Genomic DNA, 72,089 nt, shown 5'->3' with positions numbered 1-72,089 from the left:
AATGTTCGTGTGTGAAACTCCACCTTTGAGAAGGAAGAACAAATACCCACAGAGTGTTTTGGCTATAATTACTTCATTTAAGGGGAAAAAGAAAAAAGTGCTGAATTCAGTTTGCTAAAGTCAAGACGTTAATATTTTTGGCATGTAAAGATGTAAACCAAATGTTTAAATTAAATGTCATCCCCTGGGTTCACATTTGCCCACTGAACTATGGTGCAAACCCTCTACAGACCTTCATACAATACACATTTTTCAGTTCATTGAAGAAGGCCCCTGCTGCTTCTCAAGGAAAACTAACTTGCAGAAGCAAAATAAATACTGGCGTGGCAGTGCAGCAGCGGAGCCTCGGAGCACAGATGTGCAGCACTGCCGGCTTTTCCATCAGATAAGGAGCATCCAGACATAATCACTCCAGTGTCTGGGGCATGGCGAAGGCTGCGGCGCTGCCCAAGTATGGCCTGACAGACACATGCAGGGTGTGCTCGGGCTGGGAGGCAACGAGCTGACAGCGCTGCAGAACAGGCCTGTTATGTCTATAGCCAAATGTTTGTGTAATTTAGCCTGGGCTTTGAAATAGCCTCAGAAATCCGGGCACAAATGGAGCTTTGTGAGGAGCTGTCGGGGATGTACCTGCTGCATGGGGACGGTGGCTGGAGGAGGGGGCAGCCCTGGCTGTCACGCTGGGAAGCTTCCGTCGGTCCCAGCGGCTGCCCATCCAACCACTGAGGCTGCTACAGGGCACCTCCTGGAGGAAAAAAAAAAAATTATATATATATATATATATACACACACACACACACACACACACACACACACACACACACAGAGAGACATGTGAGAGCCAGCAAGATGATAAGAGAGCTGGAGCACCTCTCCTTTGAGGAAAGGCTGAGAGAATTGGGATTGTCCAGCATGGAAAAGAGAAGGCTTTGGTGTCACCTGATTGCAGCCTTCCAGTGTCTGAAGGGAGCTGCAATGGAACACGGAGAGAGACTATTCCCAAGGTCCTGGAGTGACAGGACTGAGGAGAATGGCTTCAAATGGAGAGGAGGTTTAAACTGGCTATTAGGGAAAAAAAAATCTCTGTGAGGGTGGTGGGACCCTGGCACAGGTTGCCCAGAAAAGCTGTGGTTGCCCCATCCCTGGAAGTCGAAGGCCAGGTTGGATGGGTCTTGGAGCAATCTGGGACAGTGGAAGATGTCCCTGCCCGTGGCAGGCGGTGGAGGCTTGAGATGAGCTTTAAGGTCCCTTCCAACCCAAACCACTCTGTGATTCTGTGATATAAATGTGTATTTATATCTCTATGGACACACACAGATACACATACAGATATACATACACACGCATATATAGATATAGACACAAATATATATAGATAGAGAGATGTAGAGATATAGAGATATATGGCCTCATGTGTGACTGTGGGACCTGGCCCTAATGGCACTGTGGCCTGCAAAGGGTTACTGCTGGCTGCTCTTAGGGAAGACACCTCTAAAAAAGCAGAAAAAAAGTAAATGCAACCCTACAGAAATACAGCTCCCTGGGCCTGTGGTAGTTCCTATTAAGATATACAAAGTATCTCAGCCAGGGAAAATTTAACTTACATACAACACATGATTTTAAGTAAAGAAATATTGATGGAGTGGGGAGGGGGGACAAGTATTTTTTTAGCTCTAATTTATGGCTGAGCAGCTTCATTTTAGGTACTTCATGGGAATATTTTAAACCAAGCCTGCATAATATTAAAATAAGTTAAAATGTATGTAAAATTTATGAGAGCATGTCAGGTGCAATGCTTGATAAAGTAAGTTTAATGCTTCAGAATTTTTTTCTTCAGGCAGAGAAAGCTGAATCCTGCAATTCTAGGTTACAGTATAATTTTAGAAACTCTTTTCCATTATACCATTCTTTTATTAATGAGATCCAACCCAATTTAACAAAAAGAGGTAAATTCCTAAAGAGTTTGTGGAAAGTCCTTAGCAGGTTGGAAGCTGGGTGTGTGTGATAAAAGGGGGTATTCTCCTGTTCATAGGATCTGTTCCATTTCACAAAACCACAGCAGAAATCAATGCACAGCAAACTTTCCAAGGGTGCCTCTCCAGTGCGCTTTTCCTCCTGGAAATGCCGCCTGGCTCCGTGAGCAAACAAAAGCTTTGGCAGTTGACAGGGGCTGTTCATCACTTTGAAAACTCTTCATTTACCAGGGGTGTGTCATGTTGCTTCATTGTGTGACACTCCCAATTATCGTGACAGAGCTAAATGACAAAGTACTGTCACCCCACTGCAAATCCAGAGCAGCTTCTTTCCGTTTTTCTGCCTGGTCATGGGAACGTCGCTGAGCTGGTACAAAGAGCGGCAGGAGCCGCAAACAGGGGCTGCAATGGCTGCAAACTGCTCTGCTCTATTAAAAATTCAGCTCCTTGGCAATATTAAATCTGGATTTACTTCCATCAAACAGAAACTTAGCATATCTCATTCTTCCATTATAAAATATTGACATCAGGAAGAGTGAATCCTGAAATGAAGATTACAGATGAAAACTATGTGCTTGGTAATTATCATTTTTTTCTTTGTTATTATTCCTTTCCTCTGAGGATTGCACAGGCTGTTGCAAACAGTAATGAAGTTAGCATGCAGTGCCAATGCAAAGTGTGCTGCAAAGTTATTCCTTCCCTCATTATGGATGAGGGAGGCAAGGCAGCGGAAGGAGGGAGATTTCCCCAGCCAACCCGCACACGAGTGGGATAGCCCCCGCCTCACGTCTTAATCAGGAGACCCTCCGTGCCATCTTGTTTCTGTCTCCTTTTGTTCTGCCATTTCCTTGGGGTTTTTTAGGTCTGTACTGGAGCTCAGAGCTATTAATATCAATAACACTTTTTTTGTCACAAACCAAGCAGCCAGTTCACAAATCCTGTCACTGCCCTGTCTTGTAACGTTCTCGAATAACCAGAGCACCGGAAAACACATTCCCAGGTGTGGAAATACGCAACCCCTCATCCCAGCAGCCCTTCTTGAGGCCTGACACCACAGTGTGAAGAGATCAACATGCTGGCCAGCCTGCATTAGGATAACCCTTTGGTTCCTGCCTGTGGAGACAGCCCTTGGCTCGGGCTGGTTCCCACCACAAGAGCCATGGCACCACCCCCTGAAATTCCCACCTAGCCAATGAAGCTGGTCCCGGCTGGTGCCTCTCTCTGAGGTGACCACGCAGAGGTCCCACTTGGAGGGATGGGGTTGTTTGAGGGCCTCTCCCACATCCTCTTGAACCCTCCTCATGGCCTGCACATGTTCTTGAGGAGTGTGATGTATCCCACATGTGACGTCAGATACCAAGTCTCATGTGCTTCCTACAAAAAATCAATCCAAGTCAATGAAGTGCCCACCCTCCCACAGTGCTTGTAGAGGTTCAAAGCAGGACCAATTAGCCTTAAGGTGGAATTGTCAGGTGCCAGGGAGAACAGAGAAGTTGAAGCATTATGTATAGGAACACATTTATTTAGAGGACTTGAAGATTTTGTTTTGCTATCAACAGGTCTATAAGAAGTGCTTCTACAGTACAGTCTAGTAGAAACTTATACCCTGCAAAATGATAGAGGATGCTGTTTGGGGTTTTTTTCTCCCTTTTCTCTTCTTTTTGCACCAATCAAACACAGAGCTGCCCCTAAAGCAGGTAAACTCACACCCAAGCTCAAGGCAGCCATGGCAGTAAAGCTCCTGACCTTGAAGGGCTTTTGGTCCTAACCCTTCTTGCCAAACATATCCTCTTTCTGGTTCCCATTTCCCCATGTTTCATTTATATATAACATATAAATATCTTTGTCGTGCACTCAGTTTTTTGTGTTTGATTCCAAAACTGAGAACCCTGCGAGTCTCCAAGTCTAAAGCTTCATGTGAACCCCTCTGTCCCTGTCAAGCCCATAGCACACAAATACCACAGCATATTATCATCACACAACATGTTCCCAAGTTTAACAGTTCTCATCCCAGAATACCTAACCCCTCTCCTAGCACTCCCAACAAATCAATATGCATCATTATTACATGCTCAGATACTACATCAGATTTCTGCTCATGCCAAAATTTCAGCTAGCTGTTCCCTGGAGTATTTATGCTTGTGTACTGTATTTAACAACAGCCCATTCAAAATGCTCACAGCTCCTCGGAATGAAATGCACATAATTTAGGAATAGCGGTCTGGCTATTCAGGCATCATGCTGTGTCAAGGGAAAATTAAATCTCTGACTCTTCCCCTCCTCTAAAACAAACCCATACTTGCATCATATTTTGGGGAGCTGCATGGAAGTTTCATAAAGACCAAGTGGCCTTGGCTCTCTTTTTCCAGTTTAATGGCAGCGCCTCCCCATTAATGCTCCAAAATGATACAGTAGTTTAAAAAAAAAAAAGCTCTCAGCATGCAGGCATTGTATCACATTAAGAAATCAGGATTTTCTAGGCACTGCACAGCATTAATTACACTGAGCATGCTGCAAATTTAAATTAAATGATATGCCATGTTCTGTTGTAAATATCAAAATGGATTGTAAGATTGAACCCCATATTGGCATTTGTGCACTGAACAGGATCAGAAAATCTCTATGATATATAATTTCTTTTTATTTTGAGCATACGTGATGCAAATGTGCTTTTCATTTTCAGGAGTACCTAAGAGCACATGTACAGGTTAGAACTTGTCTGTACTGAAAAAGAACCCCAAACAAACCCTTTCTCAATAATAACAACACCGATAAAACAACAAAAAAATCCCTCTTCCCTTCATGTCCTTTCCAACATAAAAGAATAAAATATGCTTCTCTTCCCTCCCCCCAACAAGTATTTACAATGTAGGGAATGGCGGGCACTGAGGAAAAAATGGAGAATATGAGGGGCTGGAGCAGGTCAGAAGGATGATCTGATTTTGTCATGTGAGTTGGAGTACCAGGATCCCATGGAAGCAAATGCTGTGGGGGTCCAACTTACCCACACAGAAAAGGGCTGCTCTTCCAGCTGGAATTTCAGACAGGAGCAGAGTGAGAGGTGAGCTGGGGCTGTCTCGACTCTGTGGTGATGAGGGAAGCCTGATTTGGTGATGCCATGGGAAGAATTGCCTGAAGAGAATATAACCAAAAGGTCTGTCAGGATTTGTATTTTTCTTGGCATTGGTATTTTGCAGTTTTATGCTTTCAGGTTGTGGTCACAATGTCAGCAGCCTCTGCCCTTAACAACTGCATGAGGAGTATTTCTAGTGTAATTTCACATATTTCTATGTGACTAAATATTAGACAAATATTTTACAACTTTGCACATCAGGGAAAGGATGGCATTTAGTTAACTCTATAGAAAATGCCTTAAAAAAAAAAAAATCTGTATTTTTCAGGGTTTATTTAAGGCCTCAATGAAATGATGAGCACTGAGCCGAGACCCAGAGGTCAGTGCCAGTCTGAACTGGCACAAAGACACAAGGCATGAAGGAGACACGGCAAAAAGTGTAGGCAGGGCCATGCAGAGCCACTGACATCACTATATTCTTTCTAAATTATCTTATCTTTTCTGTCTTTTGCTCCTAGGCCTTGTTTTCCTGTCCCATTTTGCAGCAGTCCTGTGTGCAGGAGAAGTACAACTGTGGAACACCTGATGAAAAGAGGTGTTTGAACAACTGGCCTTCAGCTTTGTCACCTTCCTTCAGTGCTTGCAAAAAAAAAAAACACAACCAAAAAAAAACAAAAAACAACAACAACAAAAAAAATTCCAAGCCAAAGATAGTTTATGTGCAGCTCAGGAAGCTCTCAGCAAGGAGTGTGTCTGTGATTTAATAACACATCTACCCGAAATGACACTTCTTCTAATACTCACTGAGAAAAAGAAGGCAGAGCAGCACACAAGGCACTGCTATTGCAGCAACAAACAGCCAAACTACCAGGTATTTCTTTTTCAATATACACAATTATTGGGGGAGAATAAAAATTATTCTTTGGCACTGACAGAGCCGCAGAAAGCCCTGTGCTTCCCCTACTCCCATGGTCCTGACAAGAAACACCTCACAAATCCTAATAAATAGAGAATATAAATAAATACTTTAACTACACAGCATCAGATTTCAAATGGCTTCCTGAATCAGAAAGTGCTGCTCGTCCATCTTCCTTATTTCCACACTCTGTAGTGGTGGTTCTCCAAAAGTCAAAGTGAGATGGATACTACAAGGATCACAGACACTACACTGGGAAACCAAGCATCAGTGGGTACATCCAGATTTATGGTAGGTGATGGCAGTAAAGTGAAAGTAAAACTGTTTGCACTGTCTGTATTGTTGGCCATTACTGTGTATTTGCCCTTTTTTCTTGCTTAGCTGCGGCTGGAATAATGGAAAATTGTACCTTCTGTACAGTATTAGGAGACACTTTCTGATCGTAAGGTCAATCAGACTGGTTTAGCTGTTTGAGGTATTTATGGCACAATCACTCAGTGTCTTTAAGGAAAGGTTAGATACATTTATGGGAAAGGTATTTTGCAGAAGCTTTCCTGCTTCGCAGAGGTCTTGGACAAAATGACCCAGGAGGCCCCTTCCAAGTCTATCAAATGTGGTTCCCTGATTGATGCTGCTTCCCCCCAAAGTCTTTTCAAAACACAAAGCACTGTTATAAAATTTAATATGGTACACTATATAACTTTAACACAATGCCATTTTCTTATAGGAAATGGTTAGCTGGTAGCACAGGAGCCTTGTGCAAGAGGAAGAAAACTAGAAAAAAGAAATTGCAGCATAGTTTCTCTGCTGAGGGATGTCGACTATAACATTTACTCTGTGTCTGAACACGGACCCTCAGCTATGAAGGGGGACAAGAAGCCAGGGAAGGATATAAGGAACCCAGGCTGTGGAATTTATTTCTCCATAAAAGCCTGACAAGGCCTGAGGTAATTTTCTATGCTGTGCAGTAATCATTCCCTCAATGCTGGGAAGCAAATGGACACCTAGCTCTCCTTGTAAATCACTGCCTGGTGCTGTATCAGCTGGGCCCAAGGCAGAGCTGCCTGGGGACATCCCAACCCTCCTGCACAGCCACGGGGCCGGAGCTCAGGTGCACCAAGTGCACCAGTGAGGACAGCCCAGTATGAGAAGAGCCCGTTCTGTCACGAATCACTCTCTGCCATGGCTCTGTCCTGGCCTGCTGCCATCCCAGCAGCACCATGGAGCAGGCGGAGCAAATCCCTGAAAACTGCGAGTGCCAAAAGCCACACTTCTAAAAAAGGGCAGTAGCAGCCCCGTAACGTGCTTGTCTGCTGACTAAAGACTCAGCAAGAGAGCTTGGGCCACATTTCCCCTGTCTGAATACAAGATTGTTGGTCAGGCAGAATGCTCTCCAGGTCCTCTATGTTTCCACCAAACCGTTCAGTAAAATGATGATATTTTTCTCCCTACTATACTTCCTTTTTTTTGTTTTGTTTTAATTTGCTGAATGTTTCCTAAACTGACTTTTTTTTTTTTTCCTTTGAAATCATTAACATATTTAAAAATTAAAGTAATGTAATGATTTAAAAAGAACAAAAACAAACCACAACACCCAACCAGATTCTCTGGGCCATCTGGTTGAAATGCTCTGGTCAGCCTCCACTGCTTCGTAGTAAGTTCTAATTTTAGATTCTCACATAAAAAAAAAAAAAAAAAAAAAAAAAAAAAAAAAAAAAAAAAAAAAAAAAAAATTGAATTGGAGTTTTGGAGTTTACTCCCCAAATCATTTTATACTAACCTTTTTATTTTTACTCCAGCTGATTTAGTTTCTTCCAGAAATCAGCTCCCAGCCCCCATCTTCTTGGGACAGCCCTGACAGGAAATAACAACATCCATACACAGACACTCCAAAGCCTTTTGAAGTCTCATGAATGTGAGCTGCTCCCTTTTGCAGAGCAGGCTGGGATTAACTCTTTTATTAACCTTATAACCTCATGCACAAGAAAGACAAATAGCCAATCCCTTTTATTTTATTTCTTTTTTTAGATTTGGAAGCCTGCAGCCTTCTCTACCCAAACATTTGTGAGCTCACCCTACAGAGAGGAGCAAAAAAGCCCACGGAAAGCCCCCTCTCCTGAAGGAGCTCCCCAAAGCCCCTCTAGAGCTCTCCCATTATATTGCACTCAGTGTCAAACCTTGTGTTTTCACTGGAAAATATTTTCCCTTTACCAGGAGGACTGTGTCTCTCTGTATTGGTGGGAGCAAATAACAACCTCTTGGTCCTTTTCAACACATTGCATCAATGTATTTTCCTGATTCCCGTGTCAAAAAAGCAACTTTTAGCAGAATGAAAAATCTGACCTGGGTGTAATCCTGACAGAGCTCCAATTGCTCATCCTTCTCTTCATCCCTGCACTGCAGTGCAGAGTAAGAGGCTCACACTGGAATAGCTCTTCTCACCAGAGTCAAAATGGTAAAAATTAGCTCAGGGAGTGACATGAGCAGGAATTTCAAAGGCAGGAAAATTTATCTCCTGCTCTTTGTCTTACACTATGGTGCACTGTAGTGGTTGGAAGATTTAACGTCTGAGCATCCCATCTATATAAATCCTAATGGACAACAACTCCCCAGCTGTGTCTTTTTAGGGTGTTGAGCTCAGCAGCTGGAATCTGCCAGGGAATGATGGTCAAGATAAGGATGGAGAAAACCTTTCCTGTAGCCTTCACGTGTTGGTCAAGGGTCAGGATTAGGGAACAGCCAAACCCAGCAGGGCTCAGTGTGTTACATGAGGCCATGGCTCTTTGGTGTAAGAACGACAGGTTTGTGCCAGCCCTGCCTCTGCTCAGCCCAGCCCATTAACTGCCCTGCTGATACAGCCCCTCTTGGGCTTTCTGCCTCTGAAAGATTTACACTCAGTTTAAATCTCAATTGAAAGCTCCACTTCAACTTTTAGGAGGCCAAGACACTTGAAAATCTCTAGTGGGAAGGACAAGTGAGGAAGGCAGAATATCTCTCCCTTGCAAAGGCATTCAGATACCACTTGGGTGAGGAGCTTCCAGCTGCTTTGCTGGATAAACAGACACATCACAGTTCTAACGTGCAGGGGTGCCCTTCACACCAACAGGCTCGGAGAAGAGAGGCAGTGGGAAGAATAAGAGGCACCTGAATAAAAAAGGCAGGATCCAACTGAAATTTTACCTTCTTTGATCTTTGAAAATGGGGAAACCCATTCAGGATCAGGAATTTCCAGACTGGGCTGTATGCACCATTAATTGTTCCATGAAGCAGAGCTGGTCTGCTGTTGTTGCATACTCCAAAAACAGCTGTTACTATGAGCTCTTTGGGGCTCAGGAACTCCATTTCCCAGTTTTCACTCAGTACTTCAGCGATCATATATAAATAATAGTAATGATAATCATAACAATACCTGGCTTGCCATTATGCTGTACTCAGTCTTTGTGATGCCTCTCCCATTATAAAATCTGTGTATTAAACACTTTAATTGAAACTCTTAATAAAACAGAGATATTTTTACTTGTGCTGTTACATTCACATAATGATCACAAAGCACTTTACAGAATCAAATGAAAGTAGCCAGTCTGATCCTTCTATAGAGGACTTTATGCATTTCAGCAGTGCATAACAAAGCTGCTGTATAGACAATTAATTGTCAAACACACCATGTTTAGGGGTTTGTCCTGGCTGAGCAGCATCCAAAAGCTTGGGGTTTGTCCTTCAGATTGGTGCCAAAGTCTGTAAAGCCACCACAAATAACACGACAAGGGGGACTGGATGGTCTCACCGACTAGACAAGGAACAGGCTGAGATGTCTCATTATCCAAGGTCCCTGGGTCAGAAAGAGAAAAGAAAAAAGGTTATAATTTTCCTGGTTTAGGAAAAAAAACATGCAATTCTTGAAGCTGAGTACTGAGCAGCCTCCATGGGGTCACTGCAAAAGGAAAAGGCAAATCCTAGCCCTTCAAATGCTCACGGTAAATGGTGCCTCCTTAGGTCTGGGAGGGTCTCCAGCTTTGGGCCTCGTATCAGGTACTTCTGGAGCAGTGAGACAGTGTGAAGGGCTTTGTTCCCTCCTGTATAATTGATAAATTACCATTGTTAGTACTAAACAATACAACTGAGCACAGAATGGAAACACGCTAATGCTTTATCCAGCTCCAGCAATTCTGCTCGTGTGCTCACACTGTTCTTAAATGTGCTAGGTATTTGTTTGATGAAACAATAAGTTTTAGAAAAGAGAAAAATAAGAACTTCAAAGATAATAAAAACCTTGACTACATATTTTACCACAGGCAGCTGTGAATAAGCTTCGGTACTCTTTATTTTTAACATTCCAGATATGTAATTTAATGCAGGTCTAATGACAGTCTCGAACATACTGCTTTAATCGAAATTGTTCAAGCTCTGTTCTGTGACAAGGGCTCACAAGATACCAGCAGGGTTGTCCATTTTCCCCACTTCTGCAGGGAAAGAAAAGGGAGGGGAGTGGGACACTCTTGAACTTATGTTGCTATTGATGTGTAATATACAATAAAAAAACAGTTAAATTTCAATTACCCACAGGTAATTATAATTTTATTGTTTGACTGTACTATGGGGATTTTTGTAATTCCCAAGACTAATAATTTTCTATAATTTTACAGGTTGTCAAATAAACTATTAAAGATTATCTTTGAAAAGGATTCTGCAATTGTAAGGACATATCATACTGTTCCTGTACATTATTAGTAATTAGAGATCCCTGGATAGTGAAATATCCACACTATATGCTAGCTGCTGGATACCATATTTTCTCACAGCCTCCTGTAATCTTGAACCAAAGCTTTCAAACTTCTCAGCCATTGTAGCCTGAGTCACGTACAAACTTTTATTAATATTCACTGAGCACTCATTAAGCAATTCTGGTGCATTCGATACGTTAAACCTGTGCTTCCTGATGGGGAAAAGCAAAGGCTCCCAGGTCCATCCCGGAGTAGTGGAAACAAACACAAAAGGGCTCATTCTGAACTCTGTCCCCAGAAGAGGATATAGGGAAGAAGCAACATTTATACCAGCAAAGAAGATGTGAATCTGCCCTGACTGTGCCTTTGACAATGATGTGGCTTGCACAACAAAATGGAATTGTGCTTCCTAATTTTATCCTAAAAATATGCATAGATGCAGATATGCTGGGGATCGGCATCACGTGTCCACAAGGAGGGGAATGGCATGGGCAGGGTCTCCAGCCCACAAGAAGCAAATGAACTGGAAGTATTCCCTCATCTCATCAGCAAGTTCCCCAGATTTACTGAGGTGTTGGTGATGAGTTCCCCAGGCCAGTAGAGACCAACATCTGCACAGCTGAGCAGGCAGCAGCAACTTCTCCCAGGTAATCTGGGAGAAGCCAGAGGCCACTAAAGCATCATGTGCCCAGTGACAGCATCCTTTACCTGTATAGGGCCTGGTGAGAGCCTCACAGCCTTCATGGGGTGCAGTCCTGAGGAGGAGCAGAGGAGGGATGAGCTGAGAGGAAGAGACGCCCCCGAAGCACGGTGGAAGCAGCTGGCACAGCCTGTGAGGGCAGTGAGCTGGGGTTCAGCAGCTGAGAGATGGCTGAGCTCTCGCCTGTAGAGCCACCAAAAGCACCATTCTTAGCTGGCAGCATTGTTTATTGCAGCAGCCCCAGGAGATCATCATGATTTGTTTTGTCAGCCTCTTAGATGGCTGTGTGGTGAGGGTTCTGTGCTGAGGCAAACTTCTCTGCATTAGGAGCAGTCTCAGGACATGGGGACTTTCGGGCCTCCACCCCTGCGGCTGGGGTTTGCACAGCCCCAGCCTGTGGGCACACCAAGCAGGAGCAGCATCTCAGGACACATCTGTAGGAAGGGGTTTGCCCTGTTCCTGGTGCCAGGAAGCCTCTGTGGCAGCTGCCGCGCTCAGCAAGGGGCCTGGTGAGGGATTTCCCTCACACCAGGGAGCGGAGGGTGGATTGTGTTGGTTTTACGGCGTGTGGAGCTGGTGGAGCAGTATAAAGATACGGGAGCACAGGGAAGGATTAAGGCCAATGGGCTGCAGCTCCCTGCCTTCCTCCAGAGACAACTTGGAGCCCATCAGAGGTATTAAATCTGAGGAGTCACTGTATATACACACACACACACTGAGGTCTCTTTTCCAAGGCCTGCTTGCCTTGCTGTCCTGAGCTCATCCTGCACCTATGGGAAAGTGTGGGAAGAACAGTTGATAATTTGGAGAGTTCTTCAATCAGTGGCATTCCCCGCTCCTGACCGGCCTCTCTGCCTACTAACCCAGCTCAATGAGACTGAACCCATTACTCCAGATGACTGGCACTTACAATAAATACAGGGAAAATCCAAAGCCCACAGAGAAGGCTCAATATGCTTCTGGATAACAGACAGCACCACAGACAAATGCAGAGCCCTCTTTCCCCTTAATTCTGGTCTGTGCTCTTCCTGCTTAACACATTCCTTGTTGCAAGGAGAACACGTTCTGACAATTGAATAGTGAAAGCAATTAGAAACAGAATTAATTGATAAAATTAAGCCCTGCTTTCCTTATGTTTGTCATATGACTACAAATATTGTCACTCCCATTAATATTAATTAATATAATTATCAATGTTTCTAATCCCTACACATTTTGTTGAAAAGTTACTCTTAGCTCAAGAATATAATTGTTAAGTCGTGGAAATGTTAAGTAGCAGCTAAGCAAGTCCAAAGAATTAATAGCAAACTGTAGTTTATCCAGGGATTAGACTTTTAGCAATACATAATCACCTCTTCATGTGTTCATCCACATAAAATACCTTCCATCCCTCACTACACTTCTGCCTACTTGTCCTTGCAGTGCACAGTTTTCAAGAATTAAAAAAAAAAAAAAGGAAAAAAAAAACCAAACAAACAAACAAAAAAACACCACTAAAAAGAAGACTAAGTAAATATTCTGTGCAGTTGCATTGCTGTTCTTCAAGGTAAGTCACTGCACCAAGAGTTCTGTGCCCGTGGCTGAGAGCAATGTCAAGGTCAATTATCTCAGGCTGAACGCCCTAATGCAGGATACTTTTGTGATCAGAATAATCTGTAACACTGCAAAGCCTTTGTTTTGGAGTCAAGCAAAGCAATTCCTCTCTCTCCCAGCTCCCCCACGCACTATCTCTCAGTTGGAATGTCACAGATTATTGGAATAATCCAAAGGACTGTCCTGCCATGCTGCTGCCAACTGAGCAGCTTCCCCTGACAGGTACCACCAGCGCTCTGAGGGCACGGGGATTGGAGCGGAGCCTTCCCTGCTGCCTGCCCAGTTCCTCGACTGACACTCAGCAATTCCTGCCTGGCAGAGCAGGCAGCAGTGCTAGGTGCAGTATTAATCAGCTCTTTTGGAAAACAGCCAAAGTGCTTTAAAGGCCTTTGTTGTAGGGTAGAGGGGTTTTTCTGCTAGAAGAGAATAATGTAATCATTTTGCTATTAATTTTTAATTGTATGTTGGTCTGCATTATTACCAATCTATACTGATTTTCCTGAGAGAAATGGGGATGCTGTGCGAGTGGTTTCTGTTAGGAATGCTGTTGGGCCACACTGGAGAAGAAGTGACAGAAAAAAGCTGTTCTTCAAAGTTACTGCAGTCACCTGCTGCTGTCTATTCCTGCAAGGTATCACATTAAAAACTTATAAAATGTATGAGCTTAAGAAGATTCATGGAGAACTGCCACAGTTTTCCCTGTTGTCAGGTGTTTTTCTTTGCTTGTTTTTGTGGGGGTTTGTTTCTTTTCTTTTGTTTTTTTTAATGGCCACCCTTTGTAAGGAAAAGTTACTCCTGAGAAATCTTTTGCTAGCAAATTAAACTCACTGACGTGGATTAAATCAGCAGCAGCAAGAGGAAGAAATACATTAATTCTTCTCAGAAGACAATCTTTATCAAAAATGCTAAAATGCAGCCCACTGATACAGTTAAACTTTCTGGTAGAAACATGATTGTATCACTCATTTGTGCCCACTCACGAATCCTTCATTTCATCTAAGAGAAAACTGGCCATGAGGGGACAGGAAATCTTTAATCTGCTTTTCTCCATTTCTTCAAATATCTGGTTCTTATCAACCCGCATCAAACATGAGCGACACAAAAACCTCATGTCCTCCACTTCATAAAACAAATGTAAACAAAGCACAGACATGTCTCTAGTGTGAGATGGATTGAGCACAGCAAAGTATTGCATGGCAGCAAAGCTGCAGAGCGCTTCTGAAAAGGCGGCACTGGCAGCAAATTCAGAAAGAAGAAATCAATTAGACCAAGAAACAAGTTATGTAGAAAAATCTACACTTTGCCACTGACCTAAATGTCAGAAGGAGGGTAAAAGGGGCCCTTCTTCTGTTCCCCGCAGTATTTGAATACTATCCTTTGCAAAGAAAAATCATGGCTTTTTTTTCCTTGAATCCCTAATACTAATTATGTATTTCAATATACTATTTGTATTATGCAATATCCTATAATATCCTATAATCCCTATAATAAATCACACTATGAGAAATATTTTATATAAATATATATTAATGTATTAATAAAATAAACATGTATAAATCTCTAGTTAGTTAGCTTAAATAGCCATGTACTACTACTTATTAAAAATTATTATATTTTGGGGCAGATATTCAAGGTTAACCATAATTTTTTGGACAGCTGGAAAATTCTGGTGAGAATTTGCAAAGTTTGCACCTAATTCAGTTGAATTAGCTCCAAAATAGAGAAATAGATGATTTGATAAAGAAGAATCAGACACGTTGAATTTTCAGTTAAAAAAAAAATACAAATAAAATACCCAGAAGTTTTCAACCTGGCCAGTTCCAAACTGCAGTTTTAGTAGATGGGCATAAGCCCATGATCATCATTGAAAAATGTGCCTTTGTCTTTCCCAGATCCAGTGCTGCAGGATCTCCAAGGGTGATTCAGGGTGATTCAGGAAAGCTCTGAAACATTCACAGTAAGTCCAATAAGCACCTTGCCAAATTCTTTCCTGAGCTGGGGCCAAAATAGGTTACATATAGGAAAAACCAAAAATGCAGACTATGAAGCAACCTGCCCATAATTCCCCAGCAAATCAGAGATTAAACCTCTTGTACAGCAGCCTCTTCTGGGGGGACTGTATTTATCATTCTATGAATTAGTTTAATCAAGGCTTATTACTGCAAAACTTAATAGATATTATACTATTGATTTGGATTATGCTGCTGCTTCACAGCTTTGAAAAAATAAAACAAAAACTACTGAATTTGCAGTCACCTTTAGTAGTGAGGTTCTGTTCCTCTGCCTATTTGAGATATTTCTTTCCATCTCCTGCACCATCATGTTTCACTTCCTGAGAGCTGTAGATATTTATTCAGTGCCCTTCTATCTTGGTCATCACAAATAGCTCTCTGATAACAAATCACACTCTCTGAGCATCATTTGCTACCAGAAAGGATCCTCGAGAAGCACATGCTCTATGACACAGGATATCCCCTGCTTTGCTGTGAATGCCATACAGAGTTTCACAAAATCAGCTTCCTTGCATTGAGAGGGTAAGAATGCATCATCTTAGTAGTTTTACCACTTCTTCTTGCCTGTTTAGGCTTCATATGTAGTCCCAGCTCCCTGGCTCTTCAAATGAATGCTGCTACTTAAACACAGAGAACGGTATGTGCTTAGTGAGATTCAAGGATTTCAGCTATCAATAGAGGTTTAATTATGTGCTGGTGGATGCTCAGGTACTATAATGATGGCTGTTGTATAAATTGCACAAAGCCAGCATAGAAGAGACCACTCATCGTACACTCAGCTCCTGCAATTTAGACAAAATAAAATGTAATGTATGGTATTAACTAGCATCTTCTTGCCTGTGTCATAACCCATCATGTAATGTGATGTTATTCCATGTCGTGTCATGGGTAGCATGATGCAACACAATGTCACACTTCAGGAAATATCACTAAGCAAGGACTGATTCTTGTTAGCAGTTCAGAGTACGAGCCTCTGATCCAAACGTATTGTGGCTGTGGCTGATGGGAAGGCATCAAACTGAGAGCTATGTCGGGCAAATGTATTTCTACTCTGGCTTGGCCAGCAGATGTCCGTTTGTCAGGTCTGGGTTCAATTGAGATTTCTTTGTCACGAGCACTTGCTCTTGTAAAAGAAATAGCAATTTTATGGCAAGCCAAATACTGAAAAGAAAAGCCCTTAGAAATACATAATAAATGTATATTAGCGAGACAGAAAATTGGAAAATGGCCACCTGCCAGCAGCCACATAAATTTTGGAGGCAATGCATTTTTCTGCCATTATGCATTATCACAGGAATTGCAAATATTTATTAAAAGTATTAAAATGGTGAGAATGTTAAATGTTTCCTTCAGTAGTGGAAATTCACAGTGCCACATAGAAGATAGGATATTCTGATACAATGTTTATTAAAATGACTTCATTTTATTAGGCTGTCGTACACAATAAATGTGCAGGTACAGTTAACAAAAGATCTATTGTGGATACGGGAGATTTGTGAGTAACACTTCAAAAAAATAATCTCTTCTGAACTCTATTCATATAAAAAGCATGCGACAAACTTTCATTAACTTCCTTAGAACCAATTATTTTCTGAGCTTATTTTCTTTTTCTGCCATCCCCTCGTATTTTGTTAGTCAATTTGTTTGCTCACGTTTTAATGCTTAACAGGATTAAATGCAGTTTATCTTTAATTTATATACAAGTAAGCTGAGTGTGTATGTGGAGCAGGCAACAAAATATGACAATTATTTTGGGGTTCATTTACAGGTCTAACCATGAATGACTGTAATATACTGGGACCTCAGTATCTTTCCATCCATAAACAAAACATTATTAAAAGATCGGTGGGAGCTCCATAATATTGATTGAGAAGAAAATCACATTCCAGTTTTGCCCACATTTTCTGCTGGGATTAATCACGGTGGTTTCTAAGGTTTTATTGCAGCACGATACAGACTCGGGCACACCCGGACAGGGTGGGCTTTGAGCCCCTTCCAGCAGCCCCTGAGCACTGATGGGGACAGTGACATAATCCCCACACAAACAGGAATAGGCAGTGAAAGGAAGGAGGGTGGCTCTTGCTTTCACAACTGAAAACGTCCTTAAAGTGGTTTCTAAAAGTCTGGGTTTTTTTTTAAGAAATGAGCAGAGAAATAAGGAACCAGTACTGGGTTTTTTTTCTTACACAAGTGTTCCTCAATTCCTTACAGTCCATTAAGGAAGAGGTGGGATTGGAGTCTATGCTGTAGGCAGGGGGTGAACAGATCAAAGTTACAAGACCTCAGATTTATGGAGAGTCTTATGCAAGGAAAAACCTGCCTCTGCAAGATAAAATTTCAGAAATAAAGGGTTTTTCTCTCTGCTTTTATATGGCGCAGTTTTATTCCTTTCTGACAAACATGGAGTGGTGGTGGGAGGAGTAACTTCCATGAAAAAACCGCTTTGCCTTGATCCAGTCAGTTTGTATGGATTTGTGGAATATCAGAAGTGGTGCATGGGATTTAACACAAAGGGTGTATGTTGGAGAGAGACCTTGGCCACCTCACAGGCAGAGGCAGAGCCTGTGCTGCTTTTAGAGGGGCAGGTGTGACATCCTCTCACTCACTGCAGAGTCAGAAACCAGGGCTGGGACTGGCTCTGTCCAAAGCATTTGTGGGATTCAGTCGGTGTGAAAAGAAGAGTCAGCACTTCAAGCAATGCAAACCCATTTACTTGGCCAACCTTATTTAATATGAAGCATGTTTCATCTTGATTTAGGTGGTTGTTGTTCTTTAATTAAAGAAATTATGGGAGGTCATTCTCATTAGTTTAGAAGAGTCCTCACAGAAGGGGTTTGCACTGATTTAACCTCAGGGTAAACTGGCACAACTTTTGCATGTAAATAGGATTTAACACTGGACACTTTGTGTGTAATCCAGCTCTTCACTCATGACATCCAAGGAATACTTGGAATACTGACTGAAATAAAAAGATAATGATGATAAGCTGGGGTCTTACCGTGAAATTTGTCAAATGATCTGCGGTGGCAGCCCAGAGCCTCTGCAGCAGCGGGGAGAGGACACCTCAGGGCTTTCTGCTGGGGGCAGCACAGGCAGCTCTGCTCATCCCTGCACGGTGACATGAAGGCAGATTGGACTCAAATCCCACTGCTCACGCCTAGCCAGACAGAGAACAAGCTGAGGGGCACAGAAACTGGGCAGCAAGAGGGGAAAGCAAGGTGCTTCCTCACTGGCCAAGGAAGCTGCACCCCGGGGCTGGAGTGTGGCACAGGTGCGTGGCGGCAGCGGGGCCACCACTGCCATGGAAAAGATTTGCCGTGAAAGGAAAAAAGAAAAAAAGGGAAAAAAGCAGCGGCATGAGAAGTGCCAACTGAATGGTGCTGTCTTTAATTGGTACCACCAAGGGCTTTGTGCGGTCAGCACGCTTTTCATGTTTATAATAGAATCCCCAAATTCGACTGATCTGAAGGGCATCTGACTGTTTTACATTAATCACAAGCTATACAGCAGAGGCTGAGAGCAAGTGGGTAGATACCCTGGTGGAGTAGCACTAAGGAGCTCTCATTATAATCATCCTGCCAAATCAAAAGAAAAACCCTAAGGCTCCTAATAAAGGAGACCACTGGACTAAACAAATTGAACAAGTAGCTAGACATGCATGAGCTTAAAACTACTGGTGTCAATCAGATTTTCCTGAGCCGCTCATTCTGCTCAGTTCTGCAGAGCGCACACGGAGGGGATGCTGGGACAAGGTGACAAATGGGTTCCAGCACAGCCCCAGCGCTGGGCAGGCAGGTACAGGGGCACTTTGTGAAGCCCCCTGCAAGGACTCATTACTGAACACTTCTCAAACTGATCCAGCACTAAGGAAAGGGGAGGTGTGAGTGGGGACCTCATCCACACTGGATATCTGAGCAGGCCTCCAGTCTCACTACTTCCATCGGTTCCAGGTCAGGAGAGAGCAAAGAAAGGTCTTGGAACTCATAATTTTCTGGGTCTCCAGGACAGGAAAAAGGTTCAGTACCCTGGAAGCTCTGCCTACTTCTCACCTTCCTACACCTGCTGAATGGAATTCATTTTATTAGTTATATTCCCTACTAGAAAGCAAAAAAAATAGTGAAAAGGTAGGTCACTGCTTTCTGAAAAAATGCAGCTGGCACTAGTGAAAAATCTGCAGAAACGGGAGAATAAGAAAACTCTAAATTTAGAAGCATTGGGTTTTGTTTGGTGTTTTTTAAGACAAACTATGGGTAGGTTCCATTAGCTAGCACCCTTCTCAAAAACCATCAGGCAGGAAACCAGGATTTTGAGGTACTCCCTCAAAACTCAAAGGAAAAATAAATCTGTGCACAAGAGTGAATACCCAGGGAAGAAGAAGAAACAAAAAATATTAGGGTCAGTATTTAGTACAGCAACCAGAGGGAGATGGAAAAACAGAACGTTTCAATAGGAACATATGGCTGAGGGATGATGCATCTGAGAGATCACGTGAAAGCATCAAAGGAGAGGTTTTATGGAGAGAAATTAACTTTGAAGAACTGATGGCTAAAACACTGTCAGCTTCTGAAGTACTGGGAAATTTTACCTACCTGCACCATGACTATTGTCACTGGCTCTGTCCCCTGTCACCATCTGAGTGGTGGCAGCTTTGCATGGACCCTGCAGCCCATGGGAAGAAGAAGACAGAACTGGGGCTCCTCTTGCTGGTAATGTTTTGAGAAATTATTATTACTTATAAACATAATTCTTTTTTAGTTCATTTCCTTTTCCTTCTTTTTTTCTTGCTTCTCTCTCTCTTTTTTTTCCTTTTTTTTTTTTTCTTTTTTTTTTTTTTCCCAACTCCACACTGCAATAAATCAACATATAAATGTACTGGTTTATTTCCACCTGGAATGTTGGAAGACAAATAGTACAAAAGATCAGTTTGGTCATTTACCATATTGGTTTAGCATGGCAATACTGTTGGGGTTTTTTCATTTCTCATTTCAAGACTGTAAACAAATGCTGCAAGAACAGATCAAATACTCCCTACCTAAGACAGTGCCTTGTGCAATGAAAACATCAAACCTGGTTTTTGAAGGCCAAACTGCGCCTCCTTTACTTTTTCGTAGGGAAAACTCAGAATTTTGAGTTAGCCTGAAATGTGAAACTACATTTTTGCCAAGCAGCAAAAGCAGATGCACCCTTAGCCACGCTAAATCACAAACACATACACACATGGAGATGAGGAAAATGCACATTAAATATGAAAAAGTATTCCTTTCAGGCAGAAGATAAACAACCCTACTACAAATTAGCTCTCGGCCCCGTCAGGTGTGAATCTCTCTTGTCAATACGTACCAAATTCCCTGAGATAGAACCACATGGTCATGAATTTTATTTCTCTCCTGCTTAATTCCTAGTACCACTCTCCCTTGTGGATTTACTCAGGGATGATTTACAGTGGGAAAGGTGACATTAAACACGTCATTGAGCATGCAAAGATGCTGCACTCAAAGCAGCATATGCTTGACTTTGTTAAAAGATGAATGCTGTCAACTCCACAGTGCCCACCAAGATCTGGCCTCCTTTTTCTTCCCAACAAACTTTGAGGAAGATGCAGACATGAGTCTTGACACTGAGAGAAATAAAAGTTAATGTATTCATGACATGATTTCACTTGCAGCCTGATTTAGCAATGTCTTGTCTAGTTTGGATCGGCTCTTGCTTTTCCTAATTTACTCATTGCACAAAGAAAATAAATAAATAAGTGCACTATAGTCTTATTTATCCTTCTTTGGACATTTCTTTACCAGGCAGATGGTCAATTAAGAGCACTAAACAATGACACTGTTTTCTCTGTAAACATTTTTTTTCTAATAGCCTAACAAATGAGAATCTGTGCTGCCATACTGCTGAATACCATCTTGACTTTCTAATTACAAAGAACTGTGTCTTGATAGTAACAATTACAGCTGTAACAATGATGCTGGTACTTGAACAATATAGTTGGAGGCAAAGTGCTTATCGGAATATTCACAAATAAAGGCTTACATTTATGCCAGCACTGGAGATGGGAGGTTAAACAGTTGGGGGAGGGGAGGTGTAGAAGAAAGGTTGAAAACATTGGTTTAGTAGCTACAGATGTGAATTTGAATCCAATTACATGAAAAGCAAGGGGGGGTGAAGCATGAAAAGATGCTGTTTCCTTCTGTTTGGCTAATCAATAGGTTAAAGGGTTAGTAAAATTAACATGTTAATAACATTCATTTTGCTATTTATGTACCGGTCATAGTATTTGCAGAGAATTATGTCTTGTGAGTAATCCACATGTTATAATGCCTGCTTTTTTCCCTTTTTTGTCTGAAGCGTTGAAATGGTCAGTGTATTTATTTCCCCCAGTGTGACAGAAATTAGCTTCTCTAATTTACCCTACCTTTCTTATTTAACTTCTTAAATCCAATTCATCCAAGGTTTGAGTGGGTTTTTTTACTGTTTTGAATGCAAAGCTCCACCTACCCCAAAGAAAAGGGGTAACGCAGTCCCTGAGCTCGGCACAGATCCGTAACACCGATGTCCCAGGGGAGCACGTTGGCAACCAAAGTGTCGCAGTAGCATCCCAGAGGGAATGGCTTCCTTGGAGAAGGCTCATTCTCCTGCTGCTTCCTCCATCATCCCTGGTGCCACAGGACCCCCAGCCCTTGGCACTGCTCTGTGCCCACAGGCAGGGTGGCTTTTGCCTCCTGTGCTCCCTCTCTCGCTCCCGTTCCCACTGCGCTCCACCCGCTCTCCGAGCCGTAATTTAGCCCACACTTATTAATCAGTGCACATAATTTGTCTCTAATGCTGTCAATTTAAGATGGCAACCTGACTTTTTTTTGGAGGGGGCAGGGTCAACAATTTAATGAATCTCGTCTGCATTTTAATTCAGACCTAATAATCTGCCTCTGGCAGTTTTCTTAGAAAAACACAAGGTTTTCCAGGATTTTCTTTCATCAAATCCAGCACAATGGGATGTTTATCTTCCTGCCTTGGATATGCTCAGCCCAAGGTAAGTCACGCACAGACCTACCTTAATCAAACTGGGACATGGCCTAAATCTCCTGATTTGGCCTTTGAAGGGTTTTCCTGGGGAGGAAGGAGAAACTTGGGGCTATGCAGTCCCTTTTCCACACAAATTGGTGCACCTTTGGAGGCACAAAACCACAGACTGCCATGACTCACTGCCCCTCATGGAATAGCTTCACAAATGGTCAAAGCATCCAAGGCACAGCTCCAGAAATGACTTCTTTAGCGATCCCTATGCTTTTTCTTTTTGTCCCTCCTATAGTAAAGTCTAGCAGGAGGGAAAAAAAGATACAGAAAGGAAACTGGGTGCAGAAAATTCCATCCTCCTGATGAACCAGCATGGATGAGTTTGTCTAATTGCAACGGCAGGAGGCTTGCACCCAAGTGGCCTTCCCTGGGTCAAAATAAATAAAATTCCCCAAAGCAGAGGCTCTGGATGCCCATGTCAGATGTAAGCGGAATAGACTTGGTTATTAGGAGCGCTGTGACTCTGCCCGGCACTGACAGGAGCTCCTGCCTGGCTTTCAGTCACCGCTGTCACTCGCCCTGACAACGCGGGCACTTAATGTATGCACGGCACTGCTGCACAGGCAGCTGCAACTCCCAGCACACTCTGTTGTTTACTCCTGCTCTTTTGTACCAGGGCGTGCTGTAATTTGCCTCCCAGTACCACAAAATTCCTCAACTTAAAAAATTTTGCCCTTATTTTGTTTGCCCTTAAGAGAAAAACAACCCCTTTGCAGCCCTGCCACCAACACAGCCACCGCACTCTGCAGCATCCCAGACACAAAAATGTCACATTTTGCATTTCCATCAGAAGTGTCTCCTATATATTTTTATGCATACCCTTCATGTCTCTCTGCCACATGTTATTTCTTCCCCTTTAACAGTTGCTTAGCATATTTTATGCCTTCTGAGCAGTACAGGAAGGGGCATCCCTGCAATGTACCTAAGTACAGACAGTAACAGCAGAGGGGTTTTATGTCCCAAATTACCTCCTAGTGCTGGTACCTCTGACGGCAGCACAAGGTGCTCCTGAGCACATACTCAGAGCAGACCTCCAACAGCTCCAGTCCAGTGGCTCTTTGTGTTTTCCATGACAAATTATCTATCAATTGACTGATTTACCACTCATATTCATTATTGTCCCCTACTGCAAAACACTGCCAGACTCAGGTGTCTGCCCTCGCCACCCATTACGAAGCAGCCCCATGTTCCATACCATTAATGCCACTGAGTCTACTCCATTTTCAAACCTAAGCTCCAAGCTGGTAATCAAATGAGACAGAAAACCAAGTTCCCATATCTCGAGCTACCCCAGGTAAAGCATATAATTTCCTGATACATAAGCATCTTTCTCTAGGAACTTAAAAATCCCCCAAAGATAAAATATTTCTCTTAGTTCAGGCATCTCCCAAACACAGGGGTAAGGTCAGTAGAAAGATGCAATGGGAAATTCAGTGAAATTCTCTCATCTCAGTTGCAGGTCTACATTCAATAGGCTCGTGTTAATGCCCTTTGCTTTAGCTGCTGCAGTGTCAGTGATATAATCCAAGCAGAGTCACCTGAAGTAGTCCATAACACGCTACTTAGTTTAAATTCCTTTGTCTGGCCACAAATGTCCAGTTCTAGCTAAAAGCTTGAAAGTGAGACAAATGGTAAAATAGACACTTCAAGAGAATAAAATTGTGAAGTGCTCAGGTAGCACTGTGGAGAAGGGAGTTTCAATTCAGAGAGCTTTCCAGATGAAACAGACAATTAAACCCTTATTGAAAAGAGATTCTGCCACCCCCCTTCTTCTTCTTTTTTTTTTTTTTTTTTTCCCTTTAAAGCAAGGGGAAAATAATACTGGGAATTTAGAAACATGAATTTTTAAAACCTAATAAGCTACACTAACAATCTACACAATTCCCTTTTGTTAAAATATTTATTTGGAAATGCAGGATTTGTGATGAGGGCAGGCTGGGTAAGCAGGTCTGAATGCTGCTTGTGCAGGGGGTTCAGTGGGACCCCCAAAGCCAGGGCTGTCCTTGGCCATCTTTGGCTCAGCCCTGGAAAGGCTCCCCTTGTGTCTCCACATGCTGGGAAAGAACAGACCATGAATGGCACGGTGCACTTATGAGGCAGGGGCTGTAATCCATCCTTTTATATCCATGGGGACAGAGACAGAGAAGGATCTGTGTGAGCAGTCTGAAGGAATGGAGAGCTGGGAAGCTCCAAGCCTGAAGCACATTTCCTGGCCTTGCCAAACCCCGCAGTGCTCCACCAGAAGTGCTCCTGAGACCAACTTGCATCTAACAAAACATTTAGGTGCTCATAAAGAGACATATTCCATAGATTTATTTTCCTGGGAACCTCCAGCCACACCATCTACATTGTTCGCTGTAGGACCATGATGTCTGCTTTACTGTTAGTACAAAAAGACACTTAGAAACTCCTGGGGGGGGGGGGGGGGGGGGGGGCGGGGCGGGCAGTGGGGAGAGATGGCACTCACACATTCTCAAAGGGAAGAAAAAACACTTTTCAGTAGTGGTTACACTTTTCAGTAGTAGTTACACTTTTCAGTAGTAGATGCAGAAGTAGTTTTAGGCTCAATTTCCTTTCCCTTCCCTTCTCACCTCGCTCTTGTCCCAGTACAAAATATGTTCAAACTGAACCAACACTTTTCTACCAGCCTGCTTCATGCCTCGTGCTTTTGGCTCATCTTTTTTTGGAATTTTTTTTTTTTTTTGCAATCTTTTTGACCTAGCCCAGTTTTCTTCTCCCTCTGCCTCCCCTTCCCTCACATTTGGTTCTGTGGGACTAAATTCCAGCCTCCTCCCTCTTGCTCTCACACACAATGCTATTAAAATTAAATCCTTCTGTGCAACTCTCTACTTTACTACAGGTCTTCAAGCCATTCCTGAAATCCCAAGCCAGTCCTTGTAAAGTCTTAGCTCACCTGAAGGCAAACTTCAGCACATGGTTTGCTTCAGATAAGGCTCCTTCTCCCCACCAGCACGGAGTTCACCTCCAAAGACTGACATGTTTTGTGCAGACTAACACAAAATGACCACACGGAAGAAATGTGCGTGTTACTTTCTTGCAACACAGAAACATGCACAATATAAAATACAAAATAAAATAAGAGAACTGGTCTGATTGAGGAGAATCAGCCCCGAAGGAACCCGGTGAAGAAATCAGTGCTACACTGCCTCCCTCCACCAGAAATCCTGCCTTGCATTTTTCAGGGATGAAAAATGCCTGAAAACATCAGGTAACTTGATGATGCCTTCCACTTTTGAAGGAGAGGGAATTTAAACAACCAGATCCTCCACCGCTCCTCCTACCTGGCAAAGGTGTCTCAGCTCCCTGTGTGCAGCAGAGAGAATGGACTTAGCCTCACACTGAGCAGACCTTCTAACCACGAGTAGGAGTGAAAACGAGCATTTCTCACCAGTCTCCCAAACCATCTCCAAGCCCCATCTATTTTCAGCACCCAGACAAAAGTGGTGACAGAAGTCTCAGTTGATATGTACATGACTAACACACTCAAGGATATTCCTTTGGGACAACAAAGATAACAGCACCCAGAGCAAAACTGTCAAGAGAAAGAGGGAAAGCGCTTCAAGGGGAAAAAAACCTTAATATTGAACATACTAGTCACCAAGTACTCATGCAAGAATTGCTTTTCCTCCTTTTGTTCTGAAAAACAAACTTTTCTTGGAACAACTGAAGGTGACATTATCACCACTGGTCCCACCACTGTTAATTACAAGCACAAAATGAATGGAAGGAAGCTCTTAGGGGAGAAGACAATGATGAGCCCATTGAGTCAAGAGAGGAAAAGTAGACCAGAACCTTGGGACTTGGACACTTCCCCCTTCCCCTTTCCAGTGCCCAGGTATCAGATGAGCAGTAAAATGTGAGAATAACAGCTGTGATTAAACAGCTTAACTGCCCTGAGCTGCAACAGTGCTGCCCTTTGCCTGTCTCTCCGCAGAGAGACTGCCAGGAAAAGGACCAGAAATAGGGATTTGAAGGTAATGACTCAAATTCCAGAATAACCAGCACAGAGCTACACCCTCTGGTGCAGAAAGGACCACTGACACACAGCTCCTGGGCGGACGTGAATTTAAGGAGCTGCCTTCAAAAAGCCTGCACTACATGGGCATGGAGCCAATGTCCTGGTGAAACAGCAGCCCAACTGCAGGCACAGCAGGAGGGAAATCCACCAGGAGCAAGCAGAGAGAGGGAGCCTTCTCAGAAAAGGGATGGTCAAATGCCAACCCTGGAGCTGGGTGTGGACAGCCAGTTCTGAATCAAGCTCTGTTTGATGAAGTGGGGAAGGGGAAAGACTTAAAAGACTCGTTTTGCAACAGCAAGTCATGACTGGAAATACCAGTTTTGATGCTGAAGCCCAGAAGGAGTGACCAAATGCAGAGGTGTCTTTCCTATACTGTGGATTTGCCAGGCTGCCTTGACTTCCCCCTCCTTGGGTGCTGCAATGCAGTGAAAGCCAGATGCTTTGTAAAATGAAAATGCTGCAGAAGCTGTAGGTGCAAATGCAGCGTGTGCAAAAGCCCTTTTATTCAAACTGTGCTACTTAACAAAGTGGTTTGTGAAACCACTTTTGAGCCTTCAGTAATTTTCCCTGCTTGAAGAAATCATTTTAGCATCTTCTTCATGGGTTGTTCATAGACTTCAGGCCTCTGAGCTCACCCCAAGATGTCACCTGCAAGGGCACTGCAGGCTGGGGATCACAAGTACAGCAGAACCAGAAAGTTCATCCCACATATTGTTTCAGCCCCAGTACTCAATTCTGCGAGGAGGTGATTTTGCATCAGAATGAGACATACTGGGTACAAACCACAGATTACTTTTCAGAGGAGTTAATCTTCCTATCCATTATCTGGAGTAATTCAAAAAGCACAAAAAAATGGAACTGTTCTTGAAGAAAGAATTCATGTTCAGGTAATTACAAATAACAGACACATCTGGTTATCTTAATTGTTTGGGAACGTCTCAATTATCTAAGAATGTTTTCATAAGGACTCAGAGACAGTAAAACTTTCTCACAGCAGATTGCATTCACTGATGAGAGGAAATCCAGTGGAGCTAAAACACTGGAGCGTGCTTAGGCCCAGACAGCACTTTCAGTCCCGATGCCAATGGGCTTTATTCGCCTTTAAAGTACGACAGACTATGAAGTGAGAAATGGGAAAAGTCCCACATAGGCAACAGCAGCTCCTTTCCCTGCTAGCTGAAGCTTTTTCGGCACTCCTGTGAAAATGAAGGTGTTGTTGTGTACTGATGGTTCAGGCACAAAAATGACAGCAGTGATTTTTTTAGACATCTGGCCCAAAGAGAGGTGAGTCAAGTAAAGGCCCTTGTCCTGCCTGAGGGCAGTGCAGGCGTTTGGTGGCTGGTGAGTGGCACCCCTTCCCTCAGAGATAATTGAAGTGTCTCCTGCCCAAGGGGGGTTCATTGCAGAGGAGCTCGGAAGCTCCTGCAAAGCTGAATTCACCTGAACTGAGCAGAGGCTGCTCATCAGAGCCCAGAGCCAGACCCCAGAGAGGAGGACTTTTCAAACACCGCAGGCAGACCCTGCTCCCCGTGGAGCACAATGTTTCATCATGTAGACTGCAAAAATCAGCAGTCAGCCTCTGGGAATTACCTCCCACAGCTCCATCAGCCTGCGCGCAGAGGGGTGGCAGGCAAGGCAGAGAGGGGAGTTCTGCGCTTTTGCCGGGGTGGCTGCGCCCCACTGATGGAGCTGGGAGGGTTTCTGACACGTCTGTCCCATAGTTCATCTCACTCTTCCACCTGAGCCACAGCCACCTGGCTCTGATCTTTCCTGATAAAGGCTGGAGAAGCTCTCACCTCCCATCTAGCTCATGCCTAACCAGCACCTTTGCATGGCAGACATGACTGGGGTGAAATCCTGTAACTGGAGCGAATGTCCCCCCGTGGCTCATCACACCAGCCAGGAAGGGTGGGCCCAGGCTCCACACAAATCCCAATCAATATTATTTATCTGGCTGAACGTGCGAGCCGGCCACATCCCCTCCACCTAATGCCCACTCCCATCCCCTCCACCCTGTGGGTATCAGCAGGAGGGAACCTGATGTATGCTGGTAATTATCTGCTGCTGAAAAGCAGTGCTATTTCTCTTATTTTTGTAATGCAGATCAATGCACATGTCACTACTGAAAAGCTGTGTCATTTAGGATGGAGCATTAACTGCTAGGAATGGATTTTGAAGCTCCCCACTTGTGGGTGGAATATTTTCTGGAGGAGTTGAGCCTTTCGAATGCTGAATTTCATTTATCCCACTGCCTCTTTAAGAGTAGTCGGTGGAGGAGAGGGTGTTTGAGAAAGTGACAGTTTGTCATCTCCTTCCCCAGTGAACAGGAGCTGGGGACAAAGTGGTGGAAGGGAAAAAAGCAAACTGGCACGGGAAGGTGAGCGGGGGACATGGCTGGCTTTGCACAGCCCTGAAGTGGGATGCAAGGATGGAGACTCCAGAGGACAGAGGGCAACTCGTGGGGGAGAGAAGGAAGGTGTTCCTGTGAGCAAAAACACAGCAAGGCATCCAGGGAAAGAACAGAAGGAAGGCTTGAAAAAGGGCAAAATCTGGATGCTACCCTTGAGAGGGGTGCAAATCTGCAAATCAACACACACACACACGGACACCCTCACACCCTCCTCCTGTCAAAACTGCTATCCAAGAGTTGTGCTAGCATGGGCAATCCAAGAAGGGTCCATTTGATTTGCAGTGAGAGGGAAGAGTTTTCCAAGTTTCCTTCTACTTTTCACAGGAATGAAACAGAAACTTCTCTGGATACTTGCTCAGAAAGAGAAAACAAACTCTCCTTGTATCCATATCAAGCCCAAATAAAAAGAAGCACATAATGGTCATAAACTGGGGTTCACTGTGGTTCCTCACCAAGAAAACCTCAAAATCTGTCAAATGGGAGCTACCAGCTGACAGCCATGTAAATTATGAACTCCAGTTCTAACTGGGAATTTTTCACTAACGGTCCTTTACACTTTAACGATAACCTCGTCACCAGTAAACTGCAAAGCCACGCAGTCACTCTAAAATGAAGATTTTGACAAAGCAATTACTCAGGTGCTGCTATTCTGCACCCAAAATCATGAATTGTTGCTTTGACAAATGTGCACCTCCCCGCTCATGCTGCAGCATTCCTCAGGCACGCAGGTGAGGTGTTTACAAACCTGAGACACAGCAAGCATTAATAAAACATGACCCATCCCTTTCCCCACTTGCTATTTGCCATTGTTAAAACAGGCATTTGCCTTACTTTACAGCTATGATTTTAGAGCATATGTTCACTATGTACGGCTCCTCTTTGAAAGTTCTGTTACTCTTTGGAATTGCTCAAAAATGTCAATATTCTTTTGAGTACTTGATATTTACAGTTTGATATTTAAAGTGTGCAATTTGTTATCTAAATTGCATAGCACACATTCAGTTTCCCGACTGAATGACCTAACTTTTATAAACCTTCTCAGCTTTCACAGAAAAAGGTTTTGTTTAGACACGAAACACCTTTCCATGATTAGACAAATATCAGCTACCTTGGAAAAGCATTGCAAAAAGGGTTATGAACAAAGAGAAATAGAAATTATATTTAGAACTCCACAGAGATGCAAATAGTTATTCCCTCCTTCACCTACAGCCCATAAGTAGTGCCCAGATTGTTTTCTTCTTTTTTACTGATGTTGATTTTCTTTTCATACTCAGAAAAGAAGACACATGGCTAGTTTGAAAGCTGATCAGATCCCTCGTTCATTTGAAAAGCTTATTTCTAAATAGTACTTGCAAATATGTGATGAGCATAAATTTGGAAACTGCTGAAAAACTAGTTCTTTGTGTCATAACACAGGGTGTTGGTTTTTTTGCTGCGGGACTGGAGGATGAGGAAAAGCCGAAGTCCTGCCCAAAACCCACGCCATGGTGACCAACCATAGGAGGATCGGAGAAGCGGCGTTTTCCTGGACACATTCCATGTCCCTTTTCACTTGAGCAGACAAGTACATATGACCTCCCTGCAATGATTCAGGGTTTCAAAGCTGTCTCCTTAAGCCAGCCTCTTGATCACCACTTGTCCCTCCCCATTGACAAGCTAAGCACTTACAAGTTTTGAAGCCTCCTTGGCTCACTTTTAAATTTTCCTTTCCACATCTTATGCCAGCAGTTACCCAGAGGGAGAAAAAAAACCTCACCATATCCATCCTTCAAAAAAAGTCTAACTTTCACTCTGCTAGTCCTAATCCATTATCTAGGCCCACTAATGTGTACTACATCATCAGAGGAGCAATGCTCTGATGATGTAGTACAGCCCATGCACATGTACATCATCAGAGTTATATCCTTCTGATCTGCCTGTGGGTTTAATAAGCATTCCAGATGGCTTGCTATGCCTGAAGCAAGAATGGATAATCACACAGCTCTACCCTCAAAACAATAATAAAATAAGGACACAGTAGCACAGGGGCTCGTGCCTGCCAAAAACATTCAATAGACTGTATAATACAATAGTCCAATGTGATTGGTGAGGCACATTTACACATGTGAGGCACATTTCACCTGTGAACAGCACCCTCGCTGTTCACAGGTGAAAGGAAGCTGGTTTTAAATAAAACAGAGGTTACAGATCCATGGTGGTGTTGTGGGTGTTTACTGGGGAACAGGCACGGGGCCCACAGCTGTACCCCCACATCACACCACACCCAGACAGGAGTGCAGCCAGAGCCTCTCCAGAGCCACGCAGGACGTGCACAGCTCATCTGTTATCTCCTGGATTTGCAGGGTATCCATCAGCCCAGCTTCCAGGCATCAAGCACAGGAGCAATAAGTGTCACCAAGCCTTTCCTACACAAGTAAAATTGTTCCTTGGTGGGGCTGCTTGCAGCAAGTAACGTGAGCGGTGCACGCCTGCCTGCCGGCGCTGCGACAGCCCTGCTGCCGCGGCAGAGATGCTCCAGGAATGGCGTTTTCCAGCCAGATACTACTGATCCTCTCCTGCCACATCGCTGTGCCACAACCAGGCAAAGCACAGAGTGCTGTCCATTAGTCCCAGCGTTATTTAAATAACTGTAACTTAAAAGTGTTTGGGGGGGAAGGAGAGTGTTCGTGGTTTGGGTTTTTTTAAAAGAAAATAAGTGTTCACGGTACAAAAAGAAAGAAGTTAAGAGATGGAGGCTCTGTTCTCTCCCTCACTCAAAGCAGTGGGGACAGGAGAAGCAGACCTTTGATTCAGTTCCCAGGAGTGCCCTCTCCAGGAATCAGATCTGAGGGACAAGGCACAGGCACAATCGAACTCACCCCATCCCCAAGAGTGGAGCAAACCCTCAGAGCTGCTGAAAAATGAGTTCAGAGATGCCCTGCAACCAAGAGAATTTTTGACATGAACTCTGGCAGGAATGGGATTTCCATCTAGGATTGCAGAGAAAGACCAGATACCCAGATATGCACATATCCGTCTTTGTAGGAGGAAAGGTACCTCATCCCAACTCCCAGCAGATTTAACTCGGAGAAGAGCAGCTCGTTGACGTCAACCATTTAGCACACTGATGGGTATTTTTTCCCTGGCCAAACAAGTGGGTTCTGCTTTAGCTTTAACATTAAACGCTATTAAATGAAATGAATACAGCATGTTTCCATTGTACGTGTTGCTGGAGCTGCTGTGACAGCTGAGAAGCTGCTAGGCATGATGTGTCAAGAAAATGTACCCGGAGAAAAGTACATGGAGCTACTGTCAAAAATACAAGCGGGTTTGAGAATGGCATCTCAGCTTCAGATGCTGCTGAAATTATTTTTTAATTGAATCCATAAACCCAGGCAGATCTTTAAGGGTTAACTGCACACAATGTAATGAATTCAATAATGATGAGTTAAAAAAGGTCTAATTAGCAACTAACCACTTTATTATGAAAGGAAATGGTAATGAATTTAATAGCTCAAAATCATTAACAATATTTAGTTTGCTGGTACTTGTTCTCTATTATCTTCATTAATATGAACATTTAATATGTTTTAAAATGGATTTGTAATACTTTCTGTACCATGAGGTTACACTGACAAAAAGAGTGTAATTATTCTGTTAATTGTAATCTCTGTCTGTTTGTGCCCCAAATAGAAGCATATTTAGGTGTTAATAAAAAATAAAAAATAAAAAGGAGTAATTAAGGGAGGGAAGTTTAAAAATGTAATTAAACAAGGTCTAAAACTGCAGGCTGAACCACTCTGAGGAAAAAGTTTTGGAAGTGAGATCTCTGAAAAACAAGTTTCTTCTACTGAGATCTTTTCTCATTAAAAAAGAAGAACAGAGAAAGGAAATAGAAGCATTACTACTCTTTATCCACAATGAATACTGAAGCGGTCCTTTCCCAAGCTGGAAAGGGCTCAAGACTGGATATTCTGGGACATGTGCTTGTGAGCAGAGTGAGGCGAGTGAAGGTGCTCTCTGACACTGCCCCATGAACGTGAGATCACGAGTGTGATCTCCCTGTGTGAGATCCTGTAGAGATCCAGTCACCTGGTTGCTCCTAAAACACTCAAACCCCGTAATTCACATCACAGAATGTCACATCAGATCTCCTGAACCTCTGATTCCAAATGGAAATATCTTCATTTATCGCTCCAAGTTTGCTTTTGCTGCTGCTAATTTGCTATTTGCTCCTACTCCCCTTTTTTGGCACCCACCTCTTCCTACTGCCCCTCTTCAAGATCCCTCCCAGTAAAACAAATTCAGTGCTCAACCCTCCTTAATGCCAGAAGGTTTCAGAGCAGTTTACTCCAATTCCAACCCCATCTCCTCACAGAAAACAGCTGTTCCCATGGCTCATCCCTTGCCACTGGGCAGAGCACTGGGAAGGATGGGAGGGCAGCATCCCTCCCTCACCCCTAGGGATGCTCCACAGGTATGGATACTCCATAACTGGGTGATCCAGCACCTCCCAGGGCATGGTGGGGCTCCCCACACAGCACTTCCCATCCCTGGAAAGCAATGTAAAAGGCTAATTCAAGGATAATGCCAACAATCACAGGAGATATCAGCATTATTCCTCACAAACATTCCATATCAAATCTTTTTTTAATCTTTGTGGTGCATGGTGGAAGTGGACACAACATCTGCAGACCCATACAAACATTTCCAACAGATCAGCCAACTAAGGAGACAGCTGCCCCTGTGTCCATGTGTCCTGGCCAAGAACCCACATCCCATCCACATGAGAAGTCAGCTCAAAACAGACCATTCTGTGTCTAATTTTTATCATCTGAGGAAAGGAACTAAAATAAAAATGGTGAAATTAAAGTGAAGCATCTCATTTGCCCACAAATGACATATTTCAACTTTCCATTTTATACAAAAAAGTTGTGAAAGAGACTTTTTTTAAAAACTTATTACAATTTCCTTTTTTTTTTTTTTTTTGAATTGCCAGTGAAGAGAAAAATATGTGATTTGCAGAGCTCTAAAAATAACGAGTTAAAACAGTTTCTGCCTCTCAAAGGAGGCCTCTTAGTCCTATAATTTCTCCAGATTTTGCCTTTCAGGATGGGTATTTTAAAGAATGATATAATGTCATTTCTATAAGTATCGTCTCATAATCTGCTGCCACTGTTGGAAATATAAGTTTAGAGACAGCTTGAGCAGAAGAAATGCCAGTTCACCCAGCTATACAAAAAAAAAAAAAAAAAAAAAAAAAAAAAAAAAAAAAAAAAAAAAAAAAAAAAAAAAAATTTAAGAAGAGGAGCAGGGTGTATATTCCAAAGGTGAGCAAACAGTGCCAAACATTTTTGAGAATCTTCCTTTTGATTTTCATCTCTGGCTGCATCTCTGGCAGCCCTTTTGTCTTTGTCTACTGCACACAGCTCAGTAACGACTGTTATGGGGGTGTTCATTCCTAGAAAGAAAAGTTTAGAAACAACGCTCATATTTGGGCTGGAAGGGTGTGTACAGTATTTCATTCCATAAATAAAAAGTACTAGGTGTCCAGTCAGAACAAAGCATTATTGCTAAAATTGCAGATATTTACCTTTAGCCAGTTAAAATGAAGAAAAAAAAATTAAATTCTTACAATTATTAAAAATTCAAGTTACTATTAAAAATTCAAGTTACTCAAGTAGAAAAGAAAAATCAATCTATCTTCTGTCTAATCCATCTGAGCCATCACATTTTTCATTTGCAACTGAATTTGATGATCTTTGCTCAGCAGGGACCCCTCTGTTTCCCACACCCAGGACTCACTCTGGGCGCAGGGATGCAGGAGAAGGAGTGGAAGGGGAAGATGGGGAGTGGGGCCTCGCTGCCAGATTGTCCCCACAGGGGACCTGACCACAGAGCTCTGATGAAAACCACTGCTTCCCTGATCTCTAAGATTAGCCCCTGTTTAGCCAACAGCAGCCAGGGCCCAGGGCAGTGGCTCCCAGAGCAGCAAACGTTTGTGGGCTGCAGGGAAAGAGGAAGGAGGCAAGTGCCAGATGGAAGGGAAAAGGAGGCTACAAAGTGTTGTTGTGTTGGGAAATGGAAGAAAACGGGGTGAAGAGGAACACTGTATTTCAGGAAACATTTACAGCATTTCAAACAGACCTGGGATGTGCACCCTGACTGACTATTCCCGTGAGTCAAGGCTGAATCCATGCAAGACAGCAGTGGGATTACTCTGGTTTACAAGCTCTTAACAGAGAGATTTTCAAGCTTCAGAAGCAGGCAGCACAGAACAGAGCATCTAGAGCCTTGCATTTTTGTATTTCAACCCGGCAATAAACCTTGACCCAAATTTGTGAGAATTTCAGGAAAGAGCCTTAAGCTTTTGTTTTGGAAAGCTGGACTGCCCTTCCTGGTTTCCTCCTCATGCTCATCAAGACAAGAGATGATCACATGAGTTAAGATTCAGAAATCACTGAAGGAAACTGAGCTGATCCTTGGACTTTAAGTTCAGTTGGAAAATGGAAGTTTTCTTCTTGGTAATAGTGAAAACAGATGCAACTAGAGCCAGAATGTTTCCCTCTTTCCACAGAGGAAAAATGCCATGGAAGCCAAAAAAAAAAAGCGTCTCTTGGTGCCAGCAAGCCTCTGTTCTCTTCTGTAAAACAAACAAGAAAGGGCATAATATTTCTTCTCTGCGTTGAGGTTTTTATTGACTGAAATGTAGGTTTGTATCATGCCCACCTTTGCCTTGCAAACGCACAGTGAAATGTGTGGTTTGAAGGAGGAAAGCAGAGCTTCTCCCTGGCGGGCAGTGCTGGTTCCCAGAGAGGGCTGCCAGCTGGCTTCCTCCAGGAGAGCTGCTACTCTTTCATCCTGGCAATTGCTTTCCTCATCCTACCCAAAAGAAGGACTGCATGGAGAGATGAACCTTTCCCCACAGAGACATAAGATTATCTCCTCATGAAATTGTAAGAAAAGTTCTGTTGCAGAATGGGTGACCCTAACAGAATCAATCTCTCTGCTTTGGGAACAACAGTGTAGAATTTGTCACTCACAGTCATTTTCCTAATGGAGGGCTCATTCTTGTAGTTCTATTTGTTAGACAAGAGCTGACTGGAAAACAAACATCTCCCGAGCTTGGGATGCCCCTCTAGAATTCTGACAGCTCTCCAAAAGATATGGTGCCCCAAAGGCTGCTCTTCAGGGATACCTGAACATGCTCATGTTTTAAAAAGGGATTCCCACAATTCCCACAGACGGTCTCAGCATTCCAATGGCACAAGACAGGGGGTTTTAGCACAACACAGTGTCTCTGTACATATTTCCAGGCAAACAGCTGTTGCTGTAGACAGGGAGAACCTTCATCTCCACATCATCAGGAGATTTATTGTCACCACCTACCTAAGGTCTAAATGGCCTGCTCATTTTATGGCTCACAAACTTGGGTTATTCATTGATCTCTCGTTGTGTGTAGAAAATCCTAAAATATTCTGGCTCCTGCTCCAGCCTTCACTAACACAGATTTCCCACTATAAATTCAAGAGATCCATCATCTGAGCTCTTACATAAGCCCTTTTACTTCCTTCTCACCCTTTAAGTCATAACTACCTAAGCTACAAGTAAATGACAAAGGTTCTGGTAGATCCTGAAAGAACACTGAAAGATTCCTCTCCCCCTCTATAATTTCTTGTAAACAAAAAAACACTCAATCAAGGCTTGCTTAAGGCTCAGAGGTACATTTAACACCCAACAGCACGAAGCAAAGGAACAATATAACTGTGCATTTGGCAGTGCACCGCTGCAATAATTTCAAGGGTAAATGATCTGGCAATTTTAGCCACATGGATAATATCCAGGCCAAGGTGGCTAAATTCAGCCTGGCATGCATCTGACTGAAGAAATCTGTCACACATCCACAGACACAAAGATGCACAATATCCCTGACACCACCCATGGCATACGCCAGCTTCCACCCTTTGGGTTATCAAGGCTAATTGTGATCCACCAAAAATACTCTGACAAACTTGCATAGTGCCATCTCATGAGCTGTGATTTATTTTACTAAAAAAGAACACACAAAAAAACTTTAGGAAGGAAAGCAAAGTCATAAAGTTGTCTAAGGCAATCAATCCAATTCTATTCATGTCTAATCTTTCTTTGCACATTGGTCATTATTAACTTTGTCCCTTTCTGGGCACCCAGCAGGGTTTTTTCAGCCTTGCTGCCACCTTATGTATAACCCAGGAGAAGGCAGGAGCACCCGAAGAACATTATCCTCTTGGAAAGGCTGTTACACCACTGTAATAGCTCTACCCATGGCAGAGCAGACCTCCCCTTCCAGATGTATCCCTGGGCAACCCTACTGCCAAAGGAATATCTCATATCCCTGCCCTTTGTTTGGGCTGACCCAAGGACTCTTGCCTCAAGCAGTCTAAGGTTTTGGTCCTTGCACGTGGAATCATTGTGGGCAAGGGGTGTGCTCCCTGAAAACGCGAGGATGGTGGGACCCCAGACTCACTGGAAATGAGGTTTAAGTTTGTCTCGTATTAAAATCATGGGAAATGCCCTCCAAAGGAAGCACAATGTGCACATTCTTCTGCTGCTCACTCGTGCAAACACATGGAAACTTCATGGTCCCACCACCAAAGCACATCCTATCTAATTTAATAAGCCATTACCATTCCTGCTGCCTCCTTCAGCTCCCAGGGGAACCCACCAGTGACTCACAGGGCATTTCCAGAATGTCTGTGGAAAGCCTTTCTCACCGTCTGTAATTCCAGAGGCTTTTAAAAGAATTTCTTCAAAGCCCTAATGCATTCCTTTACCTTCCAGAGCTTTGATAGTGTAGGTCTTCTCCACAAAGCCCAGCAGGCAGGGGTTGTGCTCCTGGCTCCTGAACCAGCAACCCTGGCTGCATTCCTCAATCCAAGTTTTAAACTTTTTCATACACTTGTTATTTGCAGGGTATGACATGGGAATGGACCTGGCTGGTGGCAAAAGCTTGCATTTTTTCTTTGAAAAAGTCTGTATTAACAGATCAAAATACTGTTGAGGTTTTTTTAATAGTTTAAAATACATATTTTTATGGTAAATACAGGGCAGTGGTCCAAGTCTTCCATAGTCAGTGAAATGAGGCGCTTTTGAAAGATGAATTTGGTGCCATGACCTTGACTCACTCTATGTACCCAGAGGAAAAACTGTGAATTTGTCACATAATGTCTTTTAACAACTTTTACGTCTCTCATTAGTCCTGCATGGTATTGCCATATACATCTCTACAAACACAGCACTATACTATACACATACATGAAATTGACAAAGGCTTCCCAAACACTTTTGAGTCATTTCCACATTCCTATATGCAGGGTGGGAATTTCAGCACTCTCTTGGTGCACTCCACAACAGCTCATCCCATAACCTGTTTTTTGTTGGTAGTCTCCTAAAAGTATCAGTCTGCATTTATGAAATCAGCTGCAGCCTGCTGCCTTGGAGTGGAAGGAAAAGCTCAACTTGTCCCAAGCACTACTTCACCTGGAGTTTGGGTGGTCTCAAGCCAAGACCTTATGGAGAAGGCTACAGAAAAACACTGTTTAATGACACAAGTACTGTTTTTCTTGAATCACAAGCAGTGGAAATTTTGTCTCTGATTACCAGCAGTCTAGGCTGAACAGACATCAAAAAAGACTGAAAAAAAAAAATGTTTTGGGGGGGAGACTGCAACTTGTCCACTCACATTTTGACTTTTTAGGACACTCCTGACAATGTCTGGCTGTTTGCTTTTCCACTAGGAAGCATGTGAAAGCAGAGAGCTCACGTGATTTGAACACCTCCTGTGCTTCAGTTTTCTCCTTTTTCTCTGCTCTCCTCATCTCTTGGGGTTTTGATCCACAGAAATCTTTAGGAAGGTTTATTTTTTCTGCCTACAGAAGCCTTACCCATTAATGAAAGACTCATCTAGTGAGTTGACATCATCATGTTTTCATAACCTGCTATTCCCTGAATCACCCTGGTCCTCAGCAGGGAATTTTTTTGGTTTGATAAAGCTAGTACTAAGATGAACATGCTACCTGTGACAGTAAATTAGCTCCTATTTAAGGTTTCTGATTAAGTCTGGAGAAGGTTTTTAACTGTTTCAAAACAGAGGGTGAGAACCATTTACAAAGAGGTGGAAGAACAAAAAGGCACTGTGCTCCTCATCTATGCATCCACACCATCCCTCTAGAGGAAAAGTCTACAGACACCTCCACTTGGATGGCTGGAGACAGTCCCTACCAGGGCATATTTTAGAAATCTTGCAGGGTAGTATCTGTCCTAATGAAGAGCAACCAGACTTTTTTTACTTCCTTGAAAGATGCACTGTTTTATACTGTTTCAACACATTGGGTCTTCTCTGTGCAGACACTCACAGCCCTGGGAAACCTGGCCAAGAAACACTCTTGTTTCCAAGAAATGGGGGTTTACAGCTACCAGCACAGAGCCATGCAAGAAAAAAAATCTACAGAAAAACCCAAAAAGGACCAAGAGCACAGCTTCTCAGTGCCCGGCTACTTTCAGGCTCCAACAATTCTGTTAAAAAAGCAAAGGGACAGTGCAAACATACCCATCTCAATTCTCTCATTTTGAACGTGGTCAGAATTAGCACACTGCCAGTATCCAAAGGTGCAGACCTTGCTGCTCTAAACCTAGAGCTCTGAGAAAGGACAGGAACCATAAAAATCCTTAGCTAGGAGGCAGCTTTAATGCTCATGTTCAGGCCTCTAGTAAGCTGTCCCACAAAATGTAATGAGACCTCCTGCTTAGCCAGGGCTCTGATTTCCACAGTTTGTGCCTGCAGCACTCCTATATTTTATAAGCCATATTAACTCACCTCTTGCACTGGGAGGTTGGGGCAGTGGCACGCTGTCTAATAATGGAACATATTTGTTAATACTAATAGACATTTGTAAAACTACCACATGCCCTCAGCCTTCAAGTCAGAGCACAGGATGCTTGCTAGGCTTGTGAAATGTCTGATGTAAAACTTGGGATGTTTTGGTTACAACATAACTCATTTATTTTTACTGTCATCACCCTCCCTGGTATATAATACCTGCTGCATGCAGAGTGAAATATTGCAGATGTTTTCAAAATAATTCTGGGCTGGTGGAGAAACCAAAAGGTCTCTTGTGCTTAAGGTCTGGTTATTTTCAATTCCAAACAAGTAGGTAACAAAGTTTCTGTGTGCTGGTATTTTAAAAGGCCTGGATTCCTCTGTGCTGACTCATACTTGCACTGCCCACCCAAAAACTCACCTCTGAGAACTTTGAGAAAGACTTCAGCCATTTTGATACCCTCAGGATTCAGGAATGAAGAGTAAAAAGATAAAACTAGTTTTAACTATTCATTAGTTTTTGGTACTTCAGATAATTTGTGCAATGGCTTCAGGGGTTTAATTGAATCACTCTTCCCACCTTGTCTTAATTTTAATTATGCAGCAATCATTTTTACCAACCTGTGCAAAGGAGCCATATGAAAATGTGACATATGACAATACACATTTACCTAAGCTCTAGGACTAGTCTGACCTACAGGCAATTAGCTACTGCCTCCAGCACTCAAACGACCAATTAAAGAGTTAACAAAATGCCCTCCAAATCACCTACATGTTCAGGTTTTTGGACTGCCATGAACATTATACTTCAACTGATACAATTTTTGACTGACTGATTTACTAAGTCTGCATTGGCTAAAATTCTTACAGCTATGCCTGTAAAACCGAAGAATCAGGTTTTATGAGGTGCTTTCATTGTCATTAAAGACGATCCCACCTTAGCCCTTTCCCTAACAAGACAATCTTGCAGCAGTCATTACAAAATGTGATCCCAGCTTGTCATCAGGGAAAAAATGGCTTGCTAGGTCAATGAGGACTGCACTAAGTTCATCTCAAGGATGTAAGACATCCGTCTGCATGGCTAGCAGCCAAGAACTAAAAAAAAATAAAATAAAAAAAAAATTAAAGAGCCACAAAGGATTGGGAATTTTTGAGACTTGGTTCCCAAAGTTTTACAGGTAGCCCATTCCAGAAATCCACAGAGATTCAATCAGTAGTTACAAATGGATGCCTTTGCATCTCTTCATGATTTACAGTGTACCAGTGAGCATTTCACTGCAGACAACAGATCATCAACAGCCTGAAGCGCACAACACAAATGACCCCAAGACAGACAATTTCAAAGAAAAATGCATTCAGATATGTGCTTGCATGGGAATAAGAGAGATCCAGGACACTGCTAATTATATCAGCTGAGGGAGACACGAAGGGTGGTAATCTTCCCAGGAAATGCCAAGTTCCAGTCCTGTCTCCAACAATAACTCAAGCTGTGGTTTTGTATCTCCTTTCCTCCCTCCCTCAGCTGGCAGTGGGGTTTAACAAAAGCCCCCGACACACGTTACATGTGGTGCCACAAGGACTGACATTCTGAGAGTGCTCTGAAAACAACAAATGGTCTGGGTGACCACCAGAATCCCACACGTTGGGCAGCCTGTCATAATACAGAAAGGTTCTGCGTTCTATGAGAAATGTGCTTTCATGATGGTATCTCACAGGCAAAGGCTGAATTGCAAATCATGATTCCGTGCAAGGAAAAAGTGACTCTACAGAGAAAAATGCTGATCTAAGAGATTGGTACAGACCTGAAACTTATTGCAGATCCTCAACTCAGCTGGTGCTGTTTCTCTGAAGATGACTGACATCAGACTTCACACTTGGAGGAGTCTTTTCTGGACTGGAACAGAAAGAGTGTTACTGATTTTCCCTCTCTGGCCACAAAGACCCAATTCTGCCCAGATTTACAGGTGAGGCCCCACTGGCTTTGCAGGGCTCAGCAGGTGCTGCTCTCCTGAACCTGAAGGCAAGCTGAAAAGCCAGCCCAAAAGTCACCTCGTTCTTTGGGATGCCACCAGAGACTGAAGGTAGAGGTAAACGATCCAGAATGGAATTTCTTTTCCACCCCCTGCACTTTGATTACTAAGACAAGGCACATGGGGCATGTTGGCCACACAGCTTCACTACAGAGACATGCAGGGAGAGGAAGGGAATGGCACCACGGAGGGAGATGAATCAGCCCAGTGACTTGGGGCTACTTGTCTCTTTTCCACCACGTGGGAAAGCAGTATCTGGCAACAGCAACCTGAGTGCTCCTGTTTTCCAAACCAGCAGCTTCAGGGAGCCTCATGGAGGTGACATTCTGGGCCTCCCAGGGCTTGGGGAAATCAATACTGGCAATGTGAAGGACACTTGATGACAGTCATAAAAATGACGTTTTATCAGTGGAGAGAGGGAAAAGAAGCAGTTATAAATGGCCAGGTATAAAAAATCAAGATAAATATATACAGAAAACATCCAAAAAAAAAAAAAAAAAATCCCACCAACCACCACCAAAATCAAAAATAAAGACAAAAACACAAAAAACCCCACCCCAATAATTGCAAAACAAACAAACCAAAAAAATGTAAACAAATTAAAAAAACAAAAAAACAGCCAACCTTCAAAACTCCCAATGCATTATTTGTTTGGCTGCGTTTTCCACAAAGCCCAGTGAACGAGAGTGAAAAACGCAACTGTTTGACACCCAGAGCTGCTTTGCTTTGAAAAATATGGAGACAAACTTAAAAATGAAGAGTCGGGATTCCACAGGGTTGTTTATGTAAGGAATACTGGCAAATGCATATGATTATGTAGAAGTGTGTCTGTGTGTAATGCGGCATTAACACCAATTCTTACAGCCTTATGAAATGATATATTAAAAAGAAAGAGAGGAAAAAAGGAAAAGCAAGCTAGATTTTTTTCCTCTCTTTTTACAAATACGATGCAGTTTACAGAAGCATGGTCCTTTTTTAGGAAGAATTCTAAATGCATCATTCAAATATTGTTTGAGCTGAATACATGATATACATATCATGAATACATATAATCACAGCACGGTCTTTTGTGGAAGTTCTGAAAATAGCAGTGGAAAAAGCTGACCATGAGTTTCCACCGAAGGATTTGCATTTGGTTCACATGTGTGAACCGACTCCATTCATCCCATCCTCAATGGGAACTCTCCTGCTGCTCCAAACGGCCAAGCTGAAAAGTTTGGCCTGGATGGCAGGAATCATTTTGTGGGGCGGATGTCAAGGACAGCACCTACCAGGTGAAATCATTGGAAGGAACTGGGGAACTCTATTCTCCTGAAAAACGCTTATGGGTTACATACCACAGCAGCTACTGCAATGAAAACTGCTGGCAAAATATGTGGCAAGTTAAGTTGTAAGTTATCTGCTGATTTTCCTATTATTTTTCCCCTGGTTCCCCTGTGGCAGGGAAAGCTTAAGTTCACCGAGAAGGCTCAAACTTCCTCCTCTCCATCTCTAGTCTTGAAGGATGCAGCTTAGTTTCTCTCACTTCTCCCACTGCAGAGTGCCGGGGAAAAACAAAAAGAAAGAGATAAATCAGAGAAAAAAGGGCAATTAGGTGGGTGAGCTTCAGAATCTCCACAGCCCCTCTCTGCTCAGCTGGAAGGGGGAAGATCTGTGCCAAAGGTGTCCGGAAGTCAAAGGGGACACCCCTGCCCCCTGCAAACCTGTGGGAGCGCGGGAAGCTGGAGGATGAGGGAAGGGTGGCAGGGAGGGCTGAGTGCTCTAAGTAGCATGTTTCCTAGGAAACCTTCGACAGCAAATATCACATTAGTCCTGCCTTGTGGCCCAGCTCATGTGATGTCAAGAACAATTTCTCACAACTCAGCTCAGAAGGTTAGCAAGACTTGGTGAAATGTTCAGTGACTCTGGCCTGGCTTCCCAGCTGGGAACAAAACAAGAGACTGAAGGTGTTTGCATTGTTTTGGAGCTTTGTGACAAATTCCTGAACAAACATTTTATAATTTTTATTCAAACCTTATGGTGTGCTTCCCTCACAGCCTCACAGGTTTGCAGTCTCACCCAGTTGCTGTGCTTACTCTCAAGGAACTTCATTTAACAAAAGAAAGAAAAGAAAAATGGAAAAACCAGCAAGCCTTGGAAAGCCTTGGAACACTTAGATCACCGTTCAGCTTGTGCACTGATTATAAAAGCTCCGTCATAGACTTCTGGCATTACAAAACTTCATTTATAACTATCCTTTCTAATTTCTGTCAGCTGCAGCCCGAAAATATCCATAGTCTAGCAGATTTAACAAAAAAAATATGTAAGATCTGGCAGCTAAACTCAGATACAAGATGCATTCCAGCCTCCAAGGGGGCTCCCAGCAGCGCCTTGGGCTGGGACCAGCACCTTGGCATGGGTCTGAGGGCAGAGATGCAGTTTTGGCTCTCAAGGATGCACAGCACTCTGAGGCTGAGTATCTGGGGGGCTGTGTGGTACCAAAGACCGCCCCACAACATACCTGTTATGCATAGTTTATGTCTCTCTTCCCTGATTCCTGCAAACCAGCCCAACTGGAAGGGGACTGCAGTGTATTGTAGAGGAAAAGTCCCACATTGCTGCCATTCCTGCTGTCTCCACATTTGTGACGTTAGTGGCATCGGACTGCTAATTTTTGAAGAGAAAAGACACTAAAACTGAAAAAAAATCTTCCTCTGGTGACACACTTCATCTCATACTTAGTGAAATAAAAAGACCTCTTTAATAGAAAGTAATATATTTAAACAAATTAAAAATAGCCCCACTAATTTCTTTTTAATCACAAGCTAACTTAGGTGTTTGACCTCTTTATTTCCTTTTGCTGCTTTTTATCTTCAGTGATTTGAGCCCTCACATCTAGAGGGGTTTTTTTTCTTTCTTTTTTTTTTTTTTTTTTTTTTTTTTTTTTTTTTTTTTCCTTCTCAGGGAAATAAGCGATGAATACAAAAAGAACAAGATTGCTTGAGGTACCTGAGAAACACCAGCACTGAAACGGGCCCATCTCTCCCTTTCATCCCATTTTAGGTACACAGGAGGCCTGACAGATCAGCTTTTCCTCCAGGAAAGCCAGGATTAAGGGGGTCAGGTCAGCAGTGTGAAAATGCCTTTAAGAGCAGTGTGGGAACACAGGGCTCCCTTATTAACACGTTAATGTACTGAACCTAAAGCTCATTTTAACACGATGGAGACAGTAGAGTCCTCCCCGGTCAGCCCAAACCTGTGCCCTCAGAGCTGCATGATCTACCAAGTGACAAATCTCCTGGAAAACTCATAAACCAGGGCAAGTGCAACGTTAGTATTTACTGACCACTGCAAAGGTTTCTCTGAAGATCCAAAAGCAGAGGTTTAAACGAGACAGCAAAGGCTGAGGTTACAACACGTGAAAACACACCCGAGGCCCCTTGTCTCGGTAGCTGCTCTGCCCACAAACAGCCCTCGCACTAGGACATGGCACCTGCCCTTCCCAAAACCCCTCATCCCGCAGCGCCAAACCCTTTCCGGCCACAGTTTATCTGTGCTTTATTTGTTTCGGCTGTTTCCCCCCTGGCCCGAGCGCTCCCACCCTCTCCTCAAGATGGCGGCACCACCGTGAGGGCAGGCGCGCGCCGCCCCCACGCGGCTCCCAGCCACGGCCCCGGGGAAAGGGGGGCCGAGACACCGCCACTTACTGAATCATACAAAACGTCTACTCAATAATGATACTATTAGCAAAGTTGTTAAGATTTTAAAAGCCGCTTCCCTTCACTATCAAACCTGGTGCTCTGATCTTTCCCAGCTGACGAAACCGCGCTGCATTTTTTTCTCCCCACGCGTTCTCCCTTGCACGCACCTGTCATATCACCCGAACGTGTAAATGTTTGCATTTTTTTAAAGTTAATTCTATCCCAGAGCAGTAACAGATCTTATAACACTCTCAGCAATGCTTCTGGTACATTAAGGACCTGAACAATGCAAGATTTAAACCCTGGTCATGCATAAATAGCCATATCACCATCACCTGAGACACCTGGATAAACATTCCCTCTTTCTTCCCAGCTCCCAGTAATGAAAAGCAACACCTCACCCATGGGGAGGTTCAGACAGAACCTTTGGGGTCCCTACCATGTTGTCACCTGCTAAAGACCAGGACGGGAATGCAAAGAGCCCGATTAATACCAATGCAGACCAAAATAATATCTTGGTATCTTAAATGATTTGGAAAGAAATATCTGTTCTTATCGCGAGGAAAGATCTATAACTCACTCTTAGCCTTTCATCACCAGGAGGAAATATACTGCGACTTGCACCAATCCATTATCTGTTCTTATTTTCCTTGGTACAGGTATTTATCTCTCCGGCTCACTCTTTATCAACCCAGCCACCCGTGATCACCCAAGCGCAAGGTTCCTGCGGAGCCCAAGCCGCCCTCCCACTCGGGTGGGAGTCTCTGCTCTTCTCTGACCACCAAGAATAAGGGGACACCTTGTTTTCACATTCCCCACGACATTTTCCCCTGCCGGCAGCTGAAACCCTGTCCTCACACAATGTCATTTTGGTGCAATGGGACGCTGGGTGGTTGAAATCCACATGGCATCGGTCTCAGCACTTAAATCTCAACACGAGGGGCTGGAGCTGAGCTTTCCCTCAAATCTGTACGTGTCCCAGCCCAAGGTTTTAGGTCAGGCATATTTTAAATTCCAGCTTGTTAGAGTTACTGGCTTATGCACCCGTCTCCCCTCCAGCTCCCAGAGAGGATCTAGGGCTGCTTCCAGCCCTAGCCTCAATGGTTTCCCATCTAATACTGGGATTAAGATTTGCAGGTACATTTCTCCACAGGGGCAGTAACCCATTCACTATGCATTTCTCTCTCCCAGGAGTGCTGAGATTCTTCCACGTATACATACATATGCCTGGTGAAACGCAAATCTCTAGGATTTTGAGGTAAGATTGAATGTCAGCATTGATAGTCACTCTTTCATTCATGGAAAAAAAGATACATGGACTTCATCCTGCACAAGTGTGAAAGCTAATTTTTTTCCAAGGCACATTACATGTTGCAGCCAGCAACTGGCTGCCCAGCTTGGGACCTGTGTCCTTTGCAGAAGATTCCCTTGTTACATCAGCTTGCGAGAAAGCTTCCAAGTGGGAAGGTGTCTGATTTTTAGTTTGGCACGGGGATACTGCTACTAATAATAAAAAGAGTAGGCCTTTTCTGCTATAGCCTGGAAAGAGTTGGCCAAAATTCGGGGGTTTGAATAAAAATAGCTGCATGTCCACATCAGTTAGTTTGTCTTGGAAACTTAAAAAAAAAATAAAAATTTTTTTGATAGCTTTACCCTGCACTGCCCAGGCACATTAAGCCACAGTAAACTACATTCTTATGGTTGTCATAACATTTTGCCCTGTGTTGCCTGTGACGCGAATAACCTATTAAGATACATAAGGTGCAAAGTGCTGCCTTCCTGTCTCCCAGTTCCTGCAATCTCCTGTAACAACCCCGTGCAATTCCTGCTGGAGCGGTGCAGGAACAACTCCCTGCCACTGCCAGAGCTGACCAGAGAGTCCAGTGACTGCAGATGGGCTTGGCCCCAACTATCGGGGCTGTGGGGATCAGCCTTCCTCCCGCTGCGCTCCCCCTCCTCCTCCCCATCCCAGTCTGCCATCAATCTCGCTAAAATGACAGCAGACAAATGTTAGCCTTTGCAAAGATCAGATGAAATCTATGGCTTTAGGGCTGCTCACCAAGGAGCGGGGCAGGCTACACCAGACACGGGCACCAGCAGTCACCTCCTCTGCATCAACCCGCTCAAATCACTTTGGCAGCCATCACAGTCATCTTCCACAGGCAATCCGAGTGCTCAGATAGATTTTGACAAACTTTAATACTTCAGCCTCTCCGTAGAGTTGGGGTTTTGGTATTTTTTTATAGCAAGGTTGCTTACTCAGAACTTTTTTTTGGGGGGGAGGCTTTTGAGGTGTGTTTGGGGCAATGCTGGAAGCCACCCCATCACAGCAGCTCAGGAGTGCACAGAACTGCGGTTTGTTTGGGGTTAGTACACTTGTCCCTCACATGCTCTGCAACCTGAATTCTGCTAGCCAAGGGGAAGGGAGGGGAAAAAAAAAAAGGAAAAAAAAAAAAAGATTACTCCATGGCATAAATATGCTGTATGTGCCCTTGTCTCATGCAATTTCTTTACATCGATGTGCAGGAATATTTATCCCCAGTAGAAATGTTTAACTAATCTGGTAAATGTCAAGCCATATGGTGTACATTGTAAGGATTTCATCAGGCCTTTTTAACTCTTTGTAAAAGTCTCTCCCTCTCCTTCCCTCTGCTTACTTCCTCCCTCCTCTTTTTCCTTTTTTTTCCCACTCCTTTTTTTTTTTTTTCCTTTGTTGCTGCCCTGACAGAGCCTACAAGGGAGGAGATAGAGCAGGGAGTGTTATTACCCACAGTTAGATCAGGGATGTGATGTTCATAGTGTACAGTAACAAGCAATATTAACCAGAAGTGAGTGCAACTCATGAGGAGCCTTTTTGCTGGGCGAAGAATGTGATTGTTATCAGCAGTGACCTGCAGAAGAAGATCACTAATAATTTTTTTTAAAACAAACTGTCCACCCCAACAGTGCACAAAATTCCCAGGGGCTACCTCATCTCTTATCACTTTCTTTGAATAACCAAGTCTTTACAACAAATAATCTGCAGTTTTGCAGCACTTTCAAGTAAAGAAAACGTTTCTGCACTGTAACTATCTGGTGTATCTCCCAGAAAGATAGAGTGCAATTCACAATAAGCAATATCAAAAAAGAATAAACCGTTATGTTTGTGCCAATCCTTATTCATGGTTTTATAACAAGACATATCTGTTTTCTTCCTATAAATCTTGACTCTATTTTTAGAGTTTGCAAATAATGACTCCAGTCTTTGGCTGCCTGCCACTTCTGTGAAAAACTAGAATAGCCACAGTGCAAGACTATAATATTAAAATAAAAAATAAAAATTAGGGAAAAAAAAAAAAAAAAAAAAAAAAAAAAAAAAAAAAAAAAAAAAAAAGAGAGAGAGAGAGAGAGAGGGGGATTCTCGCTGAACTCTGTGTATTTCCTACCAGGACAGACCTGTTCAAGATCGTGATAAGTGATGCAAATGTGCAGAATGTGTCAGGGAAAAGCAGGAGCAGCATGGAAATTTGGCGGAGCTTCAACACCTCTTTCTGAATTCTTTTTCCTAAATCAAATTGCTTGTACCTGCAGGGGCCCTTGGCTGCATCACAGGCAGATGCTCACACCCAGCAAGGCACAAGCCAGCCCAGGCTGCTCTGCTGGGCACCGCTGCTGCCTTCCCCTCTTAGTGGCCACCAAACCTGCTTTTAGCATCTCTGATGGACACAACCTCCAAGGGCAGGGGATTACAGAGCACTTCTCACTATGGTTCAGCTCAGGAATGAAAAAAACCCACCAGGAGAAGCTGCCACCTCCAGCCGAGGCCTCCGGACATTTTAGAGCCGTGGCAGGCTAGGGAGGGGGAGCTGCAGGTCAAGGAAAGGATAAGATCTGGGTGGCTGGGAGTGGGGAGGGAGAAAGAGGAATGTAATGAAGGAGGTAGAGAGGGAAAAGCAGGGAAATGACAGCATTCAGATAAATTTAGCTCTGAATCCAAACTTCAGGGGGAGGGGAGGCGTTTCCTGCCCCAAACCTCTGAACTTTCTGAGATTCTCCCATATCGCGAGTGATTTACCTGTAAAAAGAACTGAAAAGGGGGGAAAAAAAGAGGAGAAAATTGAAATAAACAGTTCTCTGCTCTTTAAACAATCTTTCCATCCTAATCCTCCAGGGTCAAATGTTCAGGCACAAGGACACAAACCAAAAAAAAAGGAAAGAAAGAAAGGAAAATCACTTTTATAAAGAAGATCTTTACAGAAGTGCATTAGCCCCAGTTTTCATCAGTGTAACAACAGTATATCAGCTGTTAACACAAAGTGCCCTCTCCACATACCTGCCAGTTCCCTAACTCCAAAGTATTTATTGGTACATTATTGGAAATGTAACAATTCATCATTATTAAGAACATTATTAAGGCCAGTAATAGTACAATAGATACCAGCATAGTTTTCTGAGCTTTGTTATGTGTGTTTTGGGAAATAAATAAATAAACAAATAAAAGAGGCAAGGCTAAGTTGTAAACACACACAGAGAGACAAAAAAAAAAAAAAAAAAAAAAAGGAGCAAAACTTAATTAATAATTAATCAGAAGCACCAGCCCAAGATTTTTGCTGTGAAAGCCATCAGATGAATGTATCTATAAGCCAAGTGTATTTTTTTTCCCCCAATTTCTCACACTAATATGTTTCTAATAACAGCATTATCTGGCTGTATAGATAGCCTATGCCCAAGCAGCCTCTCAGCATTCAGGAAGTTGTTGACAAAGACTCCTGCAATAGCCTGTCTGATTTTGTGTTATTTCCTTTAATTGAACCAATAAGACCTGCACTCCTGACCTTTGCTCAGGAGGCTAATTTGAGATTAGGGTAGTCTGCAAGTAAGAAATGGGGACTGAATTTTTAAAGTGCAGAAACATTCCTGTAAGTATTAGAAGATAAGGATCAATTTCAGCCTCAAACCGCTCTGCTCTTAAAGAGATCTGCGGAAGGACTTCAGTGAGACAATACTGTCTCTTAATTTCAGAAAGTTAAAATCACTCAGCTTCGTCTTTGTACTGAGTGTTTTAGTGCTTGTAGTAAAGATGAGGCCCATGACTTTGAGTCCTTGGAGTCTTCACAGTCACCCAGTAGGACATTCAGAAGTCCCGTAGGAAAACTTACACAAGAGCATAAAATATGTCATGCCAGATAAATGATTCTTTGTGGTTCTTATATTATTCTGGTCTGGTACTGAAAGCTGTGATACTTAAGCCCTGTGCAGTGCCAGAGAACGAATAAGACAGACTTCTCAGCTGTAAACTCACAAAAAAAAAAAAAAAAAAAAAAAAAGGGAGCAAGATGACAAACATTAATAATTAATCAGAAGCACCAGCCCAAGACTTTTACTGTGAAAGCCATCAGCTATCCTGAATCTGTACTCCCTAACAGAGGGAAAGAGGCAGCTGAAGACCAGTTAACTGCACTGCCCTTCTACAGTGTTGCATGCAGAAAATTCCTGTTCAGAGCCACAATAACATATTTCCCTCAGCTGCAGCATTGGAATGGGGCTGGTCATGCTGTCCTACACAAGGACACCCACCGAGTCACTTCAAGCAGCAGGTAAAAGCCTCAGCAGTTGCTGCTGCAACGTAGATTTGAAGGCTGTTCCCTCTATTTACACATGTAGATGTTGTAGTGCTGCTATGCAAACAGTCCTCTGTGGACTTTTGCTTGTGGATTTTATTATAACACATTCCTGACTATGAATGGCACCTTTCCTCTGCAATATCTACGGCCATGCCCTTTGTGTTTTACCTTCTGACTTCTCTTCTGGTTTTGTTACTTTTCTTGCTGGCAGTGTTTATAAAGTAGGAAATGAACTTTCCCTTCCCTTCTCTAAGCGATGCTCACGGCATGAGAGCTGCAGTTGCATTGTATTCCCTGAACTTTGCAGCCACTGGAAACACGAGCAGTATGTCAACTCGTTCCTGTCTTTGCGAGAGAATTCAAGGTCAAGCTGACCAGTGAACTCTCGTATTTAAACGGAGCAAGTCAGCGCTGGTGTTCAGCACCGACAGCGCCTCTAGGAGAGAGGTTAACCCTGTGCTGGGCCTCCCGACAGCAGCGCCCGTGCCGGGCTCTCGGGGCAGCGCTGCTGCTGCTGCTGCTGCTGTCAATAGGAGCTGGACACGCCGCACATGGCTCGGGGCCCAAACAAGTGTCCCTTCCCGGGATGCGCGCCGCGCACGGGAGGCCCTCAAGGGGTTAATACATGCCATTCCCGAGTTCAGTGAAGGGACAGGCAGAGCCCAACAGCGGGAATTTCAGGATGTTAATAGCCTCTTCTCTTCCGATTGGCCCAGAACGAATGCAGGGTACAGTAAATTGTCCTTGTCAGCTTAGCTCACATGATGATATGCTTTATTTCTAGACATGCCTTGAATCTGTCCCTTGAATTTATGTTCAGAAAATAAACACTTCCAGACGGCAATAAAGCATTCAGTTGTAGCTCGCTGTTGCTCAGTCTCAAGCCAACTGAAGCCATTTACTTCAGACTTTCTAGAGCTTGCAAAGCTTTGGATCCCTCAGTTCCTGCTCACATTAGCAAGTGTCCCCCGTTCTCCCTCTCAGCCCTTGGATTTGAAAAGATGTCCAAGTTGAAGCTCCAGAGAGTTTCACTTGGTTTCCATGCACCATCCTGAAAGATGACATCAGATCACCTCATTCACACACAGAGACACTCCTACCTTTTATGGCAGGCAACACTGAGAGGAAAGAAAATAAAAGAATTAATGGTATCAAGTTGCACAATAGATATGGATGATTCAGGATATGAATTTCCTACCATAAAAAAAAGAAAAAGAAAAAAAAAAAAAAAAAGAAAAAAAAAAAAGTAAATTAAACAGCTGTTCCATTTGTGCCTGATGTGGCTAAGGAAACAATTGGTGGCTGGCTGATTTACTGATTAGGAAGGTTGCATGCAGTAATCTCCAGGTGTTTCTGAGAAATGTCCAAATAGAGCTGCAGTGTTTGTTTGCAACCAGTAATTTCATGGCTATCCCTTCCTTCCTCAGTTCCCCTCAATAACACCAGTTTATAACTGCATAGTTACAATATAGGGGAGTTTGGCAAAAATCAATGGTAAATGCACATAGGAGACAACAAAAGAGCAATACAAATAGAGAACGCCTCGTTACAGCTTTAGTTTATTAGAGGTGTGTGGATATTAAAATGCATTCTTCAACCCAAAGGCAATAGAAGAAAAAATACTGGGTTATATCCACCACATTTAGGGTTGGGCAGCCAGCACTCATATTATACCTGGAAGAAGCTGGAAGAGCCCCAAGCGTGGGTGGGTTTCGCTTTTCTCCCGTTTAACATGACACAGAATTTCTGCTCAAGTCTATTCCTTCTGAAAAGAAGCCCCCACAGAGGAGCCCATGTGGGCCCAGAAGCAGCTCGTCAGTCATCTGAATGTGCCTGATAGTGAAATCATTTGATAAGAAGGCTGGAGAACTGCAGGGGTACTGCTCTGTTCTAGATTATAAACTCATTAGGAGATAAGGATGCAAAAATAGGAATACTCCAGGTATCAGGTGGAGCTGGAGTAAATTCCCACGGATGGCTGGTTGGTGGAAACAGCTGCCTGCTGCAGGGCCACGCTGGCCAAGAGAGGGGGTGGCTCTCTCTCCCACCCTCAAATGGGGACCTGGGGATGGCCAAGGGACCTAACACGGAGATCAGCGCAGAGGCTGGTGGCAGGGACATTCACTGGGCTACTTTCCAGCAAGACACACACTGGAAATTATCCAAGCAGAGGAGGAAAACTCGTGCTGCACCATTTCTTCTCTTTTTACTCCCGCCAGCACCAGGCCAGATGCCTCCCATGCAGCAGGGCTGCAAAAACATCCTTGGGGCTGGTTCAACAAGGGTGTTCAAAAGGTTTTGCAGTTTCACAGGAAACCAAAGGGCAATTACACTTAACACCCACCCTCTTTCCTTTTCTCTGGCTATCTTGCTTTCTGTTCCTCATTGGCTCTCACTCCATCCTTCCTTTCCTCCTCTCTTCCCTTGATCCCATTCGGGGACTCCAAAGGACTAATTCAGCACAGCAGGGGCAGCGATAAGTTAAAACAATGAGGAGATTTGCAATTAGGGAGAGTTTTAAGGATTGGGAATTGCGCATGTTTTACAGTCATCTCTTGGTGATGGGAACTTTATCTTCAGGAGATAAGGCTCCTTCGTTGGCTGCCACAGCTCCACCCTCCTGCACCAAGTGAAATTCCACATTTTAACTAAGGTGCTGCTGTATTTCAAACATATCCCATTGGGGGGAAAAAAAAGAAAAAAAGTTAAAAATGTACGCTGTACTTTGACTGATTATCAATGGCGTACATGCCTTTAAAATCCTTTGTTAATGAGGTATCCTTATTACCATAATCAAACACGCTTAGAAACTTGTCACAGATAAGCAAAATTCCTTACATTCTTTGCTCTGCACTTTCCTTTGGCATCTCTTCCCCACCCCCCTCCGAGGCTTCTGAAGGTTAGGGACCAGTAGTGCTGGAAATTGAAGCCCTCTGTTTACCCCCACCAGCAAAGGAACAGTCAAAGCCTCCTTGCTCTGCTGCAGCAATGACCCCGACGGTGACCTGAGGAGACCACCCTCCTGAGAGAGGAGAGGTCACCCAGCCTCCACACAGGACCTGCTCGGGGCATCCTCTGCAGAGACAGCCAGGGAGAGATTGCAAATCATCCAAACTGTGCCAAATTATGTGTGAAGGTTTTGTAATGCAGACTACTGTCCACCAGGGATTAAATTAAGAACATCAAACCCAACATAGAAAGAATTTCATTTTATCCTTAAATTTGACTTGCAGTGTTTTATTTAATGCTTCTTATCAGCCCTCACGTCCCATAACATCTCGCCACCAGAAAATACTTAAATAAATTGGGCAATTTGTACGGAGGGCCATACAAATTTAGCATGAAAGACTCCTGCTTTTAATTTGTTCATCCAGAACATGGGCTCCGACAGCCACTCGGGCGGCCTTTCCCATTCATTCCAGAAACCATCTCTTCTGCCTGTGTTTACAGAGTACCTGTCTAAATAGCACAAAAACTTGATTTAAATGTGAGTGGTCTGACATGAATCAAGTGATTGATAATTAGAGCAAAGTTAGGAATATACTCAGCTCAGACAGGAGAGTGTGCACATCACTACATGTCAGCATCCAGCAATTCCTATTCTGAGACTCGACCATTTCATGTGGAATTGCAATCCACAGCGGCATTTTTCATAAATCTGACTTCTTGTTACATAAATATACATCTTATTACTTGGGTTTATTGGGTTTTTTTTTAATCTATGAGAAAAAGTTTCTGCTTCACTGTTGCCCTCAACATGCAGATTTGCTTATTTTTAGATTTGAGAAAATTGTTGAGCACTAAAAAACCTGAAATAAGTCAAGTTATGAATCCTGAGGACCACTCCAGCTCCTTTACTGCAAAATCACACTGACTTCCCTGCAGTTGCTTCCTCTGAGGTAAAAAAAAAAAAAAAAAAAAAAAAAAAAAAAATCTCCAAAAACCCACAAGAAAAGAAAAAACCCAAAAATATGGGGTTGTTAGACAGGACAGCATAAAGTAAAAAGCTGAAGAAAATTCAAGCTTCTGAATATAGGAAAATTTGATTCACAGATTTAACAGCAAAATTTGTGATCAGAGCCTAAATGTGTCAAGTAAGTAGAACAGATTATGAAAATAGAATATTGACCCTATACACATAAATATATATATATACTTTATATTAAACAGTAACATTCCAATTCTCCAACTAGTAGGACTCTGTTAAACTCATTCACTAGATGAGCACTTTCACTCTGGAAGCAGAATATCAGTAAATGTGTGAAGAAAAGCCACTGAAAACATATGTTACTTTGAAAAGTGAAACAACTCCTATCACGCTGTTATGCCATTAAAACTCTTGATACTCACATCACCCTCTGTATTGATCAATTATGGCCACTCATGACCTAGTAAGGCAGTAAAAATCCTTTAATTTTGGATGGCATGGGGGGGCCCAATTCTGTTGTGGAGCTTTCATCCCGAGTGTGGTTCGAGACAGAGCAGCCAAAAGGCTACGTGGATTGGGGCTCATAATCCAATAAAGTACTTGGCTGCAACACTGCCTATTAAAAAGTCAGCGTTTGCCAAGAGTTACCACACAAATATGGGATGGCTGCAGTATCTCCAGAATTATAGGGATGACTGTAGTATCTCTGACAAGGCAGTGTGGGAACTGCAGGTTAATGGTATCTCTTAATGGCGATGGCTTTAATGTAGGTTAATGGGATCATAATTTCCTTTCCCTGGGAGAATTTGCGAATTCTTCCATTCACTGCCATTATTTTTAGCAGCAAATGAAGGATGTGATTCCGACCTGGAGATGTTTGTACCAGGAGGTTTGTTTTTAGTAAAGAGCCTGTTCAACTAACTGAAACCAAACCCAGGACAATAGTTTCAGGAGTGGTGAGAGGAGCTCAGACTGGAATGGGTTTGCCCCAATTGTGTTTGGCGCTGCCCACATTTCAGAGCCCCTCTTTTGGGCTCATCCCACAGCATGCCTCAGCTGTGGTCATGGTGGAACACTCTAATACTGCCCACTGAGCTAAGCCCAAATCCTTTCTGCCGCAAAACCCACCGTGTGGGACATCATGGATTTTGCAAAACCCTTTTTGGCTTGTGGAGGAAGTTTATCAGTGATCTGGAGGCAGATCTTCCCAGCCACATCTCTGTCCCTGCTCATCCCTGCGCTGCCTGCTCCATCCTGCCCTTCAAGCCTTGGTGCTGAAGATGCTGGAGGGCATGGGCTGTTTGTCCGTAGGAAAACCAAACTTTGCTGACTTATCAGAACAAGGCACGCCTGGCTGTCAGCTTATCAGAGGAGGGGGGGAAAGAGAGGAGAAGTCTTCCTTAGGCAGCACCAAGCCCCCAGCTGGGCAGCTGGAAAGGTCAGGGGGCTGATGGTTCTGCTGTGGAGAGGCATTGCCCCCTCCCAGTGCAGCTTTCCAGACAGGTTTCACAGGCCCTGGTGAGCAGGGCAGCACCACAAACAGTCCTCTGAGGGAATCCTGCCCACCCTTTCATGTTTTTCCTTGCTCTTTCCTCCTGTCCCTGTGGTCTGTACCCCTGGCAGGCAGTGCAGTTTTGCTGGGGTGTTGATGTCCCATCTCTGATGCCGCTGTGACCCCCATGAGCGAGTGAGCGAGCACCCGGTCAGGGCTCGCCGGGGCCAAGTTCAAGGGCACAGGCTGGTACAGACATATAAACAAGGGAATGGTATGTAAGCAATAAAGACATAAAGGTTAGGATCAGGGCTAGCAGTACAATAAACAGCTGTGATAACCCGGTTTGTTTATAGATAAAGAATTTACTGTAAAATCTGCAACGTGCAGGATACGTTTGTTAACGCTTTAAGGGATGTATGCTTTTAGATCCTCTTTCATTTCTTGTTCGCTGCACTGAGTAAATGTCACCAAACATCCTTTTTTACTTCTGCTTTCTTTTAAATCAAGCCCAGGAAACACAGGCGTATCACATTAGCTGGAAGTCCTTCACTTCAAAAATCCCTCCAAAGAAGACAACACGTTCCACGGGAGTTTAAAACTGCTGCTACAAGAAATGCAGATAGCCCAGCCCTTAATAGTTTAGAGTTTCCTAATAAAACACCCACATTTCAGGCAAGGAATTTCCCTTTACACACCATTTTTCCTAATTTACTATTAATACGCGCAAGTACAGTAAGCACAATTTCACCAGGGCTCTTGTCATTTTGCAGAGTGTCTGTTTTGCCAACTTTTAAAATACATTTCAGAGTGTAGCCAAGCGTTTTGCAAAATTACCACAGTGCTTCTTAGGTGTCCTGTGAGGCTCCTATCAGAAGTACCATATATTGTACAGCAGCTATTGATCCAAATGGCTACATTTCTAAAGCAGAAAATGATTGTGTGGTGAAAGCAGTGCAGAGGTGCAGTAAAATGCCCTCAAGTATATAAAGACATAAAGATTAAAGTCACCCTGCAGGTTCCCTTTAACTCCTCCAAATCCACTGTGTAATGTGTTCTTTTAGGATGAATCAAAAACTTTGTACAAATTAACATGACAGGTGCCGGTGTTCATAAATAAGATGGCTCCTCACCACCAGGAGGCTCTAGGAAAGTTTACTTTGCTTTAAATACATGCAAAAGCTGTTAATTAAATTCCCAGATGTCCAAAGAACATCTGAATAACCAGAAAGCAAAATAACACCCCAAAATTTGTCAGCCAGAACACGTATTCAGGATAAGAAATTGAGTCTTCAGAACACAGGATGCCCCAGAGTGTTAATACCAACAATTTTCAGTTCTGTAGTTAGTCTTCTATAAAGTTTAGATGATCTTAAAAAGAAAACACATAGGTGGAGTCTGTCATGGTCACCTTCTCCTCCACAGCACCAATGTGTCTTTTCTAAACTGTGGAATACACTTTTCACCAGCTTTGTAGCAACAGATTTGTTACCTAGGTAAAATGCTTTTACCTTGTAAAAACATTTGACTGCAGGACAAACATATTTGCCCTTGCATTGCTTTCACAGTCATTCTGGGGATATTTTTGGTACCAACCAGCTTCAACACCTTTAACCTTCCCCTAGTGACACCTAAAAGTGTTGCAGGTGTCAGAGAGGGTTCTGAACACCCCTGAACACCACAATCAAGCTCAGATCATCATCAGGGCTCTTCAGCTCCTCTTTAGCCTAATTAATAAACAACAGCAGCTAACCAATAAGATATATAATTTAATGCCTGCCCTGAGCCTGGTTCTTCCTTGCCCTGTTTCTGCTTCCACCATGCTCTCCGGACAAACACTCAAGGTGAAATATTTCCCCCACTAAAGCTGATGGTTGAATTCTCCAGAATCATAAGAGAACTGGTAGATCCTAAACAGATAAATCTTTGAAGAAAGAAACCTTTCAGTCCCTGGCTCCTAGCTGCTCCTGTACACAAATAAGATATTTTCCAGGAGCTTGTACTTCAGGAGCTCTGTCACCGAAATAATCAGTTGATCAAAACATCCTTATAAGTAAAATTCTGGCCCTCTCTAGCTCTGGTCAAAAGACAGATGGATGAAAAGGCATTGCTAATGCAAACCCCTATCACGTCTGGGGCCTTTCCCCTGCACAATTATCCCGCCTGGATTATTCCTCCAGGACTGTGACTGATTTACACACTACAGGAGTGTATCTCATCTGGGAAACGAGTGCAGCTTTTTAATTATTCTCTGCACCACGGTATCACCCGCTGGGTTTTGGTCAGAGCTGCTCTGTTTGGGGCTGCATGTTGCAGGGGGACAGGATGGGGCCCACCCAAATTGCTTCCCCGCACCTTGGAAGTTGGGCAGAGAGGTAACACAAGGCTGCAGTTCAAACAGTGAGCAGCTGTAGCACCCTACCTTGCCTGCTCTCTTCAAGGGCTCAGAGGAGCCCCAAGGGAGTTTGAAGGAGGAAGACTGGTGCGAGTGTTGTGCACAGTCAAAGCCTGATGGTACTGGCCACAATTATTACTTGAAAGCATAAATAAAAGGATGGCGTTTCAGGAAAAGCTCTGACAAGGACGACAAGGCTTTAATGTGAAGCGTGATAGCACAGAGGCAGCGGGTGGAGGTGACAGGAGAGGCTGTGACAGATCCAGTTGCTCTGGATCCAGCACCGGGCTGGGGAGGGAGGGACCCCACTGGCTGCCGGGGTGGAAGGGAACGGGGCAGTGTGGAAACACAGCATGGGCCATCCACCTCCAAACATCCTTCCACAACAAAACCGTCCTTTACAGGAACAGCAAGCACTGGTAAAGAGGAGTTAGTCTGCAATAGGGTTGGCCCCTACAACTGCACAGAATCACAGAATCACAGCAGGGTTTGCCTTGGAAGGGACCTCAAAACTCATCCAATTCCACTCTCTGCCGTGGGCAGGAACACCTTCCACTAGACCAGGTTTCTCAGAGCCCCATCTAACCTGGCCTTGGCATGGGGCAACCACAGCTTCTCTGGGCAACCTGTGCCAGTGCCTCACCACCTTCACAATAAAGAAGCTTTTTCCTAATATCCAATCTAAACCTACTCTCTCTTCCAGTTTAAAGCCGTTCTCCCCCTTGTCCTGTCACTACATGCTCTCATAAAAATTCTTTCTCCTCCTCCTCTCTTCCCTTCAGGTACTGGAAGACTGCAATTAGGTCACCTCTAAGCCTAAGCATCTTCACTACCATCAAGGAAAAAACAACAACAACAGACCCCACAAGGTTAACTCTTATTCATTTCCCAAGGCCCCAGTCACTACGAATACATCTGCCTTGTGGAGGAAGCTGTTTGAAGTGGGGCAGCATATCTGTGTTCTTCCCACCTGGCCACCTGCACCCCAGCATCCCTGGACTGCGTGAGAACAAGCACAGAGGACTCAGACAGGCTGGACAAGATGCCTCCAGGTCTGAGCTCCGGCAGCTGCTTTCATCCTGTGCATCTATCTGAGAAAGACACTGCTGGAGGGGACCCTCACTGGCCACAGGAGGCATCATTAGAGCCGTGAGCTGGCCTTCAAACCACCGTGTTTGCACTCAGAAGAAATGAAGAAGTGTAAGAAGGAAGAACAAAGAAGAATAAACACCCGGCTCTGCCCTGCTCAGACAGGTAAAGTGTGGAGGGGTCACACACGTGTTGGAGGCTGACCTGCATTTCCCTTTTGAAACTGGCGGCCCCAGCTCCTACATGACAATTATCCACATACTCAGATTTACGAGATTCCTCACCCGGCCAATAAAACCAGGAGGGAAATATAGAGATGTCCATAAATGACATATTTTCATGCTTTGTGCAACCCGTCCCTGCGAAGCGCTTTTGAGCAGCTAAGCAATTTACATCTAATAGCAAAGTGTTTTTTAATCAGTCAGATCAATTTGTGAAGAATTGGTACATTAGGTATAGCCGTATAGCAGAGATCCTTATAGCAAAGGTTTAGAAGTAATTGCTCCCTGACCCACTGAACACTGTATTACCATAGAAGTTTGTATTCTATTAAGAGTTAATAAGTGACCAAAATCTAGACTAATACACTGTCAGGGTTCATTATCATTACAGGTTCTTGCTATTTTTTCAGCGCCTTTTGCTCTGCCGTTCTTGCTACGTATGGAAAACCTATATCAAGATGGTTGTCATGGCAATGGAAAGATTTGCATGTGTCTTATCTATCTATTTAAATACCTTCTTATGGTTTATAACTGCCATAATACATCCCTCCAGCCCTGCTCATTGCTAATTTAGAGCCAGCCCAGTGTGTCTGAGGTCAGCGATACCATCGGAAGCATGTCGTCTAGACAACTCCAGAGCCACTGTCCATGTGATAATTGTTTCATGCAAATAAAAAAGTACAATGGTGACACTCTCATCCATGACTTGCACAAGCTGCCTGTGCCGGGGCTGGACCAAATCCGTCATCACCTGCCCAGAAAGGGCATTTTCTGCCTCATCATCACTGGTTTGTTGGTCTTTTTGGATACCAGTTTCCTTTGGTCAGGCCTGGAGCTGCTTTGAGATGAGGCTGGTGCTGTAAGATGAGGCACTGCAAAAATCTGCTCTGAGTGCATTTAAGAGAATTGAAGAAAACCTGTCAAATCCGCCCCCCCTCCCCCCCCCATCAAATTTACTCATTTGTAGAAGGGTGGATGAAAACTCCACTTGAACCCAGGGCGTGAGCCAATAATCATTTTGAGTTTGTACCAAGGGTCTTTGGGGAGGGAATTACATTTTAAAAACAGCTCAACAAACATCCCAATGGGTTGGACAAAAATGATCTAAACTTTCTACTTACGACAAATCTAAGTTCTTGCTTTCTCCATGTCTTTGTACCTCAGATATTTCCATCAAAACACACTGGGCTGAGAGTGCTCTTTAGGAAGATCATTTGTAAGACGTGGAAATATTTTGCAGACAGAGCAGAAACCTCTGGCCATCAACAGAGAGAGCAATACCTGCAACACTCCACTCTCCCCTCTTTTATCTTTTTCTCCTTCAGGAGTTCATACTTTGCTGCTACATCCAAATGGCTGGAAAGGTAAGTGTGGCTACTACTGCATAAATCCATAATGCACACAAGGCAGTATGAAAACACTGAGAGCGGTAACAACAACCACCACCATGAAAGGCTGTCTCTGAAATCCAAAACCCCAGACTCTTCATTCCTCTTTGATTTCCCTGACTCAGGGTTGTGGTTTTTCAGGATGTCCACAGATTAAACCACTTTTTCAAGTACTCCAAGATCTACCAACAATTTGTTTTCTGGCAAACTGTACACTGCTGCTACCAGAGGTTAATAATAATAATATTGGAAATGTTTAATAATTTGATAATTGACTGATTTGTTGTCACTATTTGCATCGCTTGACCATGCTTACAGATTAGAAGTGTATTTCTCCTCGAGATAATTGATATTTGTATTCACAGTGTGAGGAAATGCCACCTATTCCTGCAGCAGTAAATCAGGAACCATTTACCTTGCCAATACAGTTAGAGAATGTTTACGTGCAGGGCTACATTCATTGTTTGACTAATCCGTGAGGGGTAGATTTTCTATTGCATTTCAATAGCTCATCTACTTCAGACTGTTGTGAACTTTCTAAAGATGTGTTTTCACTGATAATAGCAGATCTTGGAGTGCAGTAATCTGGAATTGAAGTTTCAGTGACAGATTTACTCAACGAGCGTTTTGCATGAGGCATTACTGCAAACGTTATTTTATATCTGCACGCGTACAAATATATTACACGTACATAGGGAGCTGACAAAAGCTTCGGAAGATAATTTCTGCAATTTAGCCAACTAAGGATTTCAAGTCAAGCATCAGTTTCCGGGTGTTTTTCATAATGGATTTCACAGCAGATGACCTGACAGCTAATCTCATGATCTGAGCTGCACATATCCAAACAAACGGCTGCCAGGCCCTCAAAGGGTCCCCCTGCTTTCACATGCCACGGCTGCGAGCCCGCGCCGCGAATGTCCAGAGGTCCAGACTGACCTCCTCACCCCCTGTCTGGGAAACATTCCTCCTCCCGGCGGCTCATTCTTGCCGACAAACAGAGCAGGACCAGTGGGCACTTGCTGAAAAGGGACAAGAGAGGGGCCATGAATGGAGCGTGTCTGGTACAACAATGCCAGACAATGTCTGTGAATGGGGTTGCAAACCGTGCTCCTGTTCAGAGGGGCTGCCAGCAGCTTCCCTGCCCCCTCTCCTCCTCCTCTGCTCCCCTTTCAGAAACACACCAGACCCAAAGACGCACCGAAAGGGGTGGACAAAGTCAGTAGGTGCTGTGTTTCAGAAGGGGAGTCCCATGGCTACATGATTTCTCCGTGTGCCGCCTGCCCCCTGTGCCACTAAAACTGGTGGCAGTGACAAAACCAAAAATTGGAGTGCAAGCCCAGCTCCTGCCTCTGGCTGAGTGCAAAAGCACCAGCGTCACACTCTGGGATGGGCCACTGGCCTCCAGTTCTGGCTTTCTTAGAAGCACCACAAGGCACCACTAAATGAGGGGGGGTGGGTTCAGGCCTGGTTTGATTTTTCTCTGATTTAAGTTGTGGGGTTTGGAGAAAAACAAAGCAAAAAAGAAACCATCTACCCACAGTGTGACATTCTTCTCCCAGCTAGTTCATAGCAAAGGCAATGGCTTCACAGAGAGCATAAGATAAAAGCAGAACACGTTAAAAGTTTTACAGGGTACACTTAACCTCATCTCACTTATGCTTAACCAAATCCTGAGTAACTTTCCCAAAATCAGGAGTGTCCAGAGTTTACTGGTGAAGGCCACTATCCAGCCCAAAGCCCAGAAGGAGTTTGAAAAGTACTTGGGCCTAAATATTGTCACTTTCACCCTGAGAACATACAAAGTTTCATCGGAAATACTTAAAATTACTTCCAATTACACTGGAAAATTGGAGTTAAAATGAAATATATTTTCTATTTCTAGTACTTATTACCAGTGCTGATCACAAGTGACCATTATATCTACGTCCTATGTCTATGTCGTATATCTAGGACCAGCCTTTGGTACTGCCTTACCCTCTAGTCCAGTCTTTCAAAAAGGAAATAAAAGGAAATTATGGAGCTAGTGCCATATGAAAACCTCTTCCCAAGAGACTCCATAAGCCTCAGAAAGGCTATTCTGGGTGTTGAATCAAAAGCTGGGGAGCTACAGATGGGAAACCCACAGTGTACTCCTCAGTAATTTGGGATTTCTCCTCTTGGGAGCCCACCAGTAACTCTAGCTCTACATCTGCAAATGTCCTTTGGGAAGGGAGCAATTGGGTCAAGGCTGAGACTGGGAATCTTAGTAATACACAAAAAAAATCCTTCAAAGACTGGGAGCTTTCAGGATCAAAGACTCCCCGTCTGACTGATGTGTCCATCTATGTTTCCCTGTCTGCAGAGCTCTGCGTGGGTCTAGCTGCAAAATAAAACTTCCTGCCCATATTTTAGATCATTTCCCAAAAGCATATTTGGGATGTGAGTGTCCAGGCTGACCTGTCCAGACCTATATCAGCAACTAATCTGAGCCAGCTAAAAAAGCCATGGGTGGTCACAGCAGGGTGAGGGGCACCAGCACCATCTGCAAGAGCAGCCTCAAGAGTGGATTTGTTCTACTTGGGCGAGGCTGTCAGAAGGAACCTACTAAATTCTGTCCTGGTGTAAACAGGGTTCCCGGAGCCAACACAAAAGCCCCGGTTTACTGGGAAGGCAGCCTGACAGCTATGGGAAAAAACAATTCAACACCAAGCCCAGCTGCTTCACGCAAAGCAAACAGACAGGAAAACCCCACACAACTGGCCATGGGGTGAGGCCTGGCCACAGGGTCCCTGTGGGGCTGGTGCCACCACAGCCCCTCCCTGGGCACCGGAGCCCGTGTCCGGCTGAGCCCCTCTGCCCGGGAGCGTCCCCCGGGAGGGTGGGCAGCTGGGGCTGAGATAAAGCAGACTCCAGGCTGTTTTATCTTATGCAGGGGGCTGGCCCCAGGAGCAGGAAAGCGTAAAGGTGGTTTAAAAACCACAGCTTTTTTTTGTTGTTGTTGTTGTTGGGCTGTGGAGGTTCCCCCTCCCGCCCCCTTTCCGAACATCTGGGCCTCTCCTGCAGCATGTGCTGTGGGCAGAGCAGACCCTCTGGCCCTGAACCTGAAATGCCCAGAGGAGAGCCAGACATGTGACAGATAAAAGCAACGGAGCGGGGGGAAGTGGGAGGTTAAAACAATAAGGAGAAATTTTTATTTAAAATGCATGCTCCTATCTGTTTAGTATAAATATTTTAGTTGTATGGAGGAATTTTAAACACCCACGGGAGCTTGATTTGCAGTTAAATTCAGTGAAATTTAGGTGCATCAATCTGGGAATGTGCCAGTCTGTGCAGAACTAACACTCTTCCTATGGGCTTGGAGGCAATGGCCACAAAAGCAGTGGTGACCTCCAAAGCTTAACATCCCAGGGACGAAGTGACTTCCCTTCTCCCCAGGAAACTCAGCCCTGGCCGGCTGCTCCCCCCTGCCCTGGAGGCAAAGCAGGGAAGGAGGGAGTGGGAAGAGCCTTCCCCTTCTCCCCGGGCTCATAACCAGCTAAGTTTTTGTCTCGTTATGCCTTTTAACACAAGTAAATCCAAATAACTGGGCAGTAATGAATTATAAATGGAACAAAAATGAATATACTATTAATACTACTCCCAGAAGGGGATAAAAGGGATCAGCAGCTTTATCCCATGGTGCAGCTGAGAACTGACAGGCAGGCTGGGCTGACATTCAGAGGCCACTCTCTTTTCATGAGGGAAAATAAAGTCTCTGGTGAAGGTGAGGCGATATTTCCCCCACTCCTGTGGCCCCATGCTCCAGAACCCCATCTGCATTCCGGCTCAATCCCATACACTGTAGCTCCTTCCCCCAAAGCAACTGCTCCTGAGAGGCACCACCCCAAAATGGATGCAGAGGAGGGGATGTTCGTGTGGCGACTGACCGAGCCCTGCTTCTTCTCCTCCAGTGAAATATGCTCATATAAAAGAGGGAATAAATAAAATTCAGTGCTTAACAATCTCCAGGGCTCTCGGTGCTCTGGCAGCCAGACCCTGAGGAGGAGGGAAAACAAAGGTCTGTCCCAGCACTGACCTTCCCTCGGCCAGGTGCCACGGGGCACCCGCGCCTCCGACAGGGCCCCGGCATGGCCGGTGCTGCTGCCCCGCAGGAGTGACGGGAGATGAGGGCAGTGATTTCTGAATTATTTCCTTCAAGCAGGTTTGAGAGAAGGGGAAGGGGTGCAGTTGCATGGCAAGGCTGTCCCTGTCTCTTTGCTCTCCCTGGAGTGGTTTGGGATATCAGTGAGGATCACCCCTGATTTTTAATTTTAACTCCACCCAGATCCAGAAACTTGCTAAGCACCTCTCTAATCCTCAAGCACTGGGCAAAGCCAATGGAGCACACACTTAAACTCTTTTATACGTTTTAAAGTGCAGATAAACTCCAGCAAGTGCTGGGAAGCTTTGATCCGAGGTACAGTGGGCACTTCCACAGTTTTTCATGTGTTCAGCTCCAGGCCCTCTCTGGCCACAGTGCCCATGAAGGGCAGCGTCTCCATGGCTCATTCCTGTACCTTGTGCAGCCCAGAGGTCACAGAGCCTCTGGGACCAACCCAAGGGTTCATCCCAACTGCAGCAACAGGAAAAAGAAACTTTGGAGATGGTCTGCAGTGGAGTTTCTTTGGTCCTCAATCTCATTGCTAATTTTGGCAGATTTCCACTTTCTTCACTATTCAATTCTCTCCCTCTTGCTCTGGAGAAAGCCTGTGGAAACTGCCAAGTGAAAACTGCACAGGGCAAGGGAGTTGGGCAAACCAGGAGAAATATTTTCCTTTTCTCTCCCCTTCTGCAGTGCCAGTAACACCTGGTGCCGCCTACAAGGCAGCAGGTACAGAGGGATTTGGGAAAATGCTTGTGCGCAGAGGCTGTGGCAGTGCTTAGTCCTGCTGCATGTCCAGCCAGGGTGAAGCTTTACCTTGACATGGGTGGGACCAGGACACACCAGGACGTACAGAAAAAGTTGTTTTCAACTTTGGGAGAAGTTGTTTGCAACAGTGACTTGGCCAATTTGGGCAGAAAAGGAGGTGCTTCATTTTTGCACCTGTTTGCCTGGAAGTGCTTTAAAGCGGACAGATTTTCTTCTCAACAGGATCGTTTGGGCTGAACTCAGCCCCTCCAATCCACTTCCCTCACCTTCCTTGTCTTTCACTTGGCGCAATCATTTTTAGCACAAATCCCAGGTCAATCCTCCCCGTTGCGTTCCCCCTGCCCCATGGCGGAGCAGGCATGCCCTGCTCTGTGTCTCCCAGGAGACAGCAATAAATAGTTGGATCATTGATAGCGTATCAAGAAGAGTTTAAAAAAAAGAAGCCTCCAGCTACATCACATGAAGAGGATGCAACACTTCCCAGAGCCCTTGGTGACACTAACGCTGTTTACTGTTGTGCTTATGTCACTCTTTGCCCTTACTAGATTAGATCATTTGAAATAGTAAATTGCCATTCCTTCACCAATACTTTGGAGACAACACCAGTTTGTGCCTTCGCTCGCAGCCCACCGTTTCCCTGAGAACTGGCAGATGATTTAACAGCTACCGTCAGGTCTGGGGATGCAGGCAGCACTCAACCAAACTAATGGAGGGATAAAAGCAGCCAACATAGCTCCTTTCGCTGCCCAGTGATCAAGAAATACAAAGTTCACCTTCAGAGTCTAATGTACAAAATTTAAAAAAAAACTCTTCAGCAGGTGCATAGATTATTTTCATGTCTGACCTTACCCACCTGAGCCTTCCTTGACACAGAAAACCATCCCTAACCACCAGGATTTGCTTACTTAGCTCAGCCTTAGAGCACCTGCACGTGGGTGGCGGCAAGCAGCCGCTCTTCTCACAGGGGGCTGCAAAGGGGCTCGTGGGTCTGGTGCAGGTGCACAGGAACATCGTGTGAGCCCAACCAAAATAAAGCACCTGTCTGTGACTCTTGTCAGGGGCCTTGCTCCCGGGGACAGGGACACCTGCACAGAGGTGGAACACTGCTCCCGCCACCACACGTGGTGACACAGCAGGAGATCTTTGGAGCCAGGTGATTAATGGGGCTGGGGTTTAGTCCCTGTTCCCATAGGGAAAGTGCAGGCCTCAGAGAGTGCCAAGAGGACAGCTCTGTGCCCTGAGGCTGGCAGAAGTGACAAACTGTTCTCGAGCTGCTCTCTGTAACCAGACGTTCCCAATCTGCCAGTCCTGCTGCCCCCCAGGCCACACTGTCCTGGGATGGACAGGTACCCCAGGGACCAGCATCAGCTCCCCATCCCACAGCCAGGGTACCACTGTATCCATGGAGACCGGCCCTGCTGTGGTCACCATGGAAACACCCAGCGGTGCCCAGGTGATGCTCAAGCGCTGGGGAAGTGGCAAGGGGACCGTCCCACGCAGACCCCACAGGAGTGAGAGCATGACCCCAACGCTGGGAAAACCAACAAGACCCAAGAAAGCGTTGCAGAAGAGATGCAGAAACACCGCACATCTCTTCATCCTTCCTTCTGGGAAATGTGGTCTTCCAGTGAGACTGGTAACATTTCCCAAAGAAACCCCAAGAGGAGAAAAGAGAAAGAATGTGGTACCATGGAACTTTGTCCCAGCTGCACTGGCTGGCTCCAGCTCACAACCAGCACAGGCCTTTCAAGATGAACACAGCTCTCAGGTCTGAGTAAGTAAAAAGCTTAAAAACGGACCTTCTCCAAAGAACATGAGAATTTAATTGTTGTCACTGCTGCTGTCACCCACAATGTTTTGCACAGAAAAAGTGCTCGTTTCTACCACGCCAGAATAACCCAGAATTCGTGTTAGGATATGGACATGCCTACACGCTGGTGGATTTACTTACTGTTTTATGGGATGTGTGCCCAGCCTCAGTCACCTGCCTGTGTCCACTTGGGTCATGGAAGAGCGAGTCAAAAATCCCCAGAAAGAAAATAATAAGAAGCCGTCTGTATGCCGGGCTGTGTCAGCAGCAAAATACGGCATTGCATCTCCACTGCCCTGACCACGGGGAGCAGGGGAATATTCCAGTAATTATAGCAAATCCCCAGGTGAACCATCTAGAATAACCAATTTTAATAGCGTGTCACTGTTCTGTCTCATAAAGTAGCAGTGAATGGGCTCTAAGAGGTGCAGTGGGGGGACCTGCTCGTACCAGGGCCTGCCTCGTGAGGGATTTAATCATCAGCATCTACACACCCGCCCCTTGGTGTCCACCACCACCGTCTCAATCCTTGCCGTGCTGCCTGAGTTTGCTGCTTCAGCTCAGCTGCCTCCTCTTCACTAATCTGCCGTGCTTTCAAGGAAAGCAGCGTTTCTGCACAACAGAGGATAAAATGTTGAACTTAAGGCACTAAAACTTTGCTTTCTATTTTAATGGTTCAAAAGTCGCCTTTGCCTAAAAAAATAAAATCTCACGCTCCCTGCCCTGAGCCCCCCAAAGCCTACAAAACTTGGAAGAGAGTTTCTCCAGCCAAATGTCTTCTACTGACTGTAAAACCTGTAGGGACATCCTTGCAAAATCCAAATTCCCGGAACAAACTTCAAAGCATTGGAAGCTAATATTAGCATTTTTCATAATGTTACAGCGATTGTACTGTGTTATAAAACCTTACAAATTATTTAAAAGAGCTTTTTTTGGCCTTAATATTACAGACTGGGCAGATAATTTGTGCGATTTTGAGGCTGCAGCCACAAATGCTGAGCTGACCGGCTGAACCATGCTGCTGCACTGGCACCGATGTTGGGATCATTGCTGTGACAAGCAGTCAACAGCCACTGCACATTCCTGAAAAACGTCACCTTGCAGGGATCAAGAAGCAGATTAAAGGAAAAAAAGAAGCCAACAAACCAACCTAAAAAAACCCAAACAAACAACAAAAAAAACCCCAAATCATTAAACTACATTGTGTTTACAGTGATGTAAAAAAAATCACCCTTACAATTTATTAAATAACTGCCCTAAAAGTCAGCCTAGAAGCAAATTAGTCCCAGAATCCAGGAATCCATGGTATAGACACCAACAACTCCTAAAGTTGGTTATATTTCAGTCTTGATGAGAGCACACATGAGATTTCTGCAAACAAAAATAATACATACCCCCCAAAAAACCTTAAACCCCAATATTAGTATTTTTCAAGAGTGGAAATGCTGGACTTTAAAAATGTTTTTATGGTGCAGTGTGATACTTCCTCAATTATGTGACTAATGAAATATAGTTTAGCTTTAAAAAAGGATCTGGTACAGCCTCTGCACTCAGAACTTTTACTACCTACAGAGAGGGTTTAATTACAAAGGTCTTGTCCACAAGGTCAAGAAGAAGAAAACTAAAGGGAGTCTGATCCTGATTTACTGTGTCTCCCTATCCCCACTCCCATACTGTTAAAGGTGGTTTTCCATTGTAACATAATTTATATTCACTTTGAAGGTACTTCACGGGTCATGGGGAGATGTGGGCTCTGCTGAGGATGACACGAGCAAATTCTAACTATGAGGACTTAGCCTGGAATAAAGGAGCTGTGTTTTCAACCGAAAGCAGACCCGGAATGCTGCCCTGTACCTCACTGGCTTTTTTGGGGGCAGGTTGAAACACCAAAGCACAGCTTTGGTCAAGGGACAGGGTTCTAACACCTCCTGGCCAAAGCATTGCTCTTACAGACACACTTTCACACGGGTCTTGTTTTGGAAAAGCAACTACAAGGCAGGTGTTGCATTTTTCTATGGGACTGGGGAGTCAGGAAGGAGAAATTCTCCAAAGCAATACAATCCGAGAGGGGGGAAAAAAAAAAAAAGCGCCTTAAAGAGGAAGCAGGCTGTGGCTACAGGAAAGCATATTTCTTTAAAAACACCTCAGGAAGTTATGTTACTTTAAATTTTTCAGCTGCCACCCTCTGAAGAAGCCCACGTTCCACTTTATCATGCAAAGGAAAGAGAAAGCGGAGCACCATAAATCGGAGTTGTGCTTACAGAGAAGGTGCTGTTTATCTGTCTGATATTTAGACTGACCTTTGCTGGGTTGTGGAGTTTGTCTGTCTGCAAATCCTCAAATCTCAAACAGAGAACATTGCCAAGAACCAACTGACCCGTGGGGGATGAAATATTATCTCCTCCTCTGTATACAACTTTTTCCCCGGGAGCCTCACCAGCGCCAGGGCTTTATCTCCAGCCCCCCGTGGGGCTGGGGGGCTGCAGGGCACCCCTTGTGCCAGCACCATGGTCTGGTCTGTGCTTGGGCTCCCCACTCTCATCTGTTTGATCAGCAGACACAAAATCGGGCAGAACTTCACCCCAGTCCCAGTTTGTCCCTTCTGGTTTGTCCCCAGTCCCATCACCCATTTCTGCTCCAGCCTCTCGCACACGGTGGCAAAACCTGGACAAAGCCCCACGGCGGGGATCTCAGAAGCAAACAACCCAGCTCACATCCCAGCTGCACTTCGTTTTCCCAGTGTTGCTTCATTCCCTCCTTAGAACACTGGAGTGGTTTCTTTTAAATCCTCCCTTGGAAGATGATCATGCAACAGAGATGGCATCGGCGCTACTTTTGTTATCCCGAGGAAAATGTATTGCTGTGTTTTTGCCAACAATCTCCGTTGCCAGTGCTTAAGATTCAGTGCTGGAGCTCGTGCCTTCCCCTTGCTTAGCCTTCCAAAGCCTTTTGCAAACATTTAAATAAACAGCCCTAGGAAGTAAGTATTAATAAATACATTTTCAGAGGCTGATTTAGTCCAGCCAGTAGGAGTTATGCACACACGAATTAGTAGCAGACTCAGAAAAGCAGTCCCTATGCCTCGAGTCCAAGCACTGCCAGACAAAAGCTGGCTGCAGTCACTTCCCGAGCATCCCAGAAAAATAGACTCTCGCTCCACCAGCCAGTCCCCTTGCAAACTTCTTTCAAGAGCCTGAGATCCCACGAAATAGTGAGGTTCACCAAAGTGGGCTGAAATCAGCCCTACCCTAACTTCCATCCACTGCTCCAGGAAGCCCTTTTCAGTGCAACACCTCCGGTCCTTCCATCCAGCCACAAGAGGAATCCCCCAATGAGTTAATGCTAAACTAAGCAACAGGCAAGATTTGTGAATGAACAGGCCAGAGGACTGTCAGGCCAATCTTCTCACAATGATGGCTTATTCACAAAAAACTGGGCTTTGAACAACCTAATTAGGACTAGGAATACATCATCTGGACAGTACTGAGAAAAGTGAAATATATTGCAATTGCCAACGCTCTTTCTATTGTTTCTAATATCAGCTGAGCAGCCAAGGAAACCTCCTTCCTTGAGCAGGAAAAGGGCACAGCAGGCTCCGGATGCCTCTGCTTGTGCAATCTGAGGACACTCCAGTGAAAACCCCAGGCTGAGGAGCAGCCCTTTCCCCTTCTCCTTGGTGCTCCAAACCAGCCTACATGTGATATCCCCATCCACCAAGACCTGAGCCAGCTCTGGTGATGGCCACAGCGATCACTCAGCCCAGACTTAAAGGCCAGGACTGAAACTCAGCCTTAAACCCCCTCTAAAAGTGCATTTGGGAGCACAGCACCTGCAGGCAGCAGTGACCCAACCTCCCTTCTGTCCTTGCTGGCATCCCTCAGCTGATGCTCCGTACCGGGGACACTGCAGGCCTCTGGTGGGGTTATCACCTACCATGGAGGGAGTGATTTCATCCATCTCCATACAAATGAGGAAGCTGAGCACCTGTCCTTTCCTACAGAGGCTTTCCCTACCCACATCTCCACTCATGCCCTCCCTGCCACCAGCCAAAATGTGACGTGGCAAATCCCAGGCGTGAGCTGGAAGAGTTAATCCTCCGGCATTTAAGCAAAGATTGGGGCCAGGGAAGACTTTCCTTCTTTAAAAGTACAACTGTTGTTCAGTTTCCCTCAGGTACAGATTCATTAGCTCTTGACTGGCTCTCCTGGCTTGCTGAC

General features: G+C 44.2%; 1 long non-coding RNA gene across 1 annotated transcript; it reads right to left on the bottom strand.

The window, feature by feature from the left end:
- Positions 1–42,203: 42,203 nt before the first annotated feature.
- Positions 42,204–44,830, bottom strand: LOC120750673 (uncharacterized). Its single transcript, XR_005700096.1, has 3 exons — positions 44,704–44,830; positions 43,879–44,024; positions 42,204–42,911 (listed from the first exon to the last, which is right to left on the bottom strand). It is a non-coding gene; the product is annotated as an uncharacterized LOC120750673 (long non-coding RNA).
- Between the last annotated feature and the right edge of the window lie 27,259 nt (positions 44,831–72,089).

The sequence above is a fragment of the Hirundo rustica genome, chromosome 3 (genome assembly GCF_015227805.2).
Source record: "Hirundo rustica isolate bHirRus1 chromosome 3, bHirRus1.pri.v3, whole genome shotgun sequence".
In the NCBI taxonomy this organism is placed as follows: domain Eukaryota; kingdom Metazoa; phylum Chordata; class Aves; order Passeriformes; family Hirundinidae; genus Hirundo; species Hirundo rustica.
This window is presented reverse-complemented; position numbering and strand designations above follow the sequence as displayed.